The sequence below is a fragment of the Hypanus sabinus genome, chromosome 2 (genome assembly GCF_030144855.1).
Source record: "Hypanus sabinus isolate sHypSab1 chromosome 2, sHypSab1.hap1, whole genome shotgun sequence".
Classification (NCBI taxonomy): Eukaryota; Metazoa; Chordata; class Chondrichthyes; order Myliobatiformes; family Dasyatidae; genus Hypanus; species Hypanus sabinus.
This window is the reverse complement of record NC_082707.1, coordinates 80,467,764-80,539,852: the sequence shown is the minus strand read 5'-3', so window position 1 is coordinate 80,539,852 and position 72,089 is coordinate 80,467,764.

Below are 72,089 nucleotides of genomic sequence, written 5' to 3'. Positions count from 1 at the left end.
AATTTGTGAGTTGTTTTCTTTTCTAACCCAAAAGTCAAATTAAGAATTATAAAGCTCAATCATTGTGGTAGAAATGGTTAAAACTAGGGTCTGATAGGATATTTGACCATTCTAAAACAGCTGGGCATGTCAAGAATAACCTTGGATGATAAGTGCAGTACCAGGAACTCCAATTAATAAGATACTAGGCTCATGGAACCAGGAGGGCGGATGTGCCTGGGGGTATATTATGAGCCCTGATAACAGGGAACAAAGAGGACTGTTGGACTCATGCTGAGAAATAATTGACATGTCTTTTAAATGATTGATATCAGACTGACTGTGGGATGCCAAACAAAATTATGTGATGTTGTTTATCTTGTATAAAGATGAGCTTTGTACAACCTAAAAATCAGAGTTCTGGTGGCGGTGGAGACTGCTGCAGATTCTCCATGATATCATGTTAATAAGCTCTTAAAACAAAACTCAAAATCACCCTGGTGTTCTTAGTTAGTGTTTCCACGACAATCGTTTAATTGCATATTGTGTATCGTTTGTTATTTTGTGGTACTGATTTGTAGCAGGGAAACACATCTCACAGCATCCACCCAAACAAGATTTCTTAACTTTGGCCAGGCTGGTGGTCGTCTTCCCCTAGATTAAGCCGCTAGCCGAACCTGAGGGTTACAGAAACATAACAGATTCTGCAAATGCTGGAAATCCAGAGTAACTCACACACAAAATATTGGAGAAACTCATCAGGTCAGGCAGCATCTATGGAGAAGAATAAACAGTTGACATTTGGGAACGAGACCCTTTGTTCAGGCTTTTATTTTGAAATCGGTTGGACCACATTGGGGAAGGGGCAACCATCTTGTTTTTGGTGGAGCTGGTGAGACTCAAGTACATATACATAATCCTGTGTTGTCTTTCTTTTGTTTGGATCATTGAAATCATTGTCAGTAAGTGATTTAGTTAATAAAGGAGCAATATTTTGTGTTAATATTTTGTAGAAGTTTATTCCCAATTATCAATATAGCGTTGGACCAGCCTTGGTAATTTAAGGAATATTAACATGCTATTCATCTTCTCACGTAGTTTAAAACTTTGTTTACTCATGTTACGTATAATTTTGGATAGTTTACATATAAGGCTAATTTTATACATTCCTAACCTCTTATAACTATGTGACTTAATTATTATTAGTTTTTTGCATTGGGTACATATGGTATGTCCTGTATTTTTGTTTAGTTTTCTCACAGTTTTATTCTATTCAGTTTTATGTGTGAGTGTTGCCCAATGAAATACCTGGAGCTCAGATGCTATATCCTGCCTCCCATGTTCAGCTGAGTGAGTTTGGCTTACTGTTGAAATGTAAACTTCCTATTTCACACACAAGGAGAATGGTACAATAAAAGGACGTGAACACAGCTGGATAAACAGCAATAAACAATCGGCAGCAGTGGATAACAAGCATCATAATTGAGAGGTACACAAAACATACAATATCACAGGAATGACAAAGCATCTGACACCAGTTCTCATCTTGGCTCATTGCAATCGTCCAAATCATCGTTTGGTGCTACAACAACTTAAGACAGATTTCAGGCCACGTGCTACATTTGCAGAGAGGGAGATTGCCATTAAAACAGATAAATCTCAGCTAGAGATTAATTTGGAAGCCCTGCATCTTGAAAAACATGCTTTAGTTGCTATAGCTCAGAGCGAGACATTGGAGACAGCAACAGAGTAAGAAAGTGAGGAGATTTACAGTAGAAAAATCCACCCAGCCAAGAATACAGGGCACACATGAAAATGTGAGCGACTATGGCAGGAACCAAGCCAAGTATCTTCGCTAGTCTGAGTCTGCATGTGAAACAACACAGGATCAAAATTCACAACCCTCCATTCAATATACCTCTCACACTTTGCATAATCCTTTGGAAAATAAAACAGCAATCAGCATTCTCTAGCCCCAATTGTCACCCTGTCATAAATTGCTTATGTAAGGCTCATAAATACTTAATCCCTCACACATGTTACAAAACTCTTACCTACCTTTCCAGTACCAAATAAGGAATCCCAATACTGTTACAGCAGAGAAGATAATGCCAAGATTTGACAGTAATGATCTGCATCAACAGCCAAGGCTTAATGTGTCGCATTACACAGGTAGCTTACCAGTAGGCCATCAAAAGTATTCAGTCATGATAGATAAGACAAAGTATCTGGCATGTAAAGAGCTCATGAGCATCAGCCAATCACACTTTGATGACCATCTAGATATCCATTGAACATGAAAGTAATCTTTTATTAGTACAATCAAGGACCAGGATCTTACTGCTGGTGAGGAATAGGACCTGCTGTCAAAATGGTTTTTCAAGGAATCCGCAGGCTATGCTAGACCCTTTAGAACCATTCATATAAGCGGCCGAGCTTCAGCTTTAAGAATAAACAGGGGCAGGCTCAACGAATGTTACTAGAAGTAATAGAAAGTGCACTTTTCAAGAAGTGTGACAGCTTCCCAAATATTACAATTAAGGATAACAATAAGTTAAGAGAATTTGGAAACCTGTTAATGGAACTGCTGTCAGCAAAGGAAGATAGTTATCTGCCTGGCTTAGCTTATTTTGACACTGTCCGTGCATTAATCTTATTGTTGAAAAGCTGCCATACTCTTTGCAAAAGAAATGTATTTCTCTATGTTCAAAGTATAAAGAGAAGTATAGATATCACATATCACCCCTTTCCTTTCTTCACTTATTTCGTTTGTGATCAAGCTAAAATAAGAAATTACCCCAGCTATGCTTTTTACAGCCACAGCTCATCTTGAAGCAAGAAGCCTCCTATAAAGCATATAAATATTAGGACTCCAGTGTCAGTCCAAAAGACCAATGTTTCCCAGCCTACAGCGCAGAAAGAAACTGTACTTAAAGATGACCCATCCATAATATATCTCAACCATTGTGAAAGTGCCTTTGTCTTCTGGTTAAAAACCATTGAGGAATGAAGGCTTATCTGAAAGAGCAGGGGATTTGATTCAGATGCCGTTCTTCATCATTATGTCTCAAACATAACTGCAAGGCCACATTGAAGTGTGATGTATACAGCAATTGTCATGCTACAGCCCTACATTCTGGCCCGCTTCTGTGGGCATCCAAGGTTTTAGATCACACTTCAGAGTATAGCAAGGAAGAAACTTTGCTGTCTGTGAACTCTTTATGCACAGAAGTTTGTAACAGTAGTTTTGCCACTAAATCTTATCCAAGTTAGATGTCATTACAATATATCCTGAAGGGCATTGAGAAAATGCTTTCAAGATATATGCTATGCTCAATGACCAAAGGAACAGATCCTTAACCTGTACAAAGATCTTAGATCTGTTTGGCATCCATAGCAATTCATCATTCTACATCTTGAAGACCTGGGCTGGTGTAATGGAGAGATCCGGTAGAAGACCACCAGGTTATCAGATTGAAATATGGAATTGTGGCATTTCTTTTACACTTCCAGCATTAATTGAGTGTAATGTCATTCCAGATCAGGAGTTCCCTACCTTTTTTATGCTATGAGCCAATACCATTAAGCAGGTTAGAAACCTCTGTTCTACACAATTGTGAAGAAATTGTAAGGCTGCTCTCTATCAACCTCACCTCAGGTGTCTTTCTGAACAGGTCCCACCTCTTGATGATAAAATCAAAATCTTTCTTCTGCTCGGGAGAGGTATCTTCACAACACATAAGGTCAGGAAGCATATCAACAATCCCGGTAATGCACCCCTTACACACAAGCTGGACCTAGGGGTTGTCCTTGTTGGTGATAAGTGTTTAGAGAACATCACACATTCTGACTGTTCACAAAGATCTTGGCAATTGTCAGGACCGGATGAGATGTACCCCCAGGAAATTATAGACCAGTGATTCTTACTTCAATGGTTGGTAAAATGATGGAGAAGATCCTGCGAGGCAGGATTTATGAACTTTTGGAGAGGCATAATATGATTAGGAATAGTCAGCATGGCTTTATCAAAGGTAGGTTGTGCCTTATGAGCCTGATTGAATTTTTTGAGGATGTGACTAAATATTGATGAAGGTAGAGCAGAAGAAGTAGTGTATATAGATTTCAGCAAGGCATTTGATAAGGTACCCCATTCAAGGCTTATTGAGAAAGTAAAGCGGCATGGGATCCAAGGGCACATTGCTTTGCGGATCCAGAAATGGGTTGACACAAAGGTTGGAGGTGTTGTGGATAGTGTGGAGGATTGTCACAGGTTACAGCACAACATTGATATGCTGCAAAACAGGGCTGAGAAGTGGCAGATGGAGTTTCACCCAGATGAATGTGAAGTGGTTCATTTTGGTAGGTCAAATATGATGGCAGAATATAGTATTAATAGTAAGACTTTTGGCAGTATAGAGAATCAGAGGGATCTTGGTGTCTGAGTCCAAACAACACTTAAAACTGCTGCGTAGGTTAACTCTGTGGATAAGAAAGCATATGGTGCATTGACCTTCATCAATCATGGGATTGAGTTTAGGAGCCGAGAGATAATGTTGCAGCTGTATAGGACCCTGGTCAGACCCCACTTGGAGTACTGTGCTCAGTTCTGGTCACCTCATTACAGGAGGGATGTGGAAACCATAGAAAAGGTGCAGAGGAGATTTACAAGGATGTTGCCTGGATTGGGGAGCATGTCTTATGAGAATAGGTTGAGTGAATTCTGCCTTTTCTCCTCGGAGCAATGGAGGATAAGAGATGACCTGATAGATGTGTATAAGATGATGAGAGGCACTGATCGTGTGGATAGTCTGAAGGTTTTTCCCAGGGCTGAAATGGCTAGCATGAGAGGGCACAGTTTTAAGGTGCTTGGAAGAATATACAAAGGAGATATCAGAGGTAAGTTTTTTACTCGGAGAGTGGTGAGTGCATGGAATGGGCTGCCAGTGACGGCGGTAGAGGTGGATACAATACAGTCTTTTAAGAGACTCTTGGGCAGGTACATGGAGCTTAGAAAAGTAGAAGGTTATGTGTAACCCTAGGTAATTTCTAAGTTAAGGACATTTTCGGCACAGCCTTGTGGACTGAAGGGCCTGTATCGTGCTGTAGGTTTTTTTTATGTTCCTATGTTTCTAACTTGAAGACAGACATTTTGGAGATTGGAAGGACTTCCCTGTTTAACCCTTGCATAAGCCATGTTAACCTTAAAGAAAAGGTAAATTTCAATTCACAGCCTCAACATGGTTTCTCACAAAATGTCAGTATCAGTAGAACAGATGATCTGGAAATGACTTCCCTTGTTGGTGGAAATAACTCACCAAATGTACCCAATCAAAATTCTTCAGACCAGGCAAGTGAGGAGTGGAAAATGGCTTCTGAAAGTAGTGAATTTATTGAGAGATGAGAACAGAACATGCCAGCATAACCTACCTCCTCAGGTAGAAATGACATAAACTGGACTTGAGCAGAGAAAAGAATTAGCTAAATGCAGATCATCTAGTCTATGCCCATTTGCTAAACAAAACCATTGGGGAAATGCAGGGTAAAGTGGCAAATCTGCAAAGACTACTGGAACCGGTCCCAGAAAGGAAAAGACATCTGGGCAGCCATCAAGAAGCAAAAGGTATGTAGTAGAACAACTGTGTGATGAGATAGGAGTAAATGGAGGGAGTGTCAGCACAGTGCACCGTGTATAGTGTGTGGTTCCCAATGACCCAGCAGTTGTACAAAATGCAATGAAGGTCATATCAAATAAAAAGGAAAATGATGTAAAACGTGATGTGAAAAAAAGACAAAAAAGAGAAGTCTGATGCTTTGGCCCAGTGTGATTTATGCAGTTGTTGTCATTATTGATGATCACTCAACTGTACCTGTGGAGGAGCAACAGTCCATGTCAAGCATAAATGATGATTTTATTGAAGCTATCTCAAAAATTCATCAGTTTGTTTGAAGAATGCAGGAAGAAAGAGCAAACTTTGTAGGTACCTGTGAAGGTTTGGAATGAAAAGAACAAGACATCTTCATTCAAAATTCTTCCTTGATTTGTTGAAAAGCATGCAGATTTGATCAGTATGGAGAAGGAATCCAATTTTTTTCTAACAAGAATCAAATCTCCACATTGTTCATACAACACTATCATAAGCAGCAGGAGCATCAAGAATGCACATTCATGGAATGAGCCATGAGAAATACTGGTAGATGACTGATTGGTGGCTGAGATGCATAAGTAGAATTTCACGACTGTGTCACTTGTCGTATGCTACTGGGTAAAATGGATAGTCAAATAATGTCCGATGAGCAACTGAGCGCCTATCCAACCTTCGCATACACTGGTCTGGATGCCTTTGGTCCTTGAACTGCGGTTGGTAGACATACAAGAGGAGACCTAGCTCACAGCAAGCGATCAGCAGTCCTCTTTGCTTGCCTGAGCATTTGAGATGTTTACATAGAAGTGATTGAGCCCATGCTGCATTAATGCACTGAGATGGATCTTTACCACCTGTGGTCCTTCCAAAAGAATCAAATCTGACGGCAGTATCAATTTTATTGGTGCTTGCCATGAACTTGATTTCTAGAATGGGAAACTTTATCACATGGTATGAGCAGAATCATCTACAGCTTAATGTGAAAAAGACTAACGAGCTGGTGGTTGACCTGAGGAGGGCTAAGTGATTCCTGTTTCCATCCAAAGGGTCAGTGTGGACATGGTGGAGGATTACAAGAACCTGGGGATACGAATTGACAATAAACTGGACTGGTCAAAGAACACTGAGGCTGTCTACAAGAAGGGTCAGAGCCGTCTCTATTTCCCGAGGAGACTGAGGTCCTTTAACATCTGCCGGATGATGCTGAGGATGTTCTACAAGTCTGTGGTGGCCAGTGCTATCATGTTTGCTATTGTGTGCTGGGGCAGCAGGCTGAGGGTAGCAGACTCCAACAGAATCAACAAACTCATTCACAAGGCCAGTGATGTTGTGGGGGTCGAACTGGACTCTCTGACGGTGGTGTCTGAAAAGAGGATGCTGTCCAAGTTGCATGCCATCTTGGACAATGACTCCCATCCACTCCATAATGTACTGGTTAGGCACAGGAGTACATTCAGCCAGAGTCTCATCCCACCGAGATGTAACACTGAGCATCAAAGGAAGTCATTCCTACCTGTGGCCATCAAACTTTACAACTCCTCCCTCGGAGTGTCAGACACCCTGAGCCAATAGGCTGGTCCTGGACTAATTTCCACTTGGCACAATTTACTTATTATCACTTAATTATTTCTGGTTTTATTGTGCTATATTTCTAATCTATTACTGGTTGGTGCAACTGTAACAAAACCCAATTTCCCTCAGGATCAATAAAGTGTGTCTGTCTGTCTGTCTGAATGTGATGAAAGACTCTAAGGTGCAGAGCTGCTATATATATGTCAAATGTTAAGACTGTACTTGGGACTTTAATCTGCCACACTCCTCACATATGGACAGTGCATGAGAGTACACTATTGAAGTATCAAGGAGAACCTTGAACTTCATGCTGATGTGCACAGCATCTTCTAGCTTGAGTCATGAGGTCTCCTTGCACTCTCATGGTAAAAGTAATGGCAATTATCAGCTCGAGATCATTGGTTCCAGTATCTGCAGATGCAGGCTCACCTTTGATTCTTACTTCAGCAGTTCTTCTCACACAGAACACTACCCTCAAATGGATACTTCACAGAAAAAAAAAGACCTCTACAAACAGCAATGGTGTCAAGAGCAGAATCTAGCTGATCAGTTTTTGAGGCGATTGAAACAAGAATACCTGCAGACACTAAGTTCATCACAAAAAGCAAGAGTCACCCTCTAACATTGAAGAAGGTGATGTCATGCTTCTGAAGGGCAGCAGAGTAACCTGAAATAATTGACCCATGGCATTAATGTGAAACACCTTCCCAAGTGACAATTGAAGAATTTGCAAAGTAGACCTCAAGGTGATAAAGCAAAGGTCAAGCAAAAAGTTCTTCAGGCCTGTGTCTTAGATTGTTCTCCTCCTGATAGAGTAGAACTGAACTTAGTAATCTGTTCCATTAACTGCTGCATCTTTATAGATGGCAGATGGGGAGTGTTTAGACTTTTATTTTAAAATTTAGCCCTGGCTTTTATTTTGATAGTGGTGCCAAACTTTAATTTTGAAATTCAGATGGACCACACCGGGGGGACAGTTATCTTTTGGTGGAGTTTCTCAGTCAGTCTGAAATATATATACACAATCTTGAGTTGACTTTCTTTTCTTTGCACCATCAAAATCATTGCCTGTAGCTGCTTATTTAATAAAAGAGAATACCATCTAAGCAGCATTTGGCAGTAATATTATTTAAAAGTTTGCCAGCCTTGGTAATTTAAGGAATGCTTGGAATCTCATGTGGATAAGGTGGTGAAGAAAGCTTTTGGTACGCTGGCCTTTATAAATCAGAGCATTGAGTATAGGAGTTGGGATGTAATGTTAAAATTGTACAAGACATTGGTGAGGCCAAATTTGGAGTATTGTGTACAGTTCTGGTCACCGAATTATAGGAAAGATGTCAACAAATTAGGAAGAATACAGAGGAGATTTACTAGAATGTTACCTGGGTGTCAGCACCTAAGTTACAGAGAAAGGTTGAACAAGTTAGGTCTTTATTCTTTGGAGCGTCGAAGGTTGAGGGGGGACTTGATAGGGGTATTTAAAATTATGAGGGGGATAGATAGAGTTGACGTGGATAGGCTTTTTCCATTGAGAGAAGGGGAGATTCAAACAAGAGGATGTGAGTTGAGAGTTAGGGGGCAAAAGTTTAGGGGTAACATGAGGGGGAACTTCTTTAGTCAGAGAGTGGTAGCTGTGTGGAATGAGCTTCCAGTAGAAGTGGTAGAGGCAGGTGCGATTTTGTCATTTAAAAAATAAATTGGATAGATACATGGACAGGAAAGGAATGGAGGGTTATGGGCTGAGTGCGGGTCAGTGGGACTAGGTTAAAGAAAGTGTTCAGCATGGACTAGAAGGGCCGAAATGGCCTGTTTCCATGCTGGAATTGTTATATGGTTACATAATATTAATTTTCTCACATATTTTAAAACTTTGTTTACTCACATTGTGTATAATTTTTGGATATTTTATATGTGTCTAGCTTTATGCTTTCCTAATTTCTTATAACTGTGTGACTTATAAGTTTTTTTGCAGTACTTACAGTAATTTTTCAGTTTTCTCACAGTTTCACTCTTTCAATTTTCTGTGTGAGTGCTGCTCGAGACCTGGAGCATGGATGCTACATCCTGACTAAAGAATTCAACTGAGTGGAGTTTAACTTACTACGGAATTGTGTACAGTACTTCACACACAGGGAGAGCAGTAAATCCCACACCAGGATGTTGGAAGCTGGCCACCCTGGATCATGCCTTCAGATAAAAGTAAGGAATAATGTGTGCAATTGTAGCTTTTTAAGGAAAACCTTATAATTAATTTTTTCATGTAATAATACAAATAGATAAAATTAACACATTTCAAGATGAATCCAGTAATTTGTTTTCCTTAAATTTTTTAAAGATTTTTTCAGTAGTTTACTATCAGACTGGTTAATGTTGGTGCGTTAGACTAATTAAAAGTGCTTCTATTGCGCATTCTTCAGTGTCAGAGCCTCAGGTTCAATCCTACCCATGGCTAGTCTCTGTGTGGAGTTTACACATTCTTATTGTAACTGTGTGGGTTTCCTTCCATATCCCAAGGATCTGTAGGTTGGTAGGTCAATATGCCACTCAAAATTGCCCCAGGTACATAGGTGAGTGGTCAAAACTGGAGGGAATTGATGATAATTGGGGAAAGTATTGCAAATAGGTGGATGATGTTTGACATAGAAACAGGTCTAAGTGCCTGCTTCGATATTTTGTCTTCAATTTTATACTTAGAGTCTGAATCAGGTTTATTATCACTGATATATGGCATAAAATCTGTGGTTTTGAGGCAGTAGTACAGCGTAATACTTAAAATATACCGTAAGTTACAGCTGCAGCGCTGCCTGGGTCCTGGTGTGAGACATGGTACACTGTAAGGACAATTTAAATGATATACTAGAGAGACAGGGCATTGGGATCAGAGGTGAAAGCCAATTTCACTCGCTTTCTCAGAATGTTCGCTCCTCTTTCCATGGTGCTGAGTCTACGAAGACTGCCCTGGTTGTTGTGCACCATGCCCACTAATAGACTATTACTGAGGCTTTTGACTTGCTCTGGGCTGCTCAGATCTAAGGACATTTTGGTTTGGAATGTTGTTGGCATCCATTGTTTACATGATTTGTGTTTTCTTCTCTCTTTCTCTGTGCATCGGGTGTTGGTCTGTTTTAAATTGGGTGCTTTTGGGTTTTTTGCTTTGCGGCTGCTTGGAAGGAGACGAATCTCAAGCTTGTATAATTTATATATTCTTTGATAATAAACGTACTTTAAGCTTTGAAAAGCAGTAGCGCAAAAAGAGAGCAAAATAATGAGGTAGTGTTTATGGCTTTTTGGACTATTTGGAAATGTTACAGCCCAATTGTTCTGTTTCTCAGTACATTTTATGGGTAAGCTACACCTCCCCACTTGGTTCTTCCAAATTCCTACTTCTTGTGGTTGGAGCAGGTGTTGACAGTCGGGGAAGATAATCTGGGAAATGTGAACTTCATGGGGGAGAAGTTTGTTCATAGCTGACCCTTCAATCTTGCATAGCTATGCACATATCCTTCTATTTATAACTGAGTGCTTCTACTTTGAGACCATCCATTGATAACCTGAAGACATTGTTACTTATCTTGACAGATATTAATGTTGTCTGGCTATATATCATAAAAATGAAGGAACATGCCATTAATCCTGTACAATATTCAACATGTCAATTGGAATGATGTCTAAAATCAGCCATCTGATGTCTGACTTCCTTAAAGTGAAATCTAGGTTGGCTTTAAAAACTAACCTGAATTATTAATTGGGTGCGACAGTGATGCAGCTGATGGAACTGCTGACTCACTGTTCCATTGACCTGTCTCTGATCTCCAACACAGTCTGTGCGGTTTGTGACTGAGTGGGACATCCCTGAGCGCTCTGAATTCCTCCCACATCTCAGAGATGAGTGGGTTAATAGATTAATTGGTCTGTGTAAATTCCCAATTGTGTGCTGGCAAATGGTGAAATCTGGCAGCAGTTGATGAGAATGTGGGGATATTAAAATGCAGTTAATGCAAGATAATTATTAATTTGTGGTTATTGTCATGATGGTCATTGTAGACTCAATGGGCCCATTTTTATGCTGTATGACTCTAGACTCAAATGCGTATGCTTAGCCTATCAGTTCAGTCTAAAGATGTGAGATTATTTAAAAATAATTTATCACACTCAGAGGAACTGTTTGCTCCAGGCCTGATACAAATCATCTTGGCAACATTTCACCCATTACAAAAGCCATAGGGAAGGAAGCAAGAACGCTCAGTGTAGTAAATTTCACTGGGAGAGCATCCATTTCCACTCTGTGGTTGGTACAAAAGTAGCTTACTTGACTTTGCATTTATGTGTAGTTTTTAAGCATTCTTAATTACATTATATACCACCTGAGGATCAAGACTATTTTAAATTCATGTTGTTTTCTACAGAGTGTGATAATTAGATGAAGACATTGGAGAGAAGTGGAAGAGGTGGATAGGGATGAATGTGATAATGATAGGTGAGAGGGTGAAAAATTATCTTTTACTTGGTCAGGGAATTATATTGTGTTCAACAGAATTAAAATAATTTGCAGATTATTTTGCAGTTGTTTCACACTGTTTAAATATTAACTTTTGGTAAGATTTTGACACAGCAGCCTCTTGGTAGCCAGCTAAAGGCATTTTTGTTTTGTATACGATGGCAAGACAATGCTGGACTCCAGGAACTTTGGGTACTGCAGGTCTATCCTGTCTGTGAGCTGCTCATTGGTGAATGTGCTGTACTAGGTATAGACCATGTTGCTGCCTGCTACAGGAAGGCATCAAGGGCATTGGAATGGTGCATGAAGGCAGCATGCAGTGTGACCATGGGTGGTTGTCTTAGATGTTTAGTTTGAAATCACAAGACCCTTTTCGATGCTGATAACGTAAGATGCCGCAGGCCTGTTTCCGTTGTTTGGGATAGCGAGGGATTGTGTGGCCTTAGTTTTAGCGAGGCCTGGGCCTCAAGATGTGGGCTTGCCTGCTGCTGCAGTCCAGGATAGGAGACACCGGAGACGGTGTAACATGACTTCCATGTTCAGTTAGGTGCTGCCCTGCAGTGCTTAACCAGTGGAATGATCAAATCACTGGACTGTGTGCATCTCTGCACTGCCGGGGACTGTACCATCAATTTGTGGGACACGTCACTTAGGGACTTAGTCTATATATATATCTCTATGTGTGTGTATATATATATATGTGTGTGTGTGTGTGTGTGTATATATATATATGTATGTTTATTTTCTCACTATTTTGAATAAGTTGTGTATGCTTTGCACCTTGGCCCCAGAGGAATTCTGTTTTGTTCAGCTGTATTTATGTATGATTGAATGATAAGTAAACTTGAATTTAATTTGATTTGAATTGACTTAAAAAGTATTTAATTTCTTTTCTGCTGGTGGTCATCTCTAGCTTCTATGACATAATGGAAATGTAATTTAAAATGTCATGTAGCATTACTCATATGCTGAGCAATGTTTCAAATATTCTAAACATGAGAAAGTCTGCAGATGCTGGAAGTACAAAGCAACACACTCAAAATGCTGGGGGAACGGAGCAGGCCAGGAGGCATCTATGGAAATGAATAAACAGTCAACATTTTGGGCTGAGAGCCTTTGTCAGGACTGAAAAACAAGTGGGAAGATGCCAGAATAAAAAGCTGAGGGGAGAGGAAGGAGGCTAGCTGGACAGTAATACAAATGTTTGTAGGTGAATCCAGGTGGGTGAGAAAGGTCAAGTGCTGTAAAAGAAAGAATCTGATCAGAGAGGAGAGCAGAGCATAGGAGAAAGGAAAGAAGGTAGAGACCCCAGGGTGGGGTGGGGGGGAAGTGATAGGCAGGTGGGAAGTTCAGAGTAGGGAAAAGACAAAGGAGGGGAGGAGATTTTTACTGCAAGGAGAAATTGATATTCAAATATATCACTTTTGTTGTGACGCAACATCTGATGTTACGTCACTCACACGTTGCCGTGTATCATAAAAGCATTCATTGTACATTATGTGCCTCACAGTTTGAATTAATTCCGGTTAAGATGACTTGTAAACATATAATTTAACAAGAGTCATTGGCACTCAGTTTTCTAATAATATTGTGAACCGCTTATTAAAAATGCTACATAAGTTCTTTTTAGAACCCTTTTCCCTTTTATGGAGGTCATTTTATGTCATGACAATTCAATAAAAAAGACTATCTAAAAAATCATTTCTGTTAGTAATACAAACCAAAATAAATTTAGGTGGCAGAGTACCATGTATAATTAGTGTTACAGGATGGGGAAGAATTTAATGGGAATATGTAATTCATACTTCATGTCAGGTAACAATATATCACATAATATATTATGTAATTGGATCACTAAATCATAACAGGTGTAATGATATTCCATCAATGACATGCCACATTTCTTTCTATCATAACTCTTTATTTGACTTCTTTTTGTATCAACTTGTATAGACTCAAAGCTTAAATCAGCAAGATTGCTCAGGGCTATTCAGTAGTACTATAGGAATTATACTCTACTTTTTCTGAGATTCAAGCTGAAAGATTGAGATTCAAAGTGTTTCTTATTAGTTAACCATCACTGTGTGTTCTGTTAGCATACCATTGAAATTCTGTGTTTTGTTGGCTTCCAAACTGATCCCTTTCCATTGAATGATGGGATATGCAAAATTGCTTCAGACAGATCACTGCCTCACTGATTATGTGAACATTATGGGAAAAGATATAACAGTAATTACAATCTTGGGGATATTTAGTTCGACTGATTTTAGTTGTCCATTTTTTGGGATGGAGGCCGGTGACTAGCGGGGTGCCTCAGGGATCTGTTTTGGGCCCAATGTTGTTTGTAATATACATAATTGATCTGGATGATGGGGTGGTAAATTGGATTAGTAAGTATGCCGATGATACTAAGGTAGGAGGTGTTGTGGATAATGAGGTGGGTTTTCAAAGCTTGCAGGGAGATTTATGCCGGTTGGAAGAATGGGCTGAACGTTGGCAGATGGAGTTTAATGCTGAGAAGTGTGAGGTTCTACATTTTGGCAGAAATAATCCAAATAGAACATACAGGGTAAATGGTAGGGCATTGAGGGATGCAGTGGAACAGAGAGATCTAGGAATAACAGTGCATAGTTCCCTGAAGGTGGAGTCTCATGTAGATAGGGTGGTGAAGAAGGCTTTTGGAACGCTGGCCTTTATAAATCAGAGTATTGAGTACAGAAGTTGGTATGTAATGTTAAAATTGTACAAGGCATTGGTAAGGCCAAACTTGGAATATTGTGTACAGTTCTGGTCACCAAATTATAGGAAAGATATAAATAAATTAGAGAGAGTGCAGAGACGATTTACTAGGATGTTACCTGGGTTTCAGCACTTAAGTTACAGAGAAAGGTTGAACAAGTTAGGTCTCTTTAAAATTTTGAGGGATAGATAGAGTTGACATGAATAGGCTGTTTCCATTGAGAGTAGGGGAGATTCAAACAAGAGGACATGATTTGAGAGTTAGGGGGCAAAAGTTTAAGGGAAACACGAGGGGGTATTTCTTTACTCAGAGAGTGATAGCTGTGTGGAATGAGCTTCCTGTAGAAGTAGTAGAGGCCAGTTCAGTTGTGTCATTTAAAGTAAAATTGGATAGGTATATGGACAGGAAAGGAGTGGAGGGTTTTGGGCTGAGTGCGGGTAGGCGGGACTAGGTGAGATTAAGAGTTTGGCACGGACTAGGAGGGCCGAGATGGCCTGTTTCCATGCTGTGATTGTTATATGGTTATATTAGCCTTAGAAGGAACAGGCTTCAGAGATACACAATTGCACCACACTTTCCAAAGACACATTGAAATGCAGGTGGTAATTTGGTCTTATTTTATCCATCCATCGTGAGAGCAAAAGATTAACACTGAACAGAATTTCGTGACCAGTTTAAAAAATGATTCAATGCTAAAGCTCTTTAAGACTTTACCAATGAAAATAAATCGACAAACTGTTGGTATAAGCAAATTCTATTAATTTCAGAATTTGGTGCTTTACACTGTGAACATCACATACATTAAATTGAATTTAGTCCTTGAATAATCAGTTTTTCTGCTCCACAAAATCTGAAACATTGTGAAGTACACATTCAATAACTAGTTGAGAGATGTTTTGACAGCATCTTCATCACAAGCTGACATTTTAATGTCAATAAGACCTTTTTGTGTTAAGTTTACTTGCAAATTGATTTATGTATCATATTTGTCTGATAGTGTACAAAATCAGTTATTTATTAAGATTATTTTGATAAAATGGATGTACTGAGTAAAAGAAAATAAGATGGAGAATCATGCTGGTTTACTGCTGATTTGAGGTTCTGTTCTGAAGGCTGACCAGTTTTTAAACTGGCTTGTATCTCAGACTGGGTTCTGACATACTGAATCATTGGAGAACAGTGGCACAGGTTTATTCAATTGTTTAGATTGTGGACTGACTAACATAAGATTAATCAGTGAAATTTGAGTTAATTCATTTCCCAAATAATCTTTGGCTTCTGATTGGAGATGTTTCATCTCTTAGAAGCTCTCGAAATGAGGCATCAACCTTTGTGATGGTGTAGGAACTCAGTGGTAAATGGATATAAGAGAAGAAACTCATTGCTGGAGGCTTGGTCTAATTCTTAAATTGGAGATACAAGAGAGACTGCAGATGCTGGAAGTATGGAGCAACACACACAAAATGCCAGAGGAACTCAGCAGTTCTGGCAGCATCTACGGAAAGAAGTGGACAGTTGGCATTTCAGGCCGTGACTCTTATTTAGGACTAGGTGATTTCTTAAAGTTTTGTGTAAAGTTTTGAACATGTATGGGTTACAGCTGCAGAAAAATGTGGCTAAATTTAATGTTAGCTGATTATAAAACTATCATATTCTTCAAAGACAAACTAACCTTAAAGCTAACATACAGTACATGTTTCTTTGCTTGCAATCCTTGTAGTTCTCTTCATTCATAAGTGTTGAAACTGTATAAATATAATGGTTTCATTATTTACAAAGCATGCAATGATTTTAGAGATCCCAAAGAAGTAATGGTTTGTAGAGAATGAAACATAGAATTATTATCTGAAAATTTAATACACAGTGTTTTATGAGTTATTACATGTGTAATGGGCACTGCGATACTAAAAGCATGATGGATTCTAGGATACTAAACTTCTAATTAAGTTCAGGAATACTGAATGTGAAATGGATTCTTAGTTACTAAACATAATTTTTACTAATAATAGTTTACTGAGAGATAGCTAATAAACTATCAAACAAATTCATGGAGGTGTAAGTACTCAAAACTAGCATGACACAATAGTGGAATTATTGTTAGTTTGCCTTTTGCCACTGCTTTTGCGGCCCTTATTTTAACAAAAAAAAGAACAAAATGAAGAAACTAGCACCAAGGTTCATACTTCTTCAATAATGCAACATAATTTCTATACAAAAATCATAAATCCTGATGGAAATAAACTGTCAGAGGGATAGTACCCCAGTTTTGAATGATTGACCTTGTGCATTGAAATGTTGATGTTATTAATTTGAATGGTTCCTCCTTTTCTTGTTGCAGACAGTCATTTATCATATTCAAGATGCTAGCTGCCATAAAGAGAGTTTTTTAAGAAGTATGCAGATTGTAATAGGGTAATAGGGGATGTTTTTGGAAGTATATCAAGAAAAAGTGATGAAGAAGAATGTAGGCCCATTAAAAATCAATTTAGGTGGCTAAGACAAGGTGGAAATGATAAATTGCAGCTTCACACTAGGGAAGGAGATTACACTTACAGAGATTACAGGAGTCAAACTTTTAAAAACATAGAATACCTACAGCACAATACAGGCCCTTCAGCCCTCAAAGTTGTGCCAAACATGTCCCTACCTTAGAAATTACTAAGCTTACCTATCACCCTCTATTTTACTAAGCTCCTTGTGCCTCGTTGTATCTAAAAGCCTCTTAAAATACTCTATCGTATCCGCCTCCACCACTGTTGCCAGCACTCACCACTCTGAGTAAAAAACTTATCCCTGAGTAAAAAACTTACCAACAAACTTTTGCAAGTAAGAACCAGCAGAAATTTTATTATGTGATATAACAGTAATTCTGAAATTCTGGAGTGGTTTTTTTTTCAATTTTATTAAAACAAAAATAAGCAGGAATTTTAAAAATCTTTTAAAGCCACAGCTTTAGGAGTGCTACTGGGATGGTGTATTGTGGGCCAAATGACATTTTTTGTCATACTTGGCTGCAAATTTCAGAAGAACATAATGCAGAAGGGGTGCATAAAGGAAATAAGGCAAATGCAGATTGCAGAGCTTGACCAGCAGCTGGAATCCATGCAGAATGTCTGCAAATCTGCCTTTTTCTGCAGATGGCATGATTCACGGATAGGAAAAGAATGGGAATCGCTTGGCAGACTGGCAGAAAAGGCTAGTAGTCAGGACTTTCCTGAATACATCACATTTTCCAACTGGTGTCCAGCACTGAATACAAGAAATGATTTCATGTTTCCCGAGTTTGCACTTTGAATCTAGTTTCTGGAGACCATTGGTGACTCAAAGTCACAGATGCATCTGTAGCATCACAGGCACACAACATTGTATCAGTAACATTCAAAGGAAAACACAAAACATAAACTGTACACAATTTTTACAAGAAAGAACACAATTAGGGCAGTAAAAAAACAGGTCCATTTTAGTGCAAAATAGTCAGTGGTATACTGTTGCTGAACTGTAGTAATTATAGTTTTGCCAGTAGATTCAGGAACCAAATGGTTGAAGGGAAGTAGCTGTTCTTGAACCTGATGGTGTTGGACTTTAGACTTTTGTACCTCCTGTATGATAGTGGCTGTGAAAAGACGACATGACCCAGATGGTGAGGATCACTGCTGAAAGTTTTTGAGGCATGGTCCTCTTGTACATACAGTCGACAGTGTGGAGGAGTATGCAAATTGTATATTGGGCAGGGACCAGTACTCTCTGCAGCCTTTTATGCTGCAGATTCATCCATATGAATAGGGGATCAAAGCTGAAAATAATACCATTGTGGTATACAGTATGTGCATGCAAATGATCAAGTGAAGAGTTAATAATGATATAATCATACATGCAATGTAAACACAAATGTCTCTTGTTGTTAGTTCACAATAAAGTCTACACAGTGATTTGAACCAGAACCAAAAATGCAGAAAATACCCAGCATGACAGTTAGCATCTGAGTAAGGAGGAAAGGTTAAGACAGGTTATGTATCCCGTACCTGAAATGCTTAAGGCTGTAGGTGTTTTGGATTTTGGACTTTTTTGTATTTTGGAATACATAATGAGATAGCTTGGGATCACCATCATTTCCAACTTCTGTTACCAGTAAACAGTCTTTGTCTTGCACTTGTTCATCTTACCAATGTACTTAACAGTAAAGATTACTACATAACATTAATATGATGAAAATATAATGTGTGCTGGGTAACACAAGCTACAAACCTGCAGAATATTCACAATTAACTTCAGTTTTTAGTTCATTGTGATAGATAATAGACAATAGGTGCAGAAGTAGGCCATTCGGCCCTTTGAACCAGCACCGCCATTCAATGTGATTATGGCTGATCATCCACGATCAGTACCCCTTTCCTGCCTTCTCCCCATATCCCTTGACTCCACTATCTTTAAGAGCTCTATCTAACTCTTTCTTGAAAGCATCCAGAGAATTGGCCTCCACTGCCTTCTGAGGCAGAGCATTCCATAGATCCACAACTCTCTGGGTGAAAAAGTTTTTTCCCAAACTCCATTCTAAATGGCCTACCCCTTATTCCTAAACTGTGGCCTCTGATTCTAGACTCCCCCAACATCGGGAAAATGTTTCCTGCCTCTAGCGTGTCCAATTTCTTAATAATCTTATATGTTTCAATCAGATCCCCCCTCACCCTTCTAAATTCCAGTGTATATAAGCCCAGTTGCTCCAATCTTTCAACATATGACAGTCCCGCCATCCTGGGAATCAACCTTGTGAACCTATGCTGCACTCTCTCAATAGCAAGAAAGTCCTACCTCAAACTTGGAGACCAAAACTGAACACAATACTCCAAGTGTGGTCTCACCAGGGCCCTGTACAACTGCAGAAGGACCTCTTTGCTCCTATACTAAACTCCCCTTTTTATGAAGGCCAACATGCCATTAGCTTTCTTCACTGCCTGCTGTACCTGCATACTTATTTTCAGTGACTGATGAACAAGGACAGCTAGATCTCATTGTACTTTCCCTTTTCCGAACTTGACACCATTCAGATAGTAATCTGCCTTCCTGTTCTTGCCACCAAAGTGGATAAACTTTCATTTATCCACAATAAACTGCATTTGCCATGCATCTGCCCACTCACCCAACCTGTCCAAGTCACCCTGCATTCTCCTAACATCCTCCTCATATTTCACACTGCCACCCACCTTTGTGTCATCTTCAAATTTGCTAATGTTACTTTTAATCCCTTCATCTAAATCATTAATATATATTGTAAATAGCTGCAGTCCCAGCACCGAGCCTTGCAGCACCCCACTAGTCACTGCCTGCCATTCTGAAAGGGATCCTTTAATCCCTACTCTTTGTTTCCTGTCTGTCAACTAATTTTCTATCCATGTCAGTACCCTACTCCCAATACCATGTGCTCTAATTTTGCACACTAATCTCCTATGTGGGACCTTATCAAAGGCTTTCTGAAAGTGCAGGTACACTACATCCACTGGCTCTCCCTTGTCCATTTTCATAGTTGCATCCTCAAAAAGTTCCAGAAGGTTAGTCAAGCATGATTTCTCCTTCGTAAATCTATGCTGACTTGGACCGATCCTGTTACTGCTATCCAAATGTGCTGCTATTTCATCTTTTATGATTGACCAGCATCTTCCTCACCACTGATATCAGGTTAACTTGTCTATAATTCCCTGTTTTCTCTCTCCCTCCTTTCTTAAAAAGTGGGATAACATTAGCAGGAACTGATTCTGAATTTATAGAACATTGGAAAATGATTACCAATGTGTCCACAATTTCTAGAGCCACCTCCTTAAGTACCCAGGGATGCAGACCATCAGGCCCTGGGGATTTATCAGCTTTCAGTCCCATCAGTCTACCCAACACCATTTTCTGCCTAATGTGAATTTCCTTCAGTTCCTCCGTTACCCTAGGTCTTCTGGCCACTGTTACATCTGGGAGATTGTCTGTGTCTTCTCTAGTGAAGACAGATCCAAAGTACCTGTTCAATTCATCTGCCATATTCTTGTTCCCCATAATAAATTCACCCAATTCTGCCTTCAAGGGCCTAACTTTGGTCTTAACTAATTTTTTTCTCTTCACATACCTGAAGAAGCTTTTACTATCCTCCTTTATATTCTTGGCTAGCTTACCTTCGTACCTCATCTTTTCTCCCCATATTGCCTTTTTAGTTATCTTCTGGTGCTCTTGAAAAGTTCCCCAATCCTCTGGCTTCTTGCTCATCTTTGCTATATTATACTTCTTCTCTTTTATTTTTATACTGTCCTTGACTTCCCTTGTCAGTCACGGTCGCCCCCACTCACCTTACAATCTTTCTTCCTCTTTTGAATGAACTGATCCTGCACCTTCTGTATTATTCCCAGAAATACCTGCCATTGTTGGTCCACTGTCATCCCTTTGTTAGTCAGCATAATGTTAGGCAGCATATGTTCAATCTGACACCGCCAATATGTGATTGAGATCTTCATTTTTCACTTTATGCAGTGTTTTTCTATTTTTCATAAACTTCTGTTCTCTATATATGTGAGATCAATTCTTAGAACAATCTGTGATGCATTGCCTGGGAACCTTCTTGTGTAATTTTCCATTTCAGACATCATAACAGTGATCAAAAAAAAATTTGAATTCAGAAGATTTTTGGAAGTTGTTGGAATTTCAGATAAGGGGTACCCAACCTGTATTTTAGGTCTAGGAAACTTAATATTTCCAGTACTCTTTGTCAGAACTGGGAAAGAGAGCTGCACATTATCTGTCAATAGGAGAAAAAAATGGAGGAGAGGTGAATATAACAATTGGAACATTTCTGATATTTAATATAGTGTTTAATATAATAAAGATGTAAATATCAAGGCCAAGAAACCTACCTTGACTGCACAAATAGACTCATAAAAATCTGACTCAACATAATAACAGCAGGCATAGTGACTTCTGACACAGTTAGAAAAAATTGAGCTACATAAAATTAGTAAATTTGACACTGAGTCTGTTAGATTGCAAAATGCCCAGGTAGAAGATAAAATGTTCTGGGTATGTTCTTCCTCACAATGCCGCTTGATCTGCTGAGTTCCTCCAACATTTTATGTGTGCTGCTCAAGACATGTGTAATTCTGATGAATCAGTCCCCTTTAAAGGTAAACTCTATTTAAAATCCCTTTTTCCACAAATATGGTGCACTCTGCTCACAAAAGCATCAGAGTTATAAGGAAATTTCAGAATTCAATCTGCACGTTTTCCTCTGATCTAACTGCTTGGATGGATTCTGATGCAGTCTAGTGAGTGAATGTTTCAAAACATGATTGCTTTCCTTAGGCAATCTCTCTTGAAAAATAAAAAGAAAATCTTTTGTTTTGATCCAATGTTACAGTCTGTAGATCAATAAAATATTGCAGGCAAATTCATCTTGTAAGTTTGAAGAAGTTACTGGAAAAAAGTGGAAAAACTAACCTATTCAAATTTTCTGATTGTTAAATCCCAAAAAGTAAGTGACAGAATCTCCAATGTCCAGTTCGTGTTAACTACAAGATACAGGAACTCTTTCTAAGACCACTTATTAAATACTAAACCCAACTATACGCTGCTCTATCTTCTGGTTTAAGATAGCACTGGTGAAGCACAGCAACTACTTACTGGCAGCATCAAAACAAAGAATAGAACTAAATACTTTATTAATAACATTCTCTCTGGTAAAATTATGGTAAGCAATAACCGCAGACAATGGAAAAGATGAAGAAGAGTCGAGGGGAAGTCGAAGCATGTACTTTGTTTTTTATCTTCAAAACATTAAATTAATTCAAAGAAACACCAAGGAGTCTGGGAATACGGGTCTAGTTAATTTCTTACTTTACGTGAGGTGAGCACGTATCAAGTGGTTACATAATAACATATGCAATTAACGTATTTTTACATATAGCCCATAATTATTTATTTAAACAAACAAGAATGTTTAGTCAACCAAGATATATACAAGATTATGCAAATATTAATGATGTATTAAATACACAACACTCCTCCCTGCTTTGCTATAAACAACTCAATGCAGAATGCATCTTAATTATGTACACAATATTTGTTGGTTCGTGGCCAAATGGTTAAGGCATTTGTCTAGTTATCTGAAGGTTGCTAGTTCGAGCCTTGGCTGAGGCTACATGTGTGTCCTTGAGCAAGGTACTTAGCCACACATTAAGACATAAAAAAAAGCTGGATGAACTCAGCAACAGATGCTGCCTGACCTGCTGAGTTCAGCCAGCTTTTTTGTATGTCTTGATTTGACCACAGCATCTGCAGTGTACTTTGTGTTAACCACACATTGCTCTGTGATGACACCGATGCCAAGCTGTATGGGTCCTAGTGCCCTTCCCTTGGACAACATTTGTGGCATGGAGAGGGGAGACTTGCAGCTTGGGCAGCTGCCGGTCTTCCATTTAAAAAAAACCCTGCCCAGGCTTGTGCCCTGGATACTTTCCAAGGTGCAAATCCATGATCTATCAAGACTAACAGAGGCCTACATATTACATAGTACAACTACTATGTACAGACATCCACAACATTGTACATTTTAAATTTTCCCATTCAGGGCTAAAGATTTAATTACTTTGGAGGATTTCTTACTCTTGTGGGATAATGTCTTTCCTGACAAAGGGAATCACTCTGCTTGGCAGATGAGACTTGTGACTGACAAACAATCTCAATTTCTGAGGTTTTGGCTATGATGGTTGTAGAAGTTGACTCTGAGACTGCGGGACGTGGTTCTGACAGCTTTTTACTCCTTTCCTCTCTCTGGATCTATTTTGATCCCTTTCTTTTTTTCTTTTTCACATTCCTTCTCTCTTTCACATTATTGTCTTTCTCATACACATTCCTTCTCTCCATCTCTTCCTTCCTTTTTCTTCAGGTTTGTACATCTTGATCTTGGGAAGGCCCATTTAGTTCTCTGGATTATTCTCTTATTAATGCTTCTATTATGATCTGATCTCTTCTCTTGGTCTCCACATCCACAATATCACCTGACAAATCCTTTGTTTTCATCTCTCCATTGACTCCTTTCTTTTTGGCCTTCCATTCATCCAGCTGGACTTCGGTGTTTGCATCCGCTTCTACAGGCAGCTTTTTGTCTCACAGTTGAAGTTCATGCAATAACCTTAATGCATGTAGAATAGATTCTGGTTCTTTATACTCACAAAAGCAGAATGCTTAAACTTTACTGAAGCTCCTTGAACTCCTTTCCAGCTTAAAACCATGCTATATTTTGCAGATAGCTACCTGATTAACAAACATGTCTGAAGCTTTCTCAGATACATTGCCGATGAAAACTTGTTGTTGGACCACTGCTTTTGTCACTTTCATGATCTCTTTCCTCGGTCCAATATGCTTTCCAACCAGAGGCACACATGTTGGCACCAACACCTGTTTGCCCTCTGTTTGGTAACAGTTCATGGTGTTCAGCATGGAGACAGCTGTGGCGTCATTCTGATCTTCCCAAATTCAATTTTAGTTGCCTCCAATGCAGGGGATGTAACATGCAAATTATGGATGGATTTCCAATCAAGTTGTAGCTGTCTTAACCAATCAGACCACCACAATGCTGGTACTTCTGTTTTTACCACATACAAGCTCATTGTGGCTTGATGGTTGTTGTATTTCACTGCCACAAATGTCATTCCCACAGGAGTTACCTATTTTTTTATTTTTAAAAATTTTTTTACAATATTTTTATTCAGAAGGAAAAAAAACAAGATTTACAGAGTGCAACGCATAGATACACCTCGACATAAATTGTGTACATTCATATATTGTAATAAAATTGATCAAAATGTTATAGCATATCACATAAAGGTATACCACTCTGTAATCAAAAATTTAAAGATAGGTCATACATCATAAAAGAATTTTTTTATATAAAAAAAAGTCAACCCCCTACCAACTACCAAAGAAAAAAGCTGATGGATGATAATGGATAATTAGAAAAAAAGACATATTCACTTAAGAAGAGAAGATATAAATATACATAAAAGTCTGTGCACTGTTAAACTTTATAAATTGGAAAAGACATTTAGGAAAGGTGCCCAGTATACCTTTTCTCCAGTATAAGTTCTTAGTTGGACAGCTGCAGGCTTCAGTTTTGTATCTTTAAAATGCCATTCAAACTCATTTTGTGGAATGGCTAAAACAGCTGAATCAGTGTCCAATTCCATTTTAAATAATTTCTGATGTAAGCTACATTGCTTGTCTATTATTAATTTTCACACTGTAAATCTCAAGAGTACACCATCCTGTATTACTCATTATTACTAGATTTTTCATCAACAGCATGGAGACTGCTATCTTTTTGAAACTGCAAATTTGACTTTTTAGCTTTTTCTCCTCCATTTATTTTTGTCTGCCTGACATACTCTTTGTACGTTTCCTATTTTGTTGCATTTTTGGCAAGTTTTGCCCTTAACTCTGCATTTATTTAATGTATGTGAGCCCCTGCCACAAAGGCAACACTATTTGTTAAGCCAAGCTGGTTTTTGTATAGATGCTGCAACTTTATTCATACTCACATTCATTCCTGACTGTAACTCAATTTCTTCTCCATATGCAGTTTCCATTGAATCAGCGATTCCCATTGCTCTTTTTAATGTAAACTGTGCCTCATTTAGGAGGTGTTTTGAATGCTTTCTTTTAAGATTCCACAAACCAAACGATCTCTCAGTGCACCATTAAGATCATTACTGAACCTACAATGCATTTAACAAGTTGGTAGCCATCTTAGGTTCATTTTTAAATACCTCATTGCCATTGTTACAATTTGTAACTTCAAAACATTAAACTATTTCAAAGAAACCCATATGAGTCTGGGAATATGGGTCTAGTTCATTTTTTAATTTTAGTGAGGTGCGCACATATCGCGGTAGCGTGATGACGTGTGCAATTAATGTAATTTTGCATATAACCCAAAATTAATTTTTTAAATGAACAAGACTGTTTAATCAACTGAGATATATACAAGATTATTCAAATATTATTGAAATATTAAATACACAACAGCGAAGGTCGAGGCAAGTGGATGTGAGACAGAGTTGGGGTGAGCAGAGGTGAGGATAAAACGAGGCCCATCCACAAGACCTGTGGCTTGATTGACCTAAGTGCCAGAGTGATCCTGAAAGATCAGGTATGGGCAGAAATGTGGCTGCCGGGTCCAGGCCCAGAGCATATTGAAATGTCCGGGCCCGGGTCCTTGACCGAGGAATGACCTGATTATTGGATGATTTAAATGTTGGGCCAGATTGAAAAAGTGAGCTATTGGGCAGGTTCTGCTTGCTACTCTACAATGTTTCATTCGCTCTGCACTGAACTCAGGCTGAGGCTGGGGCCAGCTCTGAGCTTCACATGTGCAGACTCCCTTTTGTTCTGAATGCTATTTGATTACTTTATTGTTTGCGCAATGTTTTTTCTCTCTGCGCATTGGCTGTTTGATGTTTTTTTTTATGGTTCTTTTGGGTTTCTTTGTTTCTGGCTGCCTGTAAGGAGATGAATCACAAGGTTGTATAATGAATACAGTCATTAATAATAAATGTACTTGAAAAATAAGAAGAAACTTGCAGCTCTCCAACCTTCTATGCTTGAACTGTGTTCAACATGCTGGTAAAACATAAAATGTGTTGGTATTTCTAAATCGGAGACCACATATTTAAAAAAAGTCTTTGTATGGATAATAAGTAGCTCTAAAGACCTTCTAAATCCTGCTCAGGTTACAAAGCTGTTGTGAACTTCCTTCAAAGTTGTCTTCAAAAGAGACAGAAACTCACATCATTTCTCCATTAATAGACAGATGTAAAAACAGAAGGTGTTGAAATCACTCAGCAGGCAAAGCTGCTTTTTATTACCACATGTGTGGAGAAACTGAAAAACTTGCACACCATTCATACAGATCAAATCACTACAACAGTGCACTGAGTAAGTACATGGGAAAACAACATCATTATCCAAAATGAAGTGTTGCAACTACAGTGTGCAGTGCAGGAAGACAATAAGGAGCAAAGTCTTAACGAGGTAGATTGTGAAGTCTGGAGTCCATAATTTTTACATGCCATTCGATACTTATAGCTGCAGGATAGGAGTGTTATGGGTCTAGCAGTATCAGATTTTCCTGTCTTCTGCCAATGACAATGGGGGTGGGGGAGTGTGGTGGTGGATAAGAAAAGAGAGAATTCCTAGGGTGATTAGGGTCTTTGATCACGCCAGTTGCTTTACTGAGGCAATGGGAAGTCTGCACAGTCAATAGTGGGGAACTGGTTTCCATGATGTGCTGGGCAATGTCTGCATCTCGGTAGTTTCTTGTTGCGATAGGCACAACTGTGTCCATAGCAAGCTGTAATGAATCTTGATAGCCTGATTTCTATGGTGCACAAATAAAATCTGGTGAGGAAGAAGAGGTGTTGAAGGGCTTTCTTGACCATGATATCTATGTGTTTGGACCAGGATGGGCCATTGGTGATGCTCATGCCTAGGAATTCACAAACCCACAATCCCCTCAACATCAGTATGGTTGATGTAAACAGGAGAACATGCACGAACATCATTCTAAAGGGGGAGAGAGAGAGATCTGATTTTTAACAGAAAAAGAACACATTTCACTGCTTGTTTTGATGTACATGTGCTAAATCAGTCTGAATAAGAATCTGGAAAAGAAGCTTGAGTTTTTCTTTTTGTTAAAGTTCATTGGCACTGCATTGGTCAAGTTTATATTTGATCAAGCTTAAGAGATTGAGCCCTGGTGCCAGGTAAATAACCTCTTCCTTAATGTCATCAAGACAAAGCAGATTGTTACCGACTTCAGGAGAGCTCACGCCACTCACATCAGCAGAACAGCAGTGGAAATTGTGAGCAGTTTCAAACTCCTGGGAGTGGACATCTCACAGAAACTCACCTGTTCCCATAACACATTCTACACAATCAGGAAAGCTCAGCAACATATCTACTTTCTGAGAGGCTGCAGACATCTATATTCAGATCCTTCTACAAATGCTCAGTACAGAGCATCTTAACTTGTTGCATCACTGTATGGTATGGAAACCACACTGCAGCAGACAGGAAGGCTCTGCAATGGGTAGTTAGAACTGCTCAGTGCATCACTGATCACTGGCATCAGTCTACTTGTTGTGTATTTAATGTTTCAATAATATTTGAGTAATCTTGTGTGTGTATATATATAAAATCAATCCAATCAGACCATAAGATATTGGAGCAGAATTAGGCCATTTGGCTCATCATGTCTGCTACTGGTATTTCATCATGGCTGATCCAATTTTCCCCTCAGCCCCAATCTCCTGCCTTCATCCCACATCCCTTGGTGCCCTGACCATTCAAGAATCTATTCACTTCTGCCTCAAATACACATACAGATATGGCCTCCATAGCTGCGTGTGGCAACGAATTCCACAGATTTACCACTCTCTAGCTAAAGAAATTCCTCCTCATCTCCATTCTAAAAGGACACCTCTTGATTCTGAAGCTGTGTCCTCTGTTCTTAGTCTCCCACCATAGGAAACATCCTCTCCACATTCACTCTATCAAAGCCCTTCATAATTTGATAGATTTCAATCAGGTCACCTCTCATTTTTCTGAATTCTACGTTTGTAGTAAATACAGGCCCTGAGCCATAAAGCACTCTTCATCTGACAAGCTGTTCAAAACTAGGATCATTTTTGTGATTCTCCTTCGCACCCTCTCCAGTTTTAGAACATCCTTTCTAAAATAAGGGGCCTGAACCCACTCACAGGACTCCAAGTGAGGTCTCAAAAGTGCTTTGTAATTTCTCAACATTACATCTTTGCTTTTATATGCTAGTCCTCTTAAAATGAATGCTAACATTGCGTTTGCCTTCCTAACCACAGACTCAACCTGCAACTTAACCATTAGGAAACCCTGCACAAGAACTCTCAAGACTCTTTGAAACTCAGATTTTTGGTTTTCCTCTCCATTTAGAAAATAGTCAACCCTTTAATTTATTCTACCAAAGTGCATGATCATACACTTCCCGACAATGTATTCCATCTGCCACATCTTTGCCCAGCCTCCTATTCTGTCTGAGTCATTCTGTAGCCTTTCTACTTCTTCAAAACTACCTGCCCCTCCACCTATCTTCATATCATCTGCAAACTTTGCAACAAAGCCATCAATTCCATCAACCAAATCATTGACACATTATGTAAAAAGAATCGATCCCAACACAGGCCCCTGTGGAACCCCACTAGTTATCAGCCAGCAGCCAACTAGAAAAGGCTTCCTTTATTCCCACTCTTTGCTTCCCTCCAATCAGCCATGGTTTTATCCAGGTTAGCATCATTCTTGTAATACCATGGGCTCATAGCTTGTTAAGCAGCCTTTCGTTTGGCACCTTGACAAAGGCATTCTGAAGATCCAAGGATAGCATCAACTGAATCTCATTTGTCTATCCTGCTTGTTATTTCTTCAAAGAATTCCAACAGAGTTCTCTGGCAAGATTTTCCCTTGAGGAAACCATGCTGACTACAACCTATTTTATCATGTGTCTCCAAATACCCCAAAACCACAACCTTCATAATTAACTCTCAACCACTGAGGTCAGACTAACTGGCCTATAATTTCCTTTCTTCTGCCACTCTCCCTTCTTGAAGACTGGAGTGACATTTTCAATTTTCCCGTCTTTTAGAACCATTCCAAAATCTAGTGATTCTTGAATGATGATTACTAATGCCTTCACAATCTCTTCAACCACCTCTTTCAGAACCCTGGGGTGTAAACCATCTCGTCCAGGTGACCTACCTACTTTCAGACCTTTCAGTTTCCCAAGAACCTCCTCCCTTGTAATGGTTCATGACTACTGACACCTGAAACTTTCACCATACTGCTAGTGGCTTCCACAGTGAAGACCGATGCAAAATACTTATTCAGTTCATCTGCCATTTCCTTGTCCCCCATTATTACCTCTGCAACATTGTTTTCCAACAGTCCCACATTTACTCCCGCCTCTCATTTACACAATGTATCTGAAAAAACTGTTGGTATCCTCTTTAATATTATTGGCTAGCTTACTTTCTTAATTCCATCTTTACCTTCTTAATGGCTTTATTCAAAACAAAAGAAGATCTCCAGATGCTGTAAATCCTAGCAGCATACACAAAATTAGTTGATTTTTAAAAGCTTCCCAATCCTCTAACTTCCCAGTAATTTTTGCTCTATTATATGCTTTTATGTTGGATTTGACTTTTCTTGTTAGCCTCAGTGTTGTCATCTTGTCTTTAGAATACTTCTTTCTCTTTGGGATGCATGCATCCTGTGCTTTCTGAACCACTTCCAGAAATTCCAGCCATTGCTGCTCGGTTGTCATCCGTGCCAGTGTTCTTTTCCAATCAATTCTGGCCAACACCTCTCTCTGTAATCCCCTTTACTCCACTGTAATATTGATACATCTGACTTCAGCTTTTCCTTCTTAATTTTCAAGGTGAATACAATCATATTATGATCACTTTCCCCTAAGCGTTCTTTGGCCTTAAGTTCTTTAATCAATTCTGGTTTACTACACAACATCCAATCCAGAATAGCTGATCCTCTAGTGGGCTCAACCACAATGGGCTCTAAAAACCTAACTGATACACATTCTAGAAATTCCCCCTCTTGGAATCCAGCACCAATCTCATTTTCCCAATCTACCTGCATATTGAAATCCCCCATGATCATTGTAAAGTTGCCCTTCTGCCATGCATTTTCTGTCGCCCGTTGAAATTTGTGTAGCCCCCTGGTACGCCTCAGGCTCGCTCAGCTCGTTTCTGTCTAGGGGGAGCAGCGTTCGGCCCCGCCAGACTGAGTAATCAGCTTGTGTAGACGCTGTGTGATGTCCCCACCATGCGAAATAACAGACAGTACACCATATGCGATTAAATGATTACACTTTATAGATCTTACTGGAACTATGTACTTAATAGAGATACAATATAAAAGGAAAAGTAAAAGGCACCAGACTTATCAAAGTCCAACCACTTTGTGCACAACCATTGGAGCTCAGTTAACAAAGTCTTATTGCCACCATTCAATTCCCTCCGACCTCCTCGACCTGCTGCCTGGGACCATCAACGGTGGTCGACCAGACGCTCCACATGAATCTGTCCTCGTCTCCTCTCCTCATTGAAAACCCTGGGCCTGGGACCCTTGCTCGGGGTCCATTCCATCACCCAGCTTACAACATTGTGTCTTTTCTCTCTAACCCCCTCATGCCGTCTCCCTCAAAGCTTGCTCCACACTAGCTTACAGTCCCATGAGAAAGAATAGCCTCTGTCCCAATTGGTTAACAAACGAATACAATTCTCGTTATCAGTAATTATAACCAAAAAACAAGCTGCGAGAGAAAGCACTCTCTCACCAGTTAGCATAACACAGAAGCATTTTGACTTTTAACAAACAAAGAAGCCATTTTGATTAACACATGCAGTAACATAAAGTAAGAAGAAACTCCCTTACATTTGTAAACCATATCCTTACTACTGCTCGGGGTGGGGGGGGGGGGTGGGTCTGTATATAACTCCCATCAGGGTCTTTTCAACTCTTGCAGTTCCTTTGCTCTATCCACAATGAATCAACATCTTCCCACTCTATGTCACCTCTTTCTAATGATTTGTTTTCATTTTTTAACAACAGAGCAACACAACCACTCTGCCTTCCTGCCTGTCCTTTCAATGTAATGACTACACTTGGACATTAAGCTCCCAGCTATAATCTTCTCTCAGCCATGATTCAGTGATGCCTACAATGTCATATATGCCAATACATAAGTTATTCCGTATACTGTGCGCATTCAAATTTAACCACTTCAGTACCGCATTTACTCTCTTCGATTTTGTTCACTTTTTATATTTCAATTCATCCTGTTGACTGAAAATTTGCCCTATCATCAGCCACATCTTGGCAGGAGTCTCACTACACATAGTCTCTGTTTGTAAACCAACTACCTCATCTTTAGCCCTATCACTTCTGGTTCCCATCCCTTTTCCAAATTAGTTTAAACCCTGTTGAACAACTCTAGCCAACCTGCCCACAAGGATACCTGACCCCCTCAGGTCCAGGTGTAACCTATCCCTTTTATATAGGTCATACCTTCTCCAGCAGCAATCCCAATGATCCATAAATCTGAACCTCTGCCCTCTGCACCAGTTCCTCAGTCACACATTCACCTACCAAATCATCCTATTCTTACTCTCACTGGCAGATGGCACAGGCAATAATCCAGAGGTTCCTACCCTGAAGGGAAACATATTGGTGGATTAAGCACACTTGTTTATGTAAATATTTCATTATGGATTACCTGTATAAATACATGAATTGCATACATTAAGTTAGACTCATATTCCCAGATTCAATGTTTTCCTTAAATTAGATTAACATTTTAAGGTTACAACACACCTGATAAACACCTCTACCCACTAGCCCACCCTTCCATACTCCCCTCCACCAATACTCTATCATTTCCTGTCATTATGTATAGACACCCATGTGCTAGCAACACTTTGTGGACATACAAACAATCTCTGTATATAAGCTCTGAATTAATATTTTTTGTGTTTTTTATTATTTATATTCTTTATCTCAATTTGTTTCATTTCTGCTACATCAGAATCGGAGTACAGTAACTATTATTTTATTCTTTATACTTGTGTTCTGGAAATGACATTAAACAATCTTGAATCTATAATTTAGTAAAAATATGTATAGATGTTACAATAAATCTAAATATTTTAGTGAAGTAGTGGAATGAAATTATTTGATGTGAGATAAAATGCAATGGAAATATAAATTCAACTTTTCAGTGCTGATGCAAATTAAACGTTTAATTTGTTAACATGCAATTGGATTCATCAAAAAAAAATATTCCTCATAGTCTCAGGACACCTCAAAGCATTTACAGCCAATAAAGTACATTTGAAGTGTGTTTCCTGTTAGTTTGTGGGAAAACTTTCATGATAAACAAATCACAGCAGCTGCAAGTGCAATAAAAAGAAAATACCCAAAGTAAATGTTTTGCCATTGGCGGACATCACTGAAATGAAATGGTTTGGAATCTGAGTATTGATCACTTTTCGTTTTGAATGTGCACATTTATTAACCTCGGAAATGATTTTGCAATGCATGGTCTTGCATCAGTTTAGCCCATTATCGCTCTAATATCAGAATTAGCCTGAACTTCTGTGCTGATATTAAGCTGGGTGCCATTTGTTCTGTGTTTGGTATTAAGCTGATTTTGGAAACGAATAATTTTTAATCCAACCTTCACTTCAGTAATTAGTGCTCAAGTGTAATATACTTGGGATACTTCATTTATGAGATACATTGAAGGATAATGTAACAAGCTTTATTTACAAAGTCAAATCTTCATGGGGGGGGGGGCTGTTAAAGTTTTGAAGTTCACTACCCAAGAGGGCGCCGCCTCAGTATATTGAAGTAGAAATCAAATAGATTTTTAGATATTAAAAGGATTAAATCAATCTGGAAAGTGATGCTGAAGTGAAAGTTCATCCTTGATTTTATTGAATATCTGAGCAAGATTGAGAGAGTATAAAGACTACCCCTGGTCATTTCCTACTTAAACCTTCAGTCTTTTTTGTATTTGCTGCTGGTTATGATTATCCAGGTAGCAACTAGTCAGGATAAGTCAATGCCAATTATATTCAAAATAATAGGTCCAGATTTAACAACTGATTGAAAACCATTGTTTTCCTTATGGTTTTTTGGTACTATCATATAAGTATAACTTTATTATTAAATATTGTACATTTTCAGAAAATACATTTTTAAATCAGTTTTGTTTCGAAAACATTGCAAACTTTCATTTATCAGGATGCTCAATGCTCCATTAAAGCACTAATAAAATGAAGTCATGATGGTGAGAAGGAAAATGGGGCAATCTTTTGCACACAGGAAACTCTCAAGAACCGTAATGTGATAGTGACTGGATAACTGGTTTTCTGACGTTATTAAAAGAAAAATATTAATCAGGGCATGGGACATTCCTCCTCTCATCCTCAAAATAATGATGTGGGATCTTTTTGTAATCCACCTGAGAGAACCATATCGATGATTGGTTTAAAGTCTCATTTAAAGACATCACTTCTAGTTGCAGGAAATGTAGAGGAGGCTTGATGATGGGGTATCCTTGATGATTGATGTTGCTTTCTTGTTGGAAGCGCTCCTTCTAGATGTGCTCAGTGGTGGAGAGGGCTAATCCTATAATGAACAGGGCTGTTTCCACCACTTCTTGTAGGCTTTTCTGTTTTTGGGTGTTGGTGTTTCCGTACCAGGCTGAGATGCAACCAGTCAGGATAATCTTCACTGTGCATCTATAGAAATACGTCAAAGTTTTAAGGTGACATGCCAAAGCTGTGCTAACCAAAGAAAGTGAAGGCACATTTCACCCTTTGAGTTTCTAATTTTCAAATTTCTCTATGGGCTCCCCCCTCCTTACCTCTGAAACCGACTTTGGCTCAACAACATCCAAGATATATGAACTCCACTCATATTGGCCACTTAATCATTCCTTCCAATATCAATAATCTTAGCTCTGTGCTTTCCTACCTTAAACCATCTGCCTCTTAACCCACTTGTCTTTTGTCCTTAAATTTAACATCTTTAACCATCATCAGAATTAACACGTGTCAGTGTGAAACTTTCATTTGGCTTTTGTGAAATGGCTTGAGATGTTTTGTTATTTTGCAGACTCTGCATGAATTCAAGTAGTAATTTATTCTTTAAACAAACTTTCAAGTGGCTCAGCAGGAATGAATCTTAGATTTATACCTCTTTTAATGATCAAACCACCATTGATACCAAGCAGACATTTAGGAAGAGTGAGGATTAGAACATCCAGTCAAGTACAAACACTGCTGCATTCTGCCTCCAATCCTACTGAATAATTTTACTTAACACACCAAGTGCTGGAGGATCTCAGCAAACCAGGCTTATTGAATTCCTCCAGCATTTTGTGTCTGTTGCTCAGATTTCCAGCATTTGCAGATTTTCTCTTATTTGTGATTGAATTATTTAATGAATGAATGAATTAATTTTATTCAGTAAGATACAGTGCGGAATAGGCCCCTCTGGCCCTTCGAGCCACACCACACAACAACACCTGATTTCATCCTAACCTAATTACAGGACAATTTAAAATGACTAATTAATCTGCCAATTGTTACGTTTTTTGACAGTGGGAGGAAACCAGAGCACCCGGAGGAAACTCACGTGGTCACAGGGAGAACATACAGACTCCTTACAGGCAGCGGTGGGAATTAAACCAGGGTCTCCTGTACTGAGCAGTATTGTGCTAGTCACTACGCTTCCATGCTATTCTGGTCAGTTCATCAAATAATATTTGACATTGCTCACAAAAATTCTCAAATTAAGTGCCTGCTATAAAATTCACCTGCTAGCTTTAAGGTATTTTAACTTTGTTTGAAGAATATCGGTGGGGAATTGTGACATTTAATTCTTATTTTACACACATATATTCATTGGGGAATGGATTTCTTCAGCAATCTTCATGCAACTACTATTCTTGGATGTGACCCAAATTTTATCCATATTTTCTGAAAATCTTGTGTAAATTCCAACACCAAAATGAAAAATGACATCTATTTCTTTCAGTTTCATTTGAACAGTTGATGGAAGTCTGTGTGCTGTCAGTTTCATTTTACTGAATAGAGGTCTCTCTATAAAACTGAAATGACCCACTCATTTACTGGGTGACAAGGCCAATCACCTGCTCCCAAGCTTTTACTAGCACCTGCCCCATGATGTCAATCAAGATTAGCAGAGGACAATTTATTTTTGGTTACTTTTCTCTCTGTGGAGCATCGTCAGTCACAAGTATGTGCCACAGACTGCATGGCTGAGATTAACTGCTTACTATGTAAAAGATTATCGGCATGATGATTCTATGTTATATTGCCATTACACTTCATCATCAAAAATCCTAATAAACTGGATGTTTCTTCTCTGTAATACATCATTAATGTTTTCCAACAAATCTATTGTTATTCATTGTATTAGAGTTTATCGATTTTATTGATGCTATTCTGCTATTCAATCTCCTTTGCCATATGGATGTCCTCTATTCATAAATATTCTATTTTGCTCTGTATGTACAGGAAATTTGGGTTATCAGGTTAGATCCCTTTCAAAATACACTCAGTGGCCACTTTATTAGGTACTTCCTATAACTGATCAAGTGGCCATTGTGTACACGTTCGTGGTTTTCTGCTGCTATAGCCCAACCACTTCAAGGTTCGACGTGTTCTGCATTCAGAGCTGCTCTTCTACACACTGCTCCTGTAACACACACACTGTTGTCATTTCCTCTCTCATTAACAAAGTGATTTTGCCCACAGCACTGCCAGTCACTGGATTTTTTTTTTGTTTTCCACGCCATTCTCTGTAAACTCTCAAGCAGGGTTTGCCAACATTTTTTATGCCATGAACTGATACCATTATACAAAGAGTCCATGGACCCCCAGGTTGGGAGAGCTTGCTCTAGAGACTGTTGTGCGTGAAAACCCCAGAAGCTCAGGAGTTTCCGACTCTGTCTGGCACCAACAATCATTCCACAGTCAAAGTCACTTAGATCACATCTATTCCCCATTCTGATGTTTGGTCTGAACAACAACTGAACCTCTTGACCATATCTGTGTGCTTTGATGCATTAAGGTGCTGCCACATGATTGGCTGATTAGGTATATGCATTAGTGAGCATGTGTACAGGAGTAGCTAATAAAGTGACCACTGAATGTATGCGTTGAGTAGAAATGCATGTAAAATAGCATTGGGTCATGTTCTACAGTTTTCACTTCTGACATTAAATTCACTGTGTTTCTTGTTTGTCCACTTTTTACTGATCTGCCAAAGTTCTGAATGTGAAGCTGCCAATTTCTCAACTGCACATTCAGAATATACATAGCAACTGCAAGGATTAAGACACATCATTAATTGTTCACTTAGGATAAAGGACACCATTAACAAGACCAGCATTTTTTGATGACTCCTATTTATCTTTGGGGAAATCTGCTATGTCAAATGGCAGTAGCCTGCCTGGTGAAGATAATCTTGTACCAACAACTAGATTAAGAAATCCTTGACTGTAACCTTAGTTTCTAAGTAGAGCTTAGAACTTGTGCAGTCATTCAAGACAATTGTTGTCACTCTCAGTGCTCCATGTTATTTGAAATCATTCCAAATAAACATTATCTTTATTAATCTAAACTTCAGATTCATCCTGTGAGAAGCCGGCCCAGAAACAAGTTGAGCAAGATGAAATGTTACATTTTATTGTTTAATCGTCACCTTGGGAATTGATTTGTAGTAGCAGAATTTTGCAATAACATTTATTGGATTTTAAATTTTCCAATAAAACAGAATATTTGAATTATGTATTACTGCCTTCAGCTTGTAAACAAGAATGACCTACAGAAGAAATTACCCATATATGAAAAAACAGTATTTCATTCTCATGTGGTGTATAATGACCTGCTCTATTGCTGTGAATCTTGAAGTGGGAACTTAATGTTTGTGGCTATTGCTGTTTTATTAAAGTACAGCAGCAGAAACTACAAAGTTTTTAAAAAACTTCCCCTTGCCTCTCATCACTCCCACTATCCTTGGAAACAGAGGAGAAACTTTCCAGGCATATCTCAGTGAATATTTTATTTCAAAATTAAACTTCGGTCACAAAAAATAAAGAAGATACAATACAATCAGAATTCTAATTCCTTCATAATATCATCAAGTTAATACATTCTATTTAGAAAGCCCCTATGCAAATAATATGCTTCTTGGAGCATTGCAGACTGTGCCCAGCACATTTGTAAGATAAATGATGTATTTTGCTGTATGCTTCATTGTTTTGAAGTACCTGTATTAAATAAGGTTAATCTCTATCTTTATTTTTATTTAGTGTTTGAGGGAATGTCACATTGGATTCAGCCACACAATGTCAAATCATGACAGGAATTTAAATTTGCTGATCTTTTTCACAAAATCTTTGCCTTGCCTTATCTATATCAAGCTTCAATGTTCCCCGTACTTTGGAATGTGCCGGTCAGGCAGTATTCAGTTATAGCTCTACTTCGTTAGGAGGTTGAGGAGGTTCTGTATGTCATCAAGGGGTCTTACAATCTCCTGTAGATGTATGGTAAAGAGCATCCTCACTGTTTGCATTATAGAATCCCAAGTAATTGCCAAGGGTTGTAAACCTAGCCAACTCCATCATGACACAACCCTCCCCATCATCATAAGCATCTTCAAGAGATGACATCCATCATTAAGTATCCTCACTATCTGGAACATGACCTCTTCTTGTTACTGCCATTGGGATTGAGGTACAGGAGACAGAAGATCCACACTCAATGAATTAAGTACTGCCTCTTCCTATGAACAGGATCTCATTATTCCTTTTATCCACATTATTTATTAACTTTTGTAATTTATACTAATTTTATATCTTAAAGTAAGATATAAATTATGGTAATTTTATATCAGTAATAATAAATCTTATTCAGATTCTGACATTGCATTGCATTTCAACATTAAACTTCAGTCACAAAAAATAAAGAAGGTACAATACAATCAGAATTTTAATTCCTTCATAATATCATCAAGTTAATATATTCTATTTAGAAAGCCCCTATGCAAATAATATCCCTCTTTGAGAATTGCAGGCTGTGCCCAGCACATTTGGGAGGTAAATCACACATTTTGCTGTATGTTTCATTGTTTTGAAGTACCTGTATTAAATAAGTTTCAGGCAGATCAAAGTCCATCTTCCACAGATCAATGGTTTTACAGCAATGCGGTGTTTGTCTTGGTATTGCTCTGTGTATTCATGGTGGAAACACATATACTAAAATCAGACACCATGGTAAAATATTAGTTCAACAGTTTAAAGGCAGTTTAATTAGATGGGCTGAAAGGCCATTTCTGTGCTCTACTTTTCTATGTTTCTCTGACTAAAATTGTCTTAATTTCTATACTTAGAAAATTCATAAGTAAGTTAGCTATATTTCTTCATGTATCACAACAATATTGAAGTCAGTCTAGGGCAGGGGTTCCCAACCTTTTTTGTGCCATTTTGTGGGGGGACCAGCAGAATCTTTATCCCAGGATATTAGTGTTGAATAAGAGAGGTCATAGCTTTTAAATGAGGGGGGAGAGCTTAAAGAGGACATGCAGGGCAGGGTGGTTACACAGAGAGCGGTAGGTGCCTAGAATGCACGGCTGTGGTACTGGTGGAGCACAGGCTTTCAAGAGGCTTTTGGATAGGTACATGAATATGCAAATGGAAGCAGATGGATCATGTGCAGGCAGAAACGATTAGATTGCTTTGGTATCGTGCTGAGTAGATGCAGTGTGGGCCAAAGGGCCTGTTCCTGTGTTGTACTGTTCTTTGTTCTATGTTGTGTGTCTCCAATGCATGAGTTGTTTTCCCTGTAAGTAACTCATATAAATATGTGCCTGTAAAAAGTATTGAACCCTTTGGAAGTTTTTGTGTTTTATTGTTTTAAAGTATTGAATCACAATGGATTTAATTTGGCTTTTTTTCGACAACAGAAGAAGAAAGAGACTCTGCTGTGACAAAGTGAAAACTGGTCTGTACAAAGTGATCTAAATTAATTACAGATATAAAATACAACAAAAAGGTAGCATAAGTATTCAACTCTTTTAATATGACACAGAAAATCATACGGGTGCAGCCAATTGGTTTTAGAAACCACATAATTAATTAAGTAGAGATCTATTTTTGGAGACCTGTGTGCAGTCAAGGTGGTTCAATTGATTGCAGTAAAAATACACAGGTATCTGGAAGGTCCAGTATGATGACTCAATATCCTGGCATGAACTAGACCATGAAGACAAAAGAAAACTCCAAGGAAATCTGCAAAAACATTATTGAAAAGCACGTCAGGGGATGAGTACAAGGTAATTTCCAAATCACTGAATATCCCTTGGAGTATATTTAAGTCAACTGTCAAGAAATGGAAAGAAGATGGCACAGCTGTAAATCTGCCTAGAACAGACCATCCTCAAAAACTAAGTAACCATGCAAGAAGTGGACTAGTGAGAGGGGCCACCAGGGCACCTATGATACAAGCAAAATACAAGGAAATCCTGGAGGTAAACCTAATGCAGTCTGCAAGAGAACCGCAACCTAAGAGAAGATTTGTTTTCTAGCAAGACAATAACCTCAAGCATAAAGCCAAAGCTACACAGGAATGGCTTAAAAATAACAAAGTTAATGTCCTGAAGTGGCCAAGTCAGAGTCCAGACCTCAATCCAACTGAAAATTTGTGGCTGGACTTGAAAAGGGCCGTTCATTCACGATCCCCATGCAGTCTGACAGAGCTTAACCAGTTTCGTAAAGAAGAGTGGAGAAAAATTGCAGTGATCAGATGTGCAAAGCTACTCAAGGCTGTAATTGCTGCCAACAGTGCATCTACTAAATACTGACTTGAAGTGGGTGAATACTTAGGCAAACAATTATTTTGGGTTTTATATTTGTAATTAATTTAGATCACTTCGTAGAGACCTATTTTCACGTTGACACAAAAATGTCTTTTTTCTGTTGATCAGTATCAAAAAATGATAAATTAAATGCATTGTGATTCAAAGTTGTAAAACAATAAAGCATGTAAACTTCCAAAGGGAATGAATACTTACCTTTTTGGATGAGAATCTGGCTCAGCTGTAACACTAATGCCACAGAAGAAGTGCATTGGTTGCAAATATAATTCAGTGCAGTAACCTCTTGATAAGCAAGAATGATTGCAACTCATGTTTGCAGCTTAGCGGGCAGAAACACCCAATGGTTCCATAGCAGATTTAGAATGAGGGAAACTGCCTACATTTCCCAGATTGCTGCTCACAATTATTTACTTGTAGAACAAGAGGAAAAGAAACTTAAAGTTTTAAGTTTCTGTCTCTTTTCATTATAGAATCAGTCCTCATAGAGGGATCAGAAGTGGAGCAAGTTAGAAATTTCAAATTCCTGGGTGTCAATATCTCTGAGGACTTAACCTGGACCCAACAGATCGATGCAGCTATTAAAAAGGCAAGCCAGTGGCTATATTTCATTAGGTGTTTGAGGAAAATTGTCATGTCACCAAAAACACTTGCAATTTTCTACAGATATACCATAGCTGCATCACCATCTGGTATGGAGTGTGCAGGATTTAAGTAAGCTGCAGAAAGTTGTAAAATTAGTCTGCTAGGTCATGGACACTAGCCTCCATAGTAACCAAGACAACTTCAGAAAAGCGACGTCCATCACTAAGGACCCCCATCACCCAGGACCTGCCCTCATCTCATTGTCACCATGAGGAACGAGGTATAGAAGACTGAAGGCACACACTCAGTGATTCAGAAACGGGTTCTTTCCCCCAGCCATTCAATTTCTGAATGGACATTGAACCCATGAACACTGCCTCACTTCTTATTTAGTTATTATATTTGTGTGTGTGTGTGTGTGTGTGTGTGTGTATAATTTAATTATATATTTACTGTAATTCACAGTTTTTTCTCCATATTATCATTGTACTGCTGCTGCAAATTTAGCCAATTTCACAGCATATGCCAGTAATATTAAACCTAATTCTGATTCCAATTCTGATCAAGAGAACAAAAAATCTCCATTCTTCAAAGGGACATTTGTTCTTCCTATTAGCATCCTGGAGAAGCAGAAGGAGAAGAAAATAAATCATTCATCTGGATCATGTTATCAGATCTCCTCAAATTAATGAATGCTGCAACATAGCCATGATTTGTATCCTTCTCTTTCCGGCCTATCTTTTATCTAAGAATAGGAACTGCTTTTCTATTGTAACAAATGAATGCTCCAGATGAAGAGTACTCATGGCAAAATGACAGGCTCACTGAAATTCCCATTGTTAGGGATTTAACTGCTAGTAATCATCTCATTTGCCCTCTTAGATTCCATGTGTCTTCCAAATAATATGTCATCAGTACTCAGTGTTCAAATATGTCAAAACTAATCAATGTGTCCTCTGCAACTGGCCTTTGTTAGAGTTCAAAGTCAATTGAAAAATAGTAGTAGAAGGAACTGGAGGTCTTTTTTTGTAATATACCACTGTTTGGAATCAAACAAGAGTGACCTATGGAGTCTCTGTACTATTTTGCTCTATATATTGAGAATTTCTTCTGCTTGTTTACTTCCTTCTGAAGATATGGGTCATAATTATGCAATGATTAGTAAATTGCATGATTTGATTTATGATTTAGATTTATAGATATAATAGCTTGAAACACTGGTAATGTTTCATAACTTTGCATCCATCTTCCCCAACCGTATAATCTCTATATATTGAAGATGTCTGGAATAGTGTATTTGTTGCTGTGGATTGATTATTTATTTATTAGTTAAGCTCTGTGCACTCAGTAAATGAAAGTCAAAAGACAGCAGATGCCGGAGATCTAAACTGAAACCGGAAATGCCGAGAGGACTGTGATGAAATAAATATTTTTTAACTGAAGCACTAGCTCTCTTTCCATGTTTCCATTGATTCTGCCTGACCTGCTGAGCATTTTCTGTAATTTCTGGTTTTATTTCTCAATGAACAGTCTCTTCTCTGAGCAGAGAGAAGCAGTTTACATTCTAAAGTATCTTTTGCCCAGAGTTGGTTGTGAACCATTTTTAGTGTGCTGTACCCCCATTTTACATAACTTCTCATGTTGAATTAGGTGAATTGCAAAAATTACAAAATATTTCAAAAACCGATTTAGAACAGTGCAATGATGGTTTACAGCCCAATTATATATGTATATACTATGTTTATATATATTACATTCTTTTTAAAAAACATAGGGCTTGTATGTTTCCCCGTTAGAGCTGCAAAAGATCTCCCAGTACAGAATCAGAACCAGAATCAAGTTTATTATTATTGTCATGAAATTTGTTGTTTTGCAGCAACAGTACATTGCAACACATAAAATATACTATAAATTATAATAAAAATATATAAAAAATTAAATAACAAGTGCAAAAAGAGAGCAAAGATATAGTGAGGGCTCATGAGTTCCTTGTCCTTTCAGCAATCTGATGGTGAAGGGGAAGGTGTTCCTAAGGCATGGGTAGCAAAGTGGTCAGGACAATGCTTTATAGTATCAATGACCCACATTCAATCCCCACCAGTACCTGTAAGAAGTTTATATGTTCTTCCCATGACCACATGGGTCTCCTCCAGGTGCTCCAGTTTCCGCCCGCAGTCTCAAGACCTACTGGTCAGTAGTTGGTCATTGATGGATGCAACCTTACTGAGGCATCACTTTTTGAAGATGTCCTCGATGGTCGGGAAGCTGCTGCCATGATAGAGCTGGCTGTATTTGCAACCCTCCATAGATTTTTATGATCTCATTCAGTGGCCCTCCATACCACATGGTGATGCAAGCAGTTAGAATGCCCTTCTTACAGTTGTTTCTTTTTTGTCATTCAGTTATAAGACCATAAGACAAAGGAGTAAAATCAGGCCGTTGGACCCATCAATTCTGCTCTGCTTTTCCATCATGGCTGATTTATTAACCCTTTCAGCCACATTCTCCTGTCTTCTCCCCATAATCTTTGGCACCCTGATTAATCAAGATCCTATCAATCTCCACATTAAATGTACCAAATAACTTGGTCTATGCAGTCATCTTTGGCAATGAATTCCACAGATTTACAATCCACTGGCTAAAAAAATTTATCCCCATCTCTGTTCTAAATGGATGTACTGCTAATCTGGCACATTGCCCTCTGGTCCTAAATTCTTCCACTATAGGAACATCCTCTCCTCCTCCGTTCTATCTAAACCTTTCAATATTCAATAGATTTCAATGAAATTCCCTCCCCATTCTTCTAAATTCCACTTAGTACAGGCCCAGAGCCATCAAACACTCCTCATATCTTAACCTTTCATTCCTGGGATCTTTCTTGTGAATCTTCTCTGGACCCTCTCCAATGCCAGCACATCTTTTTTCAGATAAGGCACCCAGAACTGCTAACAATACTCCAAGTGTGGTCTGATCAATATAAAGCCTCTGCATTACATTTTTGCTTTTTTATTTTAGTACTCTTGAAATAAATGCTAACATTACATTTCTCTTCCTTGCCACTAACTTATCCTGCAAGTTAACCTTTAGGGAATCCTGCATGGGGACTCCCAAGTCCCATTGCATTCGGAATTTTGAATTCTCTCCCCATTTAGGAAATAGAATGACTTTATTCCTTCTACCAAAGTGCATGACCATGTACTTCCCTACACTATATTCCACTTCAGATTCTTCCAATCTGTCTAATTCCTTCTGTAGACAAGCTGCTTCCTCAAGACTTTCGGCCCCTTCACCATTCATTGTACCATCAGCAAACTTGGCCACAGAGCCATCAATTCCTTCATCCAGGTTATTGACATATAACGAGAAAGGAAACAATTTCAACAACAACCTCTGTGGCACACCACTAGTCACCAACAGCCAAGCAGAAAAGGCCCCCTTTATTCCAACTCTTTGTCCCCTGCCAGTCAGCCGTTCTTCTATCCATGCTAGTATCTTTTCTGTAATGCCATGTTAAGTAGTCTCATGTACCATGTCATGCCTCATGTTATCCAGGAAGGCCATGATAATTTAAAGGGACTCCTCCCATGGCAGCTGTGGGGGTGAGAGAAAATTCCAGGGAAGGAAGAAGGATCATGGTTTGTTTAAGCCTCCCTATGAAGTGGTCCACCCGATCAAGTAACCACAAGCACAGTGAGATGGATTAGACATGCAACAGGCTACTCTGAGATGCATAGTATAAAAAAAGATACAGTCAGTGATGGGACTAACAGTAATGAGGTTTCAAATGTCTTCGAACATTTCACGGTGTGGCTTATAGAAAGTGTGAGCAAAGCACTGAGATCAGAATATGCTCACTTTAATTCACATCTCTTTGTTGATCTCTGTAGGCTTTGTTCTGTTTTCAGGCAGCAAGGAGATGCCTGACTGGTGATGCCATTATGTGCATGTCAAGCTCTGTGAGAAGGTCAGTTGTGTTAATGTGGATTTCAGCAAGTTCCCAGCCCAGTTTCCTGACAGGGAGTGTTATTTCACCTGGAAAAATGGCTAGATTGAACTCACTGTAGGTTAACTTGATTTATGCATGAGTTGTGCAAAAGAAACTGTGGAAAGTAGATTCAATTTCTTGGCATTTATTTCTAATCAACAAAGATGCCTTTGAACAGGCTTGCTCCTTCCTTTGTTCCATTCTGAAGCTTCCTCTGATCACTCATCCAAATGACAACATGCTTGTACATTTTGCTGTCTGGCTGGTTATGGCAGTCACCTCTCTGAGGTTCAGGTGTCACAGGAGATAGCAGTGAAGTTAAAGTGTAACCACTGCAATTTGTAAACATTAGATTCTTTAGGAAGTTGCCACTGAGTCAGATTAGGAGCAAAATGCAAGTAATAAGAATAGCTTTGTCAAAGGAACACTTTGAAGCCAGAAAGGGAAGAATAGACAGAAAGATAAAACAATAGAATCAATTCTGTTGTTTGGAGCTTAGACAGCACAAGACAGATCTGCCAGTAATGGAGCAATTAATTATGGTGGGTGATTAAGTAACTAGTATTGAAGAACCTCTCTAAAGAGTGATAGGGCTGAATGAGAGTAGAAAGAAAGGAAAGGGTAAAATGGTGGAGGTTTGGAAAACAAAGGTGAGAGTTTTAACAGCCATCAGAAATGTAATAGATGAACTGGATGGACTATGTTGGATGATCTTATACTTCGGGAGAGTAGAACAACGGTGGCTGCCCAATTGTGTATTGTAAAGGTTAAGACCACAAGACCATAAAATCATAAGACATCGGAGCAAAATTAGGCCACTTAGCCCATTGAGTCTGATCCTTTTCTCCTCCTCCTCAGCCCCCCTCACCGGCCCTCTTCCCATAACCTATGATGCTCTGTCCAATCAAGAACCTATCAAGCTCTACCTTAAGTATACCCAATGACCTGGCCTCCACAGCTGTCTGTGGTAATAAATTCCACAAATTCACCACCCTCTGGCAAAATAAATTTCTCCACATCTGTTTTAAATGGACGCCCCTCTATCCCGACGTTGTGCCCTCTTGTCCTAGACTCCCCCACCATGGGATACATCCTTTCCACATTTACTCTGTCTAGGTCTTTCAACATTTGAAAGGTTTCAATGTGATCCCCCTTCATCCTTCTAAATTCCAGTGAGTATAGACCCAGAGCCCTCAAACATTCCTCGTATGATAACTCTTTCATTCCTGGAATCATCTTTGTCAGCCTCCTCTGAACCCTCTCCAATGTCAGGATATCTTTTCCTAGATGAGGAGCCCAAAACTGAAGGTGAGGCCTCACCAGTGCCTTATAAGGCCTCAGCATCACATCCCTGCTCTTGTATCCCAGACCTCTTGAAATGAATGCTAACATTGCATTTGTCTTCCTCACCACTGACTCTATGTGTAAGTTAACCTTTAGGATGTTCCTATGCATCTCAAATTCTTCGATTTTCTACCCTTTTAGAAAGTAGCCTGCACATTTATTTCTTCTACCAAAATGCATGACCATGCATTTTGCAATATTGCATTTCATTTGCCACTCTCTTGTCCATTGTCCTAATCTATCTAAGTACTTCTGCAGCCTACCTATTTCCTCAACACTACCTACCTCTACCCATCTTTATATCATCTGCAAATTTGGCAACAAAACCATTTATTCTATCATCTAAATCATTGATGTACAGCATGAAAAGAAGCAGTCCCAACACTGGCCCCTGTGGACCACCAGGGAATACTAGTCAATGGCACCTGACTATAAAAAGATCATTTTATTCTCAGTCGCTTCCTTCTACCAATCAGTCAATGCTCTAACCATGCCAGTAACTTTCCTGTAATATGATGGGCTCTTAACTTGGTAAGCAGCCTCATGTGTGGCACCTTGTCAAAGCCTTCTGAAAGTCCAAAAATACAACATACACTACATCCCTTTTATCTATCCTACGTGTAATCTCCTCAAAGAATACCAACTGGTTCATCAGGAAGCAATGCTAACTTTGTTCTGTATTGTCCTGTTTCACCAAGTACTCCATAACCTCATCCTCAACAATTGATTCCAACATCTTCCCAACCACTGAGGTCAGGCTAACTGGTCTATAATTTCCTTTCTGCTGCCTTCCTCCTTTCTTAGAGTGGAGTGACATTTACAATTTTTCAGTCCTCTGACACCATGCCAGAGTCCAACAATTTTTGAAAGAACATTATTAATGCCTCACAGTCTCTACACTACCTATTTCGGAACACTAGGGTGCAGTTCCTCTGGTCTGGGTGACGTATTTATCTGTAGGTCTTTCGGCTTTTTCAGCACTTCTGCCTTGTAATAGTAACTGCGATCACTTCTGTTCCCTCACACCCTTCAACACTAGATTTTACTTTCTCCCTATCAAATTTCAAGTTGAACTCAATCATATTGTGATCACTGTTCCTTAGTGTTCTTTTACCTTAAGCTCCCTAATCACCTTCGGTTCATTACATAACATCCAATTCACTATTGCTGATCCCCTAGCAGGGTCAATGGAGAACTGCTCTAAAAAGCCATGTTGTAGCCATTAAGCAAACTCACTCTTTTGAGATCCATTTCCAACCTGATTTTCCCATTTGACGTGCATGTTGAAATCTCCCATGACTATCATAACATTGCTCTTTTACTCACCTTTATTATTTCTTGTTGTAATCTGTGGTCCACATCCCAGCTACTGTTGGGAGGCCTGTATATAACTGCTATTTGGGTCCTTTTACCCTTGCAGCTTCTTAACTCAACACACAAGGATTCAACATCTTCCAATCCCATGTCACATCTTTCTACTGATTTGATCCTATATTTTACCAGCAAAGCCATGCCAACCCCCCTCTGTCTACCTTCCTATCCCTCCAAAACAATGTGTAACCTTGGGCATTCAGCTCCCAACTACAACCATCTTTCAGTAGCAATTCAGTAATGACCACAATATCATACCTGACAATCTATAATAGTGCTACAAGATCACCCACCTTATTTCTTATACTCCATGCATTGAGATATAACACTTCAAGTACTGTACTTGCTATCCTTTTTGATTCTGTATCCCTAATGCACTGATAATCATCCTGCTGGCTGCAATTATGTCCTATCATCTGCCTGCCCTTCCTGATAGTCTGACCGCATGCTATCTTTGCTTTATTTTTTATCATCCATCCTGTCCTGAGTCCCTTCACTTCAGTTTCCACCCCACTGCCAAATTAGTTATAACCCTCCCCAACAGCTCTAACAAACCTGCCCGTGACAATATTGGTTCCCCTTGGGTTCAGGAGCAACCCATCACCTTTGAACAGGTCATGCCTCCCCCAAAAGAGATCCCATTGATCCAAGAACCTGAAGCCTATGTAAGTTTTTTTTTACTCAGAGAGTGGTGGATATCTGGAATACACTGCCTGGTATAATGGTAGAGGCAAATACATTAGAGGTTTTTAATATTCATTTGGATAGGCGTATGGATGTTAGAAGATGGAGGGATATGGACTTGGTGTAGGTAGGAGGGATTAGTGTTTGGGTGCTTTGGTTTGTTTTGTATCTAGTTCAGGACAATATTATGAGCTGAATGGCCTGTTCCTGTGCTGTACTCTTTTATGTTCTATGTATTGTCCAAGGATGGTGCTGGTGCGTAGCCTGCAAGTTTCACCATGTGTCTGGCAGCAACATAGCATGCCTACAACTTACTAGTCCTAACTTGGACATCTCTAGAACGTGTGAGGAAACCAGAGCATGTGAAGGAAGCCCATACGGTCACAGGGAGAATGTACAAAGTCTTTACAGGCAGCGGTGTGAATTGAACCCCAGCCACTGATCACTGGCACCGTAAATCTTTGCGCTAATTGCCACCGCTTGGGATCTCCCCCACTGGGAGACTTATGATCATTTGTGGGTGTTCAGGAAAGACACAGTGACTGTGGCGTGAGTAGAATGCAGATTCAGCAGTGTTATATGAAGCAGGACATATTAGTGGATTTATATTCCCCGGAATATAGGATATTAATGTGCGATCTAATCGAAGTGTTTAAGGTGATTAATGGTGTTAATAGATAGATACTGTAAACCCTTCTCTGGTGGGGGAAGGCAGATGAAGGGCAGATAAATAAAGCATTTTGCCACAAAATCTGAAGCTCTCTTCCCAAGAAGTTGTTGAGTGTCAACTAAAAATGTCAAAGCTGAGACTGATTTTTCTTTGTAAGGCAAAGGTTATGAATCACTGTGTGTAAGTGAAATTAAAACATACTGTAGGTCAACTTTGACCCCTAGTCTTTTCCTGTTTTGATGTTCCTTTTGCCTAACATCAGGAAACGAGGCCATTCTTTTGTCTTCTGGTGCACAGTCTCACCCTATACAATTTGGTGTTGACATAGCAGCTGCCTTTCAAAGGGACAGAAAATACTGAAGGAACTCAGCAGGTCAGGCAGCATCCATGGAAGTAGATAAACAGTCGACACTTCGGGCTGAATTACCTTTCTTCTTTCAAAGATAGCTTACAGGTTGCAGTAAGTTCTGGATACCCATGCTTGTGATTGGACCCTGAATAATTGCAAATGCTTCCTTATATTTTTATGGTCAGCTTGGTTACTGCACAAGTATAGCATGGTAGGGTCGCGGCTCACATAATGCTTTTACAGTGCCAGCGACTCAGGTTTGACTCCGTCACTGTCTGAAAGGAGTTTGTACATTTCCCCGTGACCACATGATTTTCCTCCAACTGCTCCAGTTTCTTCCCACATTTCAAAGACATTCAGTTTAGCCGGCTAATTGGTCACATCCATGTAACTGGACAGTGCAGGCTTGTTGGGCCGGAAGTATCTGTCACCATGACGTACCTCTAAGTACAGAAGAAAGGGAGCACTAGTCAATGTAAGGATACAGCCACACCGTAAAATGAATCTTGTGATTTATTTGCAGCTCCTTTCACCAGACCCATTTCCATCCCTCCAGGGAGGTGTATGTTCTTGCTGACAACTGAGCAGAATGATGGATGGCTCAGCTACTTCTACCAGCTCTTTGGCACTGCTTACCCTGAAATACTAACCAAGCATGAATCTTTACTCGGGTTGAATACAGCTTTTCTCTGTGAACTGGTGTTGGCTCACTAGCTGATCTGTGAGCCTGGAGCCCCCAGTGTGCAGCAAAGCAGGTTCACTGCGTCAGTAACCATCAGCTTTATTTATGTTTATTAAAAGCAGTAAATTGCAGCTCTCTGTGTTAACTGCCTACAGTATTGAACTTTACTCAATGGCCTTAAATTAGCAGTTGCTTTGGCTTTGAGCATTTGACAGTCTCCTTTGAAAGCATCAATTTTGCCATTATTTGTGTTCATTAATGGTGATCTGGGGGAGAACACAAATCATGGCTGTAAACTATTCTGTCTGTGCAATTATCCCCATTTGGAATTCTTTCCCTCTTGCTGATTTACATATTTCTTTGTCTGTTGCTCCTTGTGGATGGTGGGAAAAGTGTGCATGAATGCAAAGGGCCCCACATCCATGAAATAAGACAGAACAAACAATCAGCTACAGTGCTTTGGAGGGTTGGAAAAGTGACCCACAAAGAAACATTTTCATTCAGGTTAGAGAAGGGAAAACAACAGCAATGTTTTTGCTACCAATAGATCCTTGGTTGTGCTTACATCACTGACTATAAGATTGGACTTGGTCCAGACTTATCAGCCAAGTGGAACTATGGTTCTTGTGAATGTTGCTAATTAAGTTGATTCCATGGTGGTAATGACCATGATGTCTCTCTTGCCTGCTGGCAGAGGGCCCTTTACAATCTGAAGACTTTAAATTGATAATAGATTAAGACCAGTCTCAAGTAGGTTATAGGGATGCACAGTTGGATTTGAATGTACAGCGGACATTTAAATTGAGGGTTTAAAGTTTTAGTCTCCATCTTATAAATAACATATTTTAAAAATTTGAACTGCATCTGGTTTCGGAAAAATCAAAGTTGATTGTGAAGCAGTGTTAAAATTTTACTTCCATGAATTCTCCATTAGTACTTTTTACAGCATCCTGAGGGAACATTCTTGTGGAGAGGCTGAGCAGCTGGGAAGGGTCTAGGAGGAAGAGCTGGGAGTAGAAATTACAGCTGAAATATGGGAAGACATCTGTGATAATGCAAAGAAGATTTCAATATTTGTAATGGAACTAAAGCATTGCAACTCAAAATTCTGCATAGAGCCCATCTGACTCCAAATTGTCTCTCGAAATTTAAGACGGGGGTTTGTCCAATGTGTTCTAAATGTAAAGTAAATACTGGAACTTTCACCCACTGTTTTTGGACTTGTCCCAAACTTCAGGCATACTGGAGTGATATTTTGGGTGAAATGGAAAAGATTCTGAAGATGGAGCTTGAACTGGACCCAGTGCCTTTTCTCTTAGGCCTACCCAGCAGTCGTATTATTAATGCACATCAGAAAAAAACTTCTTAACATCCTGACTTTCTGTGCGATGAAGAACATTTTACTTTGTTGGATATCCAATAAGGCCTCTGGACGTTTTGGTTGGCATAAATTAATCATGGAATACATTCCTTTGGGCTTTTTGACATGTATGGTACACTCAAAAACAAATAGTTTTCACAAAACATGGCAACCTTTTCTGCAGTATGTAGATGTAAACCTGTCTGCTATACTAATAAGGGCATTTATAGAGGATCTTGTGGTGATGCCTATATTTCGATGGAAATGTTCTGATACCTGATATCTGTGAGGGGAAAAAATGTAAATGTAGGTGTATCTGGAAATTGAAAGTTTTGTTATGTTGAGTAAAACAAAATAATTTTTTTTAAAAAAGCTCAAATGCCACCTATAAATTTGCTAATGATACAACTATTGTTGGTGGAATCTCAGGTGGTGATGAGAAGCTGTACAGGAGTGAGATATGCCAACTAGTGGAGTGGTGCCACAGCAACAACCTGACACTCAACATCAATAGACAATAGACAATAGGTGCAGAAGTAGACCATTCGGCCCCTCGAGTCTGCACCGCCATTCTGAGATCATGGCTGATCATTCACTATCAATACCCAGTCCCTGCCTTGTCTCCATATCCCTTGATTCCTCTATCCATCAGATATCTATCTAGCTCCTTCTTGAAAGCATCCAGAGAATTGGCCTCCACCGTCTTCCGAGGCAGTGCATTCCACACCTCCACAACTCCACAACTCTCTGGGAGAAGAAGCTCTTCCTCAACTCTGTTTTAAATAACTGACCTCTTATTCTCAATCCACGCCCTCTGGTACTGGACTCTCCCAACATCTGGAACATATTTCCTGCCTCAATCCTATCAAATCCTTTAATTATCTTAAACGTTTCAATCAGATCCCCTCTCAATCTCCTCAATTCCAGCGTGTACAAGCCCAATCTCTCCAATCTCTCTGCATAAGACAGCCCTGCCATCCCAGGAATCAACCTAGTGAATCTACACTGCACTTCCTCAATTGCCAGAATGTCCTTCCTTAAACATGGAGACCAAAATTGTACACAATATTCCAGGTGTGGTCTCACCAGGGCCCTGTACAAATGCAAAAGGACATCCTTGCTCTTGTACTCAATTCCCCTTGTAACAAAGGCCAACATTCCATTTGCCCTCTTCACTGCCTGTTACACTTGCTCATTCACCTTCATTGACTGGTGAACTAGGACTCCTAGGTCTCTTTGCATTTCTCCCTTACCTAACTCTACACCGTTCAGACAATACTCTGCCCTCTTGTTCCTGCTTCCAAAGTGGATAACTTCACATTTATTCACATTGAATGACATCTGCCAATTATCTGCCCACTCACCCAGCCTATCCAAGTCTCCCTGTATTCTCCTAACGTCCTCTTCACATGTCACACTGCCACCCAGTTTAGTATCGTCAGCAAACTTGCTGATATAGTTTTCAATGCCCTCATCTAAATCATTGACATAAATCGTCAAGAGCTGTGGTCCCAATACAGAGCCCTGTGGTACCCCACTAGTCACCTCCAGCCAGTCCGAGAAACACCCATTCACTGCTACCCTTTGCTTTCGATCTGCCAACCAGTTTTCTATCCATGTTGAAACCCTGCCCCCAATGCCATGAGCTCTGATTTTACTCACCAATCTCCTATGTGGCACCTTATCGAATGCCTTCTGAAAATCTAGGTACACAACATCCACTGGCTTACCCTCGTCTAACATCCTTGTTACACCCTCACAAAACTCCAACAGATTAGTCAAGCATGATTTGCCCTTGGTAAATCCATGCTGGCTCGGCCTAATCCTATTTCTGCCATCAAGATGTGCCACTATTTCGTCCTTAATAATGGACTCAAGCATCTTCCCCACGACTGACGTTAGGCTAACAGGGTGATAGTTCTCCATTTTCTCCTTCCCTCCCTTCTTGAAAAATGGGATAACATTAGCCACTCTCCAATCTTCAGGAACTGATCCTGAATCTAAGGAACATTGGAACATGATTACCAATGCATCCGCAATTTCCTGAGCCACCTCTTTTAGAACCCTCGGATGCAGACCATCTGGACCCGGGGATTTATTAGCCTTCAGTCCTACCAGTCTACTCATCACAGTTTCTTTCCTAATGTCAACCTGTCTCAATTCCTCTGATATCTTATGACCCTGGCCCATCCATACATCCGGGAGATTGCTTGTGTCCTCCCTGGTGAAGACAGATCTAAAGTACGCATTAAATTCTGTTGCCATTTCCCTGTTTCCCATAACAATTTCTCCCAATTCATTCTTCAAGGGGCCAACATTGTTCTTAACTATCTTCTTTCTCTTCACATAGCTAAAAAAGCTTTTGCTATCCCCTTTTATATTCCTGGCTAGACTGAGCTCATACCTGATTTTTTCTCTCCGTATTGCTTTTTTAGTTAAGATCTGCTGTTCCTTAAAACTTTCCCAATCATCTGTATTCCCACTCATCTTAGCCCTGTCATACTTCTTTTTCTTTAATGCTATACAATCTCTGACTTCCTTTGTCAACCACTGTGGCCCCTTTCCTCTCTTTGAATCCTTCCTTCTCATTGGAATGAACTGCTTTTGCATCTTTTGTATTATGCCCAAGAATATCTGCCACTGCTGATCCACTGTCTTTCCTGCCAGGGCATTCGCCCATTTAACTTTGGCCAGCTCTTCCCTCATGGCTCCGTAGTCTCCTTTATTTAATTGCAACACTGACACCTCTGATCTGCCCTTATCCCTCTCAAATTGTAGATAAAAACTTATCATGTTATGATCACTACAGTAAGACAAAAGAGCTGATTGTGGACTTTGTGGACTTCCGGAAGGGTAAGGCGAAGGAACATATGCAATCTTCTTAGAGGGATCAGAAGCGGAAAAAGTGAGCAGTTTCAATTTCCAGAATGTTAAGATCTCTGAGGATCTACCTGGTCCCAACATATCGATGCAGTTATAAAGAAGACAAGACAGTGGCTATACTTCACCAGGAGTTTGAAGAGATTTGGCATGTCAACAAATACACTAAAAAACTTCTATAGATGTAGTGTGGAAAGCATTGAGACAGGCTGCATCACTTTGGTATGGGGGAGTGGGGCTACTGCACAGGAATTAAAGAAGCTCCAGAGGGTTGTAAATTTAGTTGGCTCCGTCTTGGGTTCTAGTCTACAATGTACCCAGGATATCTTCAAGGAGCGGTGTCTCAGAAAGGCAGCGTCTATTATTAAGGACCTCCAGCACCCAGGAAATTCCCTTTTCTCACTGTTACCATCAGGTAGAAAGTACAGAAGTCTGAAGGCACACACTCAGCGATTCAAGAACAGCTTCTTCCCCTCTGCCATCCGATTCCTAAATGGATATTGAACCCTTGGACTCTACCTCATTTTTTTGTAATATATAGTATTTCTGTTTTTGCATGATTTTTAATCTCTTCAATACATATATACCATAATTGATTGATTGATTGATTGATTTATTATTACTTTATTATCGCATTGAACTGCTGCTGCTAAGTTAACAAATTTCACGTCACACGCCAGTGATAATAAACCTGATTCTGATTCTGTATCTCTCTTGGATTCAGTGACATTGGAGACATTGATGGGAATAAAATGGGACTTATGTATGGTTGCTTGATGGTCAGTGAGCTGAAGAACCTTTTTCTATGCTGTATGACTTGATTCTATTCTGATGTTGATCTGCCATATCTGATAACTGGGACTGGAGAAACGTTTTGTTTTCACTCATTTGCCAGATACTATAAAAGCCTCTTGGGATTACTAAGTTTATCAACTACGATAAATCTATACTTGTTTGTGTTAATCAAAGCACGCTAAGTATCACTTGTCAAGGATGAAGGGATTTATTTCAAATATTTGTATTTTGATAAATTACATACTAAAAGACTGCTGATTGCAATAGTTGGTGGCAGGTTTTATGTTTAGTGATATGCAAATGAATTTGTAAAAAAAACACTTCATAAAATGGGCACAAATAGTAATTGCACAGAAGTGGAATTCCATCCATTAGACCAACACTATTAGGGTGGTAGCTGTGAGTAAAATGTCATCTGTTCATAGTGCCTCGAGGTATTGCTCACCGTTGGTGGTGCCGAGGCAGGAGAGTGATATTCGTGATCTTGCAAGCAGAGCTTTATCAATGATATCCCAATTGTGCTCCATTGTTGGTCATCCTGTGCATACTGCTGCTGGGGCAGGAAAATACAGCAATCCCCCCAGGATTTAATGCTGTGGAAGCAACAAACAAAAATTATGTTAGGTTCGATCTGCCACAAGAACAAATGAACCCATTATTTTCATTGGAGGGAAATCGATGCAAGGATCAAGGCAAGGTTTACATTTCTTTACCTTATTTGAGCTTACTTGACTGTTTTCAAGCATTGTTTTATATACTTTTTATAATCTTTTAGATATTTTGTTTTGTATTGAGTGATTTTATCTTTTATTCTGTCTTGCATGATTTAATATGCCAGGGATATAACCATATAACAATTACAGCATGGAAACAGGCCATCTTGGCCCTTCTAGTTGGTGTTGAACACTTACTCTCCACTAGTCTCACTGACCCGCACTCAGCCCATAACCCTCCATTCCTTTCCTGTCCATGTACCTATCCAATTTTACTTTAAATGACAATACCGAACCTGCCTCTACCACTTCTACTGGAAGCTCATTCCACACAGCTACCACTCTTTGAGTAAAGAAATTCCCCCTCGTGTTATCCCTAAACTTTTGCCCCCTAACTCTCAACTCATGTCCTCTTGTTTGAATTTCCCCTACTCTCAATGGAAAAAGCCTATCCACGTCAACTCGATCTATCCCCCTCATAATTTTAAATACACCTATCGTCCCCCCCTCAACCTTCTACGCTCCAAAGAATGAAGACCTAACTTGTTCAACCTTTGTCTGTAACTTAGGTGCTGAAACCCAGGTAGCATTCTAGTAAATCTTCTCTGTACTCTCTCTATTTTGTTGACATCGTACCTATAATTTGGTGACCAGAACTGTATACAATACTCCAAATTCTGCCTTACCAATGCCTTGTACAATTTTAACATTACATCCCAACTCCTATACTCAATGCTCTGATTTATAAAGACCAGCATACCAAAAGCTTTCTTCACCACCCTATCCACATGAGATTCCACCTTCAGGGAACTATGCACCATTATTCCTAGATCACTCTGTTCTACTGCATTCCTCAATGCCCTACCATTTACCATGTATGTCCTATTTGGATTATTCCTACTGAAATCTTGCACCTCACACTTATCAGCATTAAACTCCATCTGCCATCATTCAGCCCACTCTTCTAACTGGTCTAAATCTCTCTGCAAGCTTTGAAAACCTACTTCATTATCCACAATGCCACCTACCTTAGTATCATCTGCATACTTACTAATTCAATTTACCACCCCATCATCCAGATCATTAATGTATATGACAAACAACATTGGACCCAGTACAGATCTCTGAGGCATACCACTAGTTACCGGCCTCCATTACCTGACAAACAGTTATCCACCACTACTCTCTGGCATCTCCCATCTAGCCACTGTGGAATTCATTTTACTACTTCAATATTAATACCTAATGAATGAACCTTCCGTGCGGAACCTTGTCAAAGGCCTTACTGAAGTCCATATAGACAATATCCACTGCTTTACCCTCATTAACTTTCCTCGTAACCTCTTCAAAAAATTCAATAAGATTTGCCAAACATGACCTTTTACGCTCAAATCCATGTTGACTGTTCCTAAACAGACCCTGTCTATCAAGATAATTATAATCCATCTCTAAGAATACTTTCCATTAATTTAATTACCACTGATGTGAAACTGACAGGCCTATATAGTAAAACTTTGTTAATCTGGCACACTTAGGATACTGATAGTGCAAGCCTAGCATATCTCCTGGTACTAGGTATGATTTAATTCACTTCTTAAAAATAAATCTTTAATTTTAAAATTAAACAGAAGTATTTCATTTTAAAAAAACCCTGCTAATTTTAAAGGAAACATTAGAAATAGAGCCTTGTGAGGTTGGGGCTTTGGAGTGTGAGAAGAAAGTGAGGCAAACATCACCTTTTGAGCCAAATGTTGAATCATCTGAACATTTGAATAGCAACTTAGCAGTTTTACTAATGACTTTAAGGTAATTGATCAAGCAATTGAAGATGATTTGATTTGCGAAACTCCTATAATTAAGTTGTAAGCTAATATGATTGAAACCACACCTGACTTGTTTGTCTGAGATATGACTTGAACCAGTAAAGAGTACCATGGGGTGGCACGTTAGTGTAGAGTTTAGCATAATTTTATGACAGTGCCAATGATCCAAGTTCAAAGCCTCTGCTCTCTGAAAAGAGCTTGTATATTCCCACTGTGACCACATGGGTTTCCTCCGGCTTTTCTCGTTTCTCCCACATTCCAAGGACGTACGGGTTAGTAGGTTAGTTGGTCATGTGGATGTAATTGGGTGGAGCAGAGGCATTGGGCCAGACGCGCCTGTTATTGTGCTGTCTCTCTAAATAAAATAAAATGACTTTTGACGTTCATAAAATATAGCTTACTCAAAGCTATTTGATACCACACTTGATCATAAGCTCCCTCTGATCATGAGCAGCCACTTCTACTTACATGACTTGGCAATATTTCGAAAAATTATTTTGTTGGCTGGTCAAAACCTGGGAATTTCAATTCTTATAGCATTGTGGGAGCGCCTTCACTGGAAGGAATGTAGTTTTAAGAAGGTGTCTCATCTGCTCAAGGTCAAGGAAGAATAGTTAATAACAGCTGGTCTTGAAAGTCGTGTCCATTTCCAGTACATGAATGTAGAGCTACCTTGACATGAAGTGAATCAGAATCAGAATCAGTTTTAATATCATCGGCATATGTTACGAAATTTGTTAAATTTGCAGCAATAGAGAGATAATAATGGAAAGAAATAGACTGTGAATTACAGTAAGTATATATTAAATAGTCAAATATAAAAAATTGTTCAAAAAAAAGGTAGTGAAGTACTGTCCATGGGTTCAATGTCCATTCAGAAGTCAGATGGCAGAGGGGGAGAAGCTGTTCCTGAATCGCTGTGTGTGCCTTCAGGTATCTGTACCTCCATCCTCATGGTAACAATGAGAAGAAGGCATATCCTGGCTGGTGGGGGTCCTTAATGATGGACGCTGCCTTCTTGAGGCATCACTCCTTGAAGATGTCCTGGATACAGAGGTTAGTGCCCATGATGGAGCTGACTAATTTGAAAGTCTCTGCAGCTTACTTCAATCCTGTGCAGTAGCCCCCTCCTGCCCCCCATACCAGGTGGTGATACAGTCAGTTACAATGCTCTCCACAGTACACCTGTAGAAATTTGCAATTGTTTTAGGGGACATTCCAAATCTCCTTGAACTCCAAATGAAATATAGCCATTGTTGTGCCTTTTTTGTAGCTACATCAATATGTTAGGTCCTCAAAGATATTGACACCCAAGGACTTGAGATTGCATTCTAATCCCTCTATGAGAACTGTCGTGTGTTCCCTCATCTTACTCTTTCTGAAGTCCACAATCAGTTCTTTGGTCTTACTGACACTGAGTAGAAAATTGTTGCTGTGACAAAACACAAACAGCTGGTATCTCTCACTCCTGTATGCCCTCTCATCATCATCTGAGATTCTGCCAACAATGATTGTATCATTAGCAAAATTATAGAGGACATTTGAGCTGTGCCGAGCCACACAGTCATGGGTGTAGAGAGAGAAGAGAACACACATCCCTGAGGTGCACCAGTGTTGATGGTCATCGAGTTGGAGATATTATTTCCAATCCGGGTAGACTGTGGTCTTCTGGTTAGAAAGTCAAAGATCAAGCTGCAGAGTGAGGTACGGAGTCCCAGAATCAGAATTGTAGGAATGACGGTGTTAAGCGATGAGCTGTAGTCAATAAACAACATGCTGGCCTAGGTATTTGTATTGTCCAGATGATCCAAGGCCAGCTTACATCTGCCATTGACCTATTGTGGTGATAGGCAAATCGTAGAGAGTCCAGGTCCCTGTTGAGACAGAAATTGAGTCTATAATAACCAATCTCTCAAAGCACTTCATCACCATAGATATGACTGCTACTAGATGATAGTTGTTAAAGCAGTTCACCCTGCTCTTCTTGGGCACTGGTATGATTGTTGTCCTTTTGAAGCAGATGGGAACTTCTGTCTGTAGCAATGAGAGATGAAAAACGTCTCTGGGCACCCTGCCAGTTGGTTGGCACAGGTTTTCAGACTCTTACCAAGTACTCCATTGAGGTTTGTACCCTTGTAAGCATTCACCCTCTTGAAAGGCAGCCTGATATTGGCCTCTGAGACAAAGATCACAAGGTCACCAGGTGCTGCGGGGATCCTCATAGATACAGTTTTATTCTCCCTTTCAAAGTTGCAGAAGAGGGGTTGAGCTCATCTAGGAGTGAAGCATTACTGTCATTTATGAAGTTTGATTTCACTTTGTAGGAAGTAATGGCCTGCAAACCCTACCAAAATTGACATGCATCTGATGTCGCATCCAAGCGTGCTTGGAATTGTTCCTTAGTTCTTGAAATAGCCCTCCACAGGTTATCTTGGTTATCTTGCATTGACCTGGGTGACCAGACTTGAATGCCCCAGATCTAGCCCTCAGCAGACTATGAACCCCCTGGTTCATCCAGGGCTATACTGAGCACTGAGGTTCATAGAGTTATAGAACACTATAACACAGAAACAGGCTCTTCAGCCCATCTACTGTATGCTCAACTATTAATCTGCCTAGTCCCTGTGATCTGCCCCTGGACTATAGCCCACCATACTCCTCCTGTCACAGTGCATGTTCACAGGACTGGACCCAAGATCAGAGGAATGGCAGACTCTCTGTCACAGTGGCCGCTGGCACTGGCTCAACCCAGGAGCAGAGGAATGGCAGACTCTCTGTCACAGTGGCCGCTGGCACTGGCTCAACCCAGGAGCAGAGGAATGGCAGACTCTCTGTCACAGTGAGCTCTGTTGACGAATTGACTTCGGGAGTGGAGGACAGAAGATTCTCTATGAAGAGACCAGAGCAAGAGGTTAGACATAGGAATATGAACAGAGTATCAAAGGCACAACTGAGCAACACCATGAGACAATTCTTTCCCCACAAACACGAGAAGACCCCACTTACAGAGCACAATGTGAGTTGTCTTTAATTAATCACAGAACGCAGGGAACACATGCTGGTCACAATCATTCTGACAGGACCAAACAGAAAGTATCTAGGCTTAACAGCTCTAACAATTGATAGATACAGGTACCAGAGAAACCCGGAAGCCCAATGCTCCAGGGAAGCTGCAGAGGCCCCCTGAACTCATGATAGCCCCCCCCCCCCCATCCATGAACCTAACCAAATTTCCAAAAACAACGTATGCAGGAACATTCAAAAAGATTTCTTACCTTTTCTCCAGCTTATTTCTGCTCTCCTTTCACTTCCTTGTCTTCCACCAAAATAGTCCAATTTTGCATTAATTTCTCCCATGCTGGTATGAAAGTCCAATTGCACCATACTTTAGCCTAGTATTTTAGTAACTATCCCCCATGTTTTAGGTTACTAGACTATGAACCAGTGACAGAAAATCTGTTGCGTATTGTGGGGAGAGTTGCTGAGTCACTGGACAGAAGTGGTCAGAAGAATGCTTTAGCTGGCTTAGGACAGTATGGTAGCATAGTAGTTAGCACAACACTTTACAGTACCAGTGACCTCGGTTCAATTCCTGCCACTATCTGTCATGAGTTTGTACTTTCTCCCCGTGACAACGAGGGTTTCCTGTAGATGCTCTGGTTTCTTCCCACAGTCCAAAGATGTTTGGTAGGTTAATTGGTCATTGTAGATTGTCCCGTGATTAGGCTAGGATTAAATTGCGGGATTGCTCGGCAGTGTGACTTAAAGGGCCAGAAGGGCCTAATCTGTGTTGTATCACAATAAGTAAATAAACAGTGTCACAATTTTTGTTTCACCAGTTCTGGAAGCACCTGAGGTAACCTCTAATTAAGATGCTACCACAAAGGAGCAAGTAAGTAGATGACATTTCCTTCTGTTGGATCAGGCGAGCAGTCCCATTCCATGTGAGACAAAGGATAGATGGAGCGCTCCTTTCACTTCTGCTCCACAGCCCCCTTAAATTTTCTCATCTTTTCACTGCCCTGGGAGTGTACTGTAAAATGGCTGTTTGGCTGTTGGTAATACTTGTCTTTGGTTACTGTAGTAAGATCATTAGCACCCCTTTGTCACCAGGTATCATGACGCATAACTGCTGGCTAAAATTACATGGTGATTTGAAGGACGGAAGGGTAGGGTTTGTTCAATGTGATTTAATTTAATTCTTCATTCTTTTCTCTTCAATATTGTACCTGATTTAGAAAACCAAAAAATGCAAAGTCAAGGGAATGTATTTACTTGTGTTCACTTCAACTGCTGTTCCCTTTCCCTGTCTTTGCAATTGATTTATAACATTGAGGATTAGTTTAATGTTTAAAGATTAAAGATATAGCCATGTTTAATTTTAAGTGCAAACAGAAAACCATTACTAAATTATAACCATGAAAAATTTGTTTTATAATAGAAAGTTTCATAAACATATTTTTCTCTGGTGATGTCAAGTGATATCAAAATTCAAGTCCGTCTTCCACTGTTGCAAATTTCATGACTTTATTTAGAATTAGATTGTAATTCAGTTTCAAGTCATTTCTTTCAGAGTTTATCCCTCCAATGGATTACACACAATATTCTTTTCTGCTTTAGTGATTTCACCTTGTCTGTAATCAAGGTCTCACAGCCCAGCAACGAAAACACACTTCACCTTGTAATGGATATAAGTATCTATTAATATTTTAGTGGCCTGTTTGATATTTGGTCAGAACGTGTTGCCAGTGGAAAACAGCACTTGTTCTTTGTTGCTCAGTTTGTCCTTGCTTTTGCAGATTCAGTGCAAGTTGGCTCACTTGGTGCATGTCAATCCCAAATGATAGGGTCCTGCCCAGTGACAGAGCTTTATATGATGTAGTGGTGTTATGTGGGAAGTAAAGTTCCTCATACATAACATAACTAAAACAAACCTTTGGCAGTCAACTAAACCATACCTAGTTCTGCTGACTGTAAACATTCCAAAAAACTTGGCAGTACAATGTTGGAAATACTGGAAATCCAACTCATAGCTGTCAACATTTCTCATCAAGTTTTGGTCCATAATGACAAAAGATTAATGACAGAGGAGATTTATAAGGATGTTGCCTGGATTGGGGAGCAGACCTTATGGAAACAGGTTAAGTGAACTCAGCCTTTTCTCCTTGGAGTGACGGAGGATGAGAGATTACCTAATAGAGGTGTATAAGATGATGAGAGGCATTGATCATGTGGCTAGTCAGAGGCTTTTTCCCAGGGCTGAAATGTTTGCCACAAGAGGACACAAGTTTAGGGTGCTGGGGAGTATGTCAGAAGAGATGTCAGGGGTAAAATTTTTGCGCAGAGAGTGGTGAGTGCGTGGAATGGGCTGCCGGCAACGATGGTGGAGGCGGATACAATAGGGTCTTTTAAGAGACTTTTGGATAGGTACATGGAGCTTAGAAAAATAAAGGGCTAAGCCTAGTAATTTCTAAGGTAGGGACATGTTCGGCACAACTTTGTGGGCCAAAGGGCCTGTATTGTGCTGTAGATTTTCTACATTTCTATGTTAAAAAACCTTAACAGTCTTTTTTTAAGATTTTTTATGGTGCTATGCTCAGTATTATATAACATTGGATTTTGGTATTTCATTTCAACAACAAAAACTATCAAAGTTTATCATTAAGATATTGATCTGCTCTCAATGATACATTTATTCATTCTAACGTGGCACCTTCTATATTAACTGTAGCAAAATGCATCAACAGCACCTTCCACATTACTTACCAAGTTGTGCTGTCATAGTTAGCTGTGGAATATTGTTTTATGTTTGCACATGTTACATTGACCATTCATCTCAGGCAATGTTGTGATCAATTGGTAGAAAGGAAACATAAATCATGCTTCTTGACTTGCAGGGTCACATTGAATTTATCAAACACTTAAAAAGATGGGCAGATATGCTAAATTATTCAGACAATTCATTTTCAAAGAGTTGGTGTGTCAGTTGGTGTTTTATAATGTGAGATTGGTGTTTCAACTTGATTTCTGCATGACCAATTGCTGGTACTAGACATCTTCAGAATGGATCTTCAGAACTGATTCACAAGATCAAAGCTCCAAATGGAATTTGTTTATTGTGAATCATGGGTTAAATTCATTAGATGTTTGGCAATGGAGCTGTCAGAGTAAGAACATTCTTTAAGTTATGAGTTGATCAAGTTGTGCAGAGTTTAGACTTGCAATCATTATGATATTTGATGGAAAATTAGTCCATGTCTAGGGAAAATAAAGGAGTGTGCAGGGGAAGGTATGAAGAAATTGATAAAATGAAAGCACCTGATTTTCCAACCTATTATACGGAGCATATGCTCTCAGTGACCCATACCTCCTGTACCTAATAAAGTGGCCACTGAGCACTGTTCCCTCTAAGCTGTGTGAGTGCACAGCCACGCAGTAACTGAAATACTCCTGGGCACTTAGTCTTTGTTGCCTTGCAGCTGGGATTTTCTTTTATATCATGTTTTATTAACTTGCCGCACAGTTTTTAGACTGTGCAAAAATTTCCTGCTCACAGCATTGGCTTGTCTGTGCAGCTGTAATAAAAATAAGAGGGAATGTTGTCACTGAGTGTATGTTCATGATCTTCTGGTGCTGTAGCCTGTCCAATTCAAGTTTTGACATGTTCTTTTTTCTGAGATGCTCTGCTGCATACCATTGTTGTTACTGTCACCTTCCTGCCAGATTGAACCAGTCGGACCATTCTCCTCTGATCTCTCTCATTAATAAGGCTTTTTTCCCCGCAGAACTGCCACTCATTGCATGTTTTTGTACTATTCTCTGTAAAATCTAGAGACTGTTGTGTGTTAAAATGCCAAAAGATCAGCAGTTTCTGAGATACTCAAACCTAGCAAAAACAATCATTCCAAAGTCAACAACACTTAGATCACATTCCTTTTCCATTCTGATGTTTGATTTGATCTGACCATTTCTGCATGCTTTTATGCATTGAGTTGCTGCCACATGGTTGGCTGATTAGATTTTTGCATTAACGAGGAGTATAGATGTTCCTAATAAAGTGGCCTCTGAGTATATTTAGGAGGTGAAAGCACTTAACTTGGTTATGGTTGTCTTCTTATTTCAATTTCTTTTAAATACTGTTTATTTGTTTTATATGAAAAGAGTTATTGCTATCTAAGCAAACATTTTATCTTCCACTATTGTCCACTTTTGTCTGAGCAACACATTATTTTGTGTTCCTTGGTTCCCAGTGACATTCCAGACAATTTGAACTCTGTTCAAAAGTATGCCTGTAAGGATTAAGTTCTTAAAAGGAGCAAGTAATCAACTTTAAGTAAAGAGACATTTTTATAAGTCCATTCCAATGATCAGAAGTGAGGAGCACTGGTTTCCATATTTTCATTTTATTGAGCTGAGATCTGCTGAAATGTTTATCCTGAACTGTTTTTGAAGTAGAAGCAAACAATCTGCTGGAGGAACATCTGTTGGGGGTGGGGGGAGGATAAAGAATTTTTGATGTTCAGGTCAAAACCCTTCATCTTAGCCTTTTGTGTTTCTATTCCATTAAAATTTAATCCATTCCATATTGCACTAGACTGGTCTTGGGTACATCACCACATGCAGTCATCAAAATTTCCATCTAGAATTTTCACAGGATGAAGCCTGCTTGGGATTTTCCTATAGGTTGTGTTTGATCCCATTTTTGAAGTGATATAACATTTAATTTATTTATTAAATTACAGTTGATTCTCCATAATGTCTGTAGTTTTCTATGTCAATGCCTGGACTGCTGACTTCCTCCAGCATATGTGTGTTGCTTGTCCTCCATGGTACCCCTTGCTGGAGATTCTGCTGTTCCTCTTTGGGTAGTACATCATGTCACAGTGCATGACAGAATTCTGATAAAGCTCTGTAAATAGTGATGTGTTATTTACAATTCACTCAGAAATTACTTTCTGCACGTTGCTTAAAAGGGGATTTTAAGGGCTAATTATTTTCTTTATGCAAAAACTTGTCAGATTGTACTTCTGCAATATATCATGGCTTCATCTTTTTACTTCCCTCTGCATTGACTCCTAGTAAACAAAATCTTAATTTTGGAATCCAGTCTTTGTTTACATTTATTTCCTAGATTTCATCTCTCTCTCTACCTTTGCAGGCTCCTTCATCCCCACAACCCCTGAGCTATTTGCATAATCTAGGTCTTATCCACATTGCCAATTTAAATGTGTCTTCAGGTGCCAAGATCCTAAGTCTTGGAACTTTACATCCAAAATTTTCATCTTCTTGGTGTTGCGAAGAGCGGGTGAACCCAAACACGGGACACTGACACGGAGGTAGAGTAATCTGAAGAGTGTTTATTAATGGTTGCTGGGAAGGCAGGGGAGTGAGGATTAGGCAGAGGAAAACAGAGGAGTGAGCGAGGCTTGACTGGGGATCGAACCCGGGTCGCTGCGGTGAGAGTGCGGCATTTAACCACTGAGCCCGCAGAGACTGTAGGCGGGCGGCGGGACAAGGCAGAGCAGGGATGCAGACAAGGGTGTGAGCGTGGCTGGAGGAGAATGGCAGGCAGGAGGATGAACAGGAAGGCAGGCGGCATGCAATGCTCCTGTTAACACGGAGAGACAGAGTTTACACAGGCAAAGAACAATGCAGAAACTAAACTTAGAATACACAATTCTAAGCGTCCTAGAACGTGAACTGCTGGGGTATTTATGCTGCAGGTTTGCTGAGATTCAGGTGCACCGCAATCAGGAAGCCCAGGAGAACTGAAGAACACACACACACACACACACACACACACACACACACACACACACACACACACACACACACACACACACAGTATCTATGTAGAGGTGTACAAGATAATGTGGCATAGATAGAGTGGAGAGTTAGCACCTTTTTACCGGGGCAGAAATAGCTAATCTAATAGGACAAGGTTGTTCCTAACAGTTAGTGTATTTAGTATGTTACAAAGAGTGGCTTTCTATGAAAACCTTAAGTGAATAACAGAAGGATAGTGTAATTGCTCCTGACAAATGAAGAGAGTAGAGGGGATATAAGAGATGTTTTTTTTACCCAAAAAGTGGTAAGTGCATAAAAGGCATTGCCAGGGTTGTGATAGGAGTGGATACATTATGGATACTTAACAGACAGGTGAAAGAAAAAATGGAGGCCTATGTGTGAGGGAAATGTTAAATTGATCTTGGACTAGGTGAAAAAATCAGCACAATATCATTGGCTGAAGGTCTTGTACTGCGCTGTACAGTTTCTATGTTCTTGTAAAAGGCCTGTTATCAAACCATGTTTTTCCTTTTTGCTTGGAAACATGGCAAGTTGTATCAAAGCTCATTCTTAAGCTTCATTGTTTACAGAAAAACTCATTACAATGATTATGATAGGTTTACCCTGACTTGGATTTCCATCTTAATAAAGAGAACAAAGAGGTAAGAATGAGCCAGTAATTTCAAACCTAAATGACTATTGCCCTTATTGGAAATTGAATTTTCCTCTTCAAGGTACATAATTTTGTCTTTGCAATGTCCTTAAGCCATATTCTTATGATGAAGGCTAACTTTATATATAAGAGACCATGGGAGAGCATACTTATATTTCCTCTGCTATCTTGAACAGCTGATTAGTGCCTCTACGTTTGCCTGTGAGAAGCTGAACAGTGTGAAGCCATTGTAGATTCAGTGTGTTCACTTTGATTTCATTTTAATCCGTTAAAACATATAGTGCGACTCGGAGAATTTATTGGTCACTAACTTATTTTTTGTAGGTGAAAATCAAATAATTTCAGGACCTTAAAAACTAATTGGCAATCTTTCAAATCATAGGCTGCTGCACCCATGCACTTCACTCTTCATCCCTTTACATTGCTTTACTGCAATGCCTTTAACAAATACAATTATTCAGACAAAGGGCCAAATAAACAAGATTATCACGACATGATTGTTTGGTCAACATCAGGCACAGACTTATACAGTTTGAAGCAATACATAGACTCCATTATTCCAAAGAAAATTTGCACAGCTTCTACCCTGATGTTTCACCAGTTTGTAATAGATGTAAATCTGAGGACAGTAACTTGTCACATTCATTCTGGTCATGTTGTAAGCTTTATGCAGACTGGAAAAGCATTTTTCACTGTTTCTCCGAGGCTTACGGGAAGCGGTGGGAACCAGACCTGCTCATAGCCATCCTTGGAGCAACAAGCTCCCTATCTTCAGCCAATAAGTATGAAAAAGTGGCTGTTTTGTTTGGAATGGTGATTGCTAAGAAGTTAATCCTGCAAATGTGGAAAATGGACTTGTGCCTACGTACAATCTGTGGCTGAGAGAACTGGCAAATACTTTACATTTGGAGAAACTGAGTCTCTGTAATGAGAACAGAGGGGACATCTTTGGAAGGATATGGGGCCCTGTAGTGGACTTCCTTACGGGGTGAGGACTGAGGGTTTTTTTGGTGCGGTGCGCCTCTGCTGTGTATGCTTACTTTTGCCTTTATATTATTCTCCCTTTTGCTGCTCAATATTTAATTTGATTTTGTTGTGGTCATGGTTTTTGTGGATGTGCTGTATTTTTTTTGTTGTTTGTTTGTAGAAAAAAAGAATGGATAATATATTAAAAAAAAGATTATCATGATGCAATTTTAATGAAATCTTGTTGAATTGTTCCTAACAGTTAGTGTACTTAGTACGTTGTTAGCAGCAGGTTTCTATGAGAGTCTTATGTGAATGACAGAAAGATAGTGCAATTGCCCCTGACAAATAAGGGACGTGCAAATTGTGGGAATGTTACTAATAAATTAAGAATTTAACATTTGGATCTTATATTTGTCTTTTTTTAATTTTTTATTGAAGTTCATCATCAATCAAACATTTCCATAAGATGTATTTCAGATTTTGTACATATATATCATATAATCATATATATCACAATCTCCACAAAGTATTTATTTGAGGTATACATTTATAGAAAAGAGTGAAAAGAAAAAAATAAGCAAAAGGAAAGAACTATGTACAAGTAAGGAGTGATCTTTTTTTTTACAACAGATTCATTGATTTGTGAGAATAAAATCAGGCCTATGAGGCATTTTGTAGTTGAACCATTTTTCCCAGTATGAATCAAATTGTTCCAGCTTATGATTAACAGATGCTGGTATCTATTCCATTTTATAAATGTCCATTGTAATTTCCATCCATGTACTTAAAGTTGGGATCTCCTGTGATAACCATTTCCTAGTAAAGAGTCTTTTTACCAGCCACCAACAGTATATTCATTAAATATTTATCTCTTTTCAACCATTCTTGAGGTATATATCCAAAATATATGGTCTTATTCTCTAAGGGTATTTCACATTTAAAGATGTCTTGTAGGGCATTGTGTATCCCCCTCCAATAGTTTTTGATAACAAGGCAGTCCCATAATCAGATTTTAAAATTCGTTGCTATTTGGACAGTCGATTATGATTTCACTGAACTTCCTTTGTTTAGGAGTTTGAAATTAATCAATGTCTGAAATTAATGTATGTACATAGGAGACGTCAGGGGTAAGTTTTTTATACAGAGATTGGTGAGTGCATGGAATGGGCTGCCTGCGCCGGTGGTGGAAGCAAATATGATAGGGTCTTTAAGAGACTCCTTGACAGGTACATGGAGCTCAGAAAAAATAGAGGACTATTACCCAAAATTACCCGAACAGAGGAAATTACCCGAGGTAATTTCTAAGGTAAGGACATGCTCAGCACAGCTTTGTGGGCCGAAGGGCCTGTATTGTGTTGTAGGGTTTCTATGTTTCTTATCATGGCTTTTTCAGAAGAGAATAAAAATAAAAGCCTTCTCTAAACAAAATAAAAACTAACTCCTACTCCATCTTACAAGATTTAGGTTGGCATTCAAATGAGGAAGGTAACAAACATCTATTATGTATGGGGAAAAATACAAGCCAATAACTGATAATATCTTTAAATAAAAATCATGCCTTTTAGGTAACACAAAAACTGGATTGCATGAATCTTCTATATTTGTATCTCTCCTGACCTTATGGTAGCTAGCATTCTGAGACGGAAAGATGTTAAGGGGTAAAATATCAGTATGTGGCCATCTCAACTGTATATTTCAACCTTCTGCTCAGTGTTATTCTGCAATGTCATAATTCAAAAGTTCAAACCCATGGGATTCTAAGTAAATTGTCAAATTAGATTCATAATGCCTTGGTAAAAGAAAACAGAGAGTGATGGCAGAGCATTGTATTATGTTTCGTATCTCCAAAACTAGAAAAAAAGAAACAGGGGGAGACTGGGAGAAGATGTTCATTTCATTTCTTTAATTTAATGAAGTGTGCATTTAAGATGTGGTGGTGTAATGATATATACCATTCATGTACCTTTACATATAAAACATAATTTTGTAACAACAAATAATTCTAAATTAAACCGTATATTTACAATATGACTCAAATATTACTGAAATATTAAATACACAACACTCCTCCCTGCTTAGCTATAAACTCCAATTCAATGCATCTCAACTATATACACAGTATATTATATAATACAACTGCTATACAGACATCCACAGCATAGTAAATTTTAAATTGTCTTACTCAGGCCTAAATATTTATTTGCTGTGGAGGATTTTCTTACTCTTGTAGTATAACATCTTTCCTGGCAAGCAGACTGACACACACCCCACCCTTCCCTTGTGAAGCAATCTCAGGTTCTGTGGCTTCCTCCATGGTGGTTGACTCTGGGACTGAAGGAAGTGGTTCTGACAGTTTTGGACACCTTTCTTCTCTAACAATTGACTCTGCTGTCCTCAACTGATCAATGTGTCGTCCGCAGATAGCATTAGGCACAGTTGCTGCTGTGTAGGAGAGTGGTCCAGTTCTGTCCTTAATCTTTCCAAGTACCCTAGTTGCCTCTCGTCAGGACTGCTAGTCCCAGAGTGAAACATTGAAACTCCTTGTTTGAAGTGCCCTCAGTTTGTCTCAGCTGTTCGTCCTGCATACTCCTTCTGAGATTAGGTTTGAGGAGATTCAAGTGTGGGTGCAAGGGACGAACCAGGAACAGTATATCTGGTGAGCTGTTGGTTGTGGAGTGTGTTGCATTGTAGTATACAAGGGGGAAATTGGCAAGCTTCTGATTCAGAGTTAATGTAGTCTGTTCTGCTGACACTGCTCATAAAGTTATTTTTTTAGAATCTGGTCAAACCTTTCCACCAAACTCATTGTAGCTGGCTGGTATGATGCAGATGTATTATGTCTTACTTCTGGAATGACTGAAACGTTCTACGGAAAAATGTGGTTCATTCTCACTGACTAAGTATTCAGGAACAGCTGCCCTTGAGAAGAGGCTTCTCAATATATCACCAGTGTACACAGCTGTGGTGGAGGCTATTGCAAACACCACTGGCCACTTTGTAGCTGCATCTATTGCTACCAACAAATTTGTGCACATCAATGGTCTGGCAAAATCCACGTGATTCCTCTGTCAGGATAATGCAGACCATTCCCATGGATGGAAAGGTACAGCTCCTTGCATCTTCTGGACATGTCAGCATCCCAAACAATGCATGTCAAGCAAGCTGCTTATCTATTCCAGGCCAGCAGACAAAACTTCAAGCTGACTGTTTCATTTTGGCCATGCCTAGTTGACTGGCATGTAGTTCTTCCAACACGTTAGCTCTCAGCGTGGCTGAAACAGCAACTGTCAACCCCACAACTTCTGTCCAGGGCAAGTTTATCTCAGCACTGGTAAAACTGGAGGAACTGGAATTTCTCCTGCACATTCCAGCCATTTGGGTTGCCATATAGACCTGAGACAGTGCAGGGTATTTCCTTGTTTCCCTTTGGATCATCTCTGACATAATAGTGCGACTTTTGATTTGCATTAGGGAGAATGGGTCAAGGGGATTGTCTTTCGTTGTAAATTTTTCTGGTATTTCCATTTCCAAGAGTAGACAGGACAATCCATCAACATTTCTGTAATTAGAAGCCCTTTTGAATTTGATCTTGCAATTGTGTTCTCCAAGAAACAGAGCCCCATCTCTGCATTCACACTGCTGGTGTTAGTGGAACATTCTTCTGTAGAATAAAACTCAACACTAGTGGTTGATGATCTGTAATGAGGGTGAATTCTCTCCCACACAAGTAATGATTGAAATATTTTTCACCTCAAACTAGACTTAAGGTCTCTCCATTAGCCTGTGCTAACCTTTCTGTGCAGCAGTAAGGGAACATGGTGTAACGACAATTCACCTCCATCACTCATGACATGTGACATTACTCCTCCTATACCATAAGGTGAGATGTCACTGGCAAACTTCTCTGGATGATGTGGATCATAATGTGTAAGTCCAGTGTCTGACATCACCATTTCCTTTGTCTTTTGGAAAGCCACTTCATACCACTTTGTCCATTGCGATTTCTTCCCAGTCTGCAGTAATGAGTTCAAGGGGTGAAGCACAGGAGCCAGGTTTGGTAGGAACCCACTATAATAAATGGTAAATGAGTAAAATGACTTTGCAGCAGTTTGGAGCTTTGAGCAGCGGCCAATCAGAGATTGGAAGCCTGAGAAGATGTAGCTCACTCAGATTCGCTGATTGAGTAGGAAAGGCAGCGACTTGCAGCCGTTTGGTGCTTTGAGCAGCAACCAATTACAAACGTAGTATTTGGGATTGATTGACAAGAACACATCAAAGTAAAGGGGGGCAAGTAGAGGAGCAGTTGCAGGAGTGGTCAAAGTTACAGAGGGGTTTTTGAGGCTTTAGCTCTTCAAGACTTCAAGAAATGCTGTAGAAAGGCAAAAAATGCCTTTACAGCAAAAAATGCTGTAGATAGAGATTTTTTTTCTCCCCCAGAATTTTTTTTTCCTTTTA